Consider the following 72,089-nt stretch of genomic DNA (forward strand, 5'->3'; position numbering starts at 1 on the left):
CCGTGGAGGAAAGTCAGGGCAGGAACATGGAGGCAGAAGCTGAAACAGAGGCCATGGAAGAATGCTGCTTCCTGGTTTGCTCAGACTACTCTCTTACACAGCCATGGCCATCTGTCTACAGGTTGCACCATCCCTGTAAGCTGAGCCCTCTGACATTACTCATTAATAAAGAAAATGCCCTATAGACTTACCTACAGGAAATTTGATGGAGGCATTTTTCTCAACTAAGATTCCTCTTTCCGCACAGCTCTAGCTTATGTCAAATTGACAAAAAAAAAAAAAAAAAAACCCAGCTAGCACACTGTCCCTACACTAGAATTTTTGTTCATGTGATATTATTATTGGGGAAGCAATATCACCTCAGGTGACATAACCCCATTTATATACTATATAATATCTATATAAAATATAACATAATATATAAAGCGTAGTTTCAATAACCATATAAAATATTTCCCTTTTCAAACATCCTTATGTCTCCTTCATTCTTCTGTATTACTCTCCCTTCTTATACTTCAAACATTAGCCTGAATTTCAGCATGCCTTGCCATAAAAGGTAATTTGCTGCATTAGAAAGGAATTTTGCTGTCTCTAAAGTCCTGAGCCCCACTAGGACAGAATCAGTTGGGCTATCCTTGGGTTACTATTACTTGTGGTACCACTACATCATGAAAGTTTTCCAGTTGTTAGAAAACTAAAAAGGGAGGAAGCAATGGGAGATGTCCAGATACGAAAGAATATAGGAGGTTTTCAGACGATGGAGGAAAGAGGAGGATGCACACAGAGGCCTGAACAGCACTGTGAACTGATCCAGGACCCAGAGACCCCAACGCCGGCTTCAGCTGGGTAAGGGAGGAAGCACAGTTGGGAGGTGGGGCTTAGAGACAGTGAGCTCTGAGTGCTGGCATAGAGAGAGAAATACCCACGTTCTCTCCTCTCTTCTGCTGAGTTCCTGAGCCATGGGGCTGGCACAAAGGAGCTGCATGGCCATCATCTTGGTTCTACAGATGGCCATGGCAGAGAACCCTATCTGGATGCTGAATGACAAGGCTCAGGTGTTTGCAGACCTGAGCACCCAGGAGATAGAAGCTGTGCATGGCTTCCTGATGAGCAGGCCAGAGCTGGAGCTGCAGCCGTCGGGCACACAGGCCTTAGACAAGAACTCTGTGTTCCTCATTGAAGCACTGCTGCCCAAGAAGAAGGATGTCCTAGAGTTTCTGGATGAAGGAACAAGATGTTCTGTGCAAGAAGCCCATGTTGTCAGATTCACTGGTGCCCAGGAGAGCCCTAATGTCATTGATTTTTAGGGCCCCTGCCACGGTCCTTCTGCATAAAAGAATTGTCCCCCAGGCCAGTGAAGCAAGAATATTGGGCACACAGACCCATGTTCAAAGCAGAGTATAGTCTCCCTAGCACGGAATCAAGGAGGTCACCACAGCCTTGCTTTCATTCATATTTGGCACCACTAACTTCTCACTAGAGGACTGCACTGGGTAGTGCCTGACCTTCTCCCCGGTGGCCCCCCACAATGTGGAGTCTAAATGTCGGGCCACCTGGTTTCTCTTGCAGCACATTGTGAACGACCACCTACTGCAGTCCATGGGGTTCGAGAGCCATATGGATCACGGGAGCACTCATGTCCAGGACTGGAGAGTGGAGTAGCTCTGGTATAATGACAAGCTCTACAATAGCCCAGAGGAACTGGCTCAGAAATATACAGATGGAGAAGTGGACATGGTGGCCCTTGAGGACCCACTGTCCAAGAGCTCAGAGAAGCCGTGAATTTTTAACAAGCTTGGTGGAGAATCCCCAAGGCACCTCAACAAGTCTGGCCCCTTGTGGGGCAAGGCAATGGTCCCTGATACAGTCTAGGAGACAACACTAGGATCTACCAAGGCTGGAACTTCTCTCCTTGGGAATGAGCATATGGCCTCCGAGGTCAGTGTTCAAGAGGCTATGGCTGTGCATAGTGTAGACACACCTGCAGGAGATCTGAACAAGACCACAGACATGTGCAGGGGCCTGGGAAGTGTCACCTGTGAGTTAGCTTCCCTGCCATCAACTGTCCCAAGACAGCCACCTTCCTAGAGTCCACCCACTACTATGACACTGGTAGCCTTGTCCATTATCAATAGTTCATCTTCATCTTTGAGAAGGCCATAAGGGTACCTGCTAAGCCCATTTTTAACACCAACTTTACAGGCAAATTCAGCTCATATGAGGAACTGAATGGATACATTTCGTACACTGAAGACAACTTTAGTAGTCTACAATTTTTATTACATCTGGGATTTCATTTTGTGCACTAATGTCATGATCAAAATACAACACCTCCAGCTAAGTGCACACCACCCCATACACCAGCATCTACAATCAGAACCACCCCTGGGGATCCCCCCATGGTCTGTGAGGATTTCCTTCAGAACGATGAGAGGATTGAAGACCGGGTACCAGACAGGCCCCTCCCTTCTCTCCTCTGGACTCATCATTACCCTCTAACTTAACCTGTCCCTGGTCTTAGGAGTATGGCCTGTGTGTGGAGGGCAAGTTCATAGGTCGTTAAAGATAAGCCAACCTCTTTTCAATGGGGCTGAGGTCACCTGGAGAAATTTGCAGACATAACTAACAATGTCCCAGCCATAGTGTTCTTGGTAGTCAGAACTTCCTTGCCCACTAAAGCCCTTGTTTGTCTCATAGGATTTGGAGGCCTGACTGACAGTGGGCTTCTTCCTACTGAGGTTGTCCCCAACATGGCCTCACTGGAAACTCCATAAGCTTCTTGCTCCAGCCTTTCAAAATCTTCTCTATCACCCTTGGATACAACGTCTGCCTGATGCCTTCCCCTTTCAACCTCCATAGGACCTACAGCCCTGGGTCAAGTGTCTTGCCCCATCCACTATCTAATAGGCTCAGAGCCCCACCAGGGCAGACAGTTAACCCTTCAGCTCCTACCACGTGTGCTGTTTCCTAGATCTGCAGAAGACATGGGCCATATACTAAGATGAGCGGTTGTGCGATGGATTTATGGTTTTCTAGTGTACCCCCAAAGACCTCCATGTCCAGGGCAAGGCAAGCCAAATGAGACACTGAATTTTTCACTGTCTGAGGGGTTCAGGTCCCTCTCATGGAGGCTGTAGGTAAATTTTCCCACCTTAATGACGGTATACCTAAAGAAGTTGTATGTGTGCAACTACTTGTGTGTGCATGAATGCATGCATGCATATGTGTGTTGCCACTCCAGCTACATAATGGATAGCTTGACCAAAAGCCACCCCTGCCTTTACCCTGTCTTTTCCCAACTGACCAGTGGTGCTGTGCGTGCAGTGGAGACTCAGTTATTCTTGCTGACCGGGGGCAGAGTCAGTCAGAGAATTGCTCATGGGCCCATGGAATAAGACACCAAGGGGGCTGCAAGAAAACCGGAAGAACAAAGGAACAAGAAGGTCACTCCTGGGCATTCTGAGGGCACAGACAGACCTGCCAGGAGGTAGGTTTCAGGGAGTGGACATGTCTCTGACCTGAAGCAGGAGAGTCACTGCCTGCTAAGTTCTCCCTTACCCTACGGCTCCTTTGCCACCATGTCCCTCCCCTTGCCACCCACTTACATCAGATGAGAGGGTTCTAAACTAATCGTGGTCATCTTCTTCCTCCTGGGCAAAGCAAATGACATTTGGAGATAAGAGATTGCAAAGGGGGAAGTCAGCCGTGAAAGACATGGAGACACGGGGAAAACACGCTCCCTTCTGTGCTATCTAGAATGGCTGCGACAATCAGTGGTTGGCAGAGGCATGACTGCAGGAGGGAGAGGACACTCCCCAACCCTGTGACGGCTGGTACCTGTCATTATACATCTGCCGGGGTTCACTAGTGTACGGCAGGCGTACATGATGGGTTTGGGGTGGCAATGGTGTGTCTCTATAGCTCAGCAGCTGTCACACGTGGGCCATCCTGGTGGATGCTGATAGTGGGGAGGCTCGGGAAAAGGGTCAGAGACATGGAGTAGCTCTCTAATTCCTCCTCCTCAAACAGCTATGATGCTAAAACTCCTCTGAAAACTTACGTGTACAGACCCAGCAGCATGGGAGGAAGAGTGAGTCCTACGGCCCATTCTTCCCTGGGGAAGTTCATGGTTGCTGGAGCTCCACCTTCAGCGATGGAGCCACGGATAATTACCCTGTCAAGTACATAGCCATCAAATGTGCTTGTGCAAGCAACCTCACCAACCCAGTGAGCTACAAGAAAAAGACACGAAAGTAAGGAAGAGCTTTGTTGGGAGGAGAAAGTCACTTAGCTGGAGGTGATACCATAGGAGAGGTTAATGGGGGGGATGGTTAAAGGAGATTTTACAGAGATGGGAAATTGTGAACAAATAAACAAATTTTTAAAAACAAGAATCCTGAGTTGGGTATGGTGCTGCATGCTTTTAATCCCAATATTTGAGAGGCAAAAGCAAGCATATTCCTGTGAGTTCATGGCTAGCTAGATCAATATAACAAGTTCCAAACTAGTTAGGGTTACATAGTGAGCTCTGTCTCAAACTAAGACATGAAGTCTCGGTCTTTATGGGATCTAGCCCATTGATACCCTGTCATGGAAGGAGGGAGGACCTCATTGGGATCCAACATCCCTGACAATAAGAGAAAGAGAAATTTTCTTCAGTGGTGTATCCTCCATCTCCTATGCAAGCAACCATAACAAAACTTACTGGGTCACTAAAACAAAAAGATAAAAAAGTAGAAAACGCCAGTTATAGAGTGGAAAGGGGTGTACAGGAGTTAGAGAGGAACATAAATTTAAATATTATGTATATTATTTTATATTAATTTGTATATAAATTATATTATGTATTTATATAATATATTTACCAAAAATATATGTTTGTGCATATATGATGTTTTTAAATCAAATCTACTTCCCTCCAAGTCTTTGCCCCATACCACTACTCTTTCTTCTTCATGTGCCCTTTGTTTTTAACACTTACTGGGCCCCCTTAGTTCTCCTTGTGTGTGCCTGAGAGTGGGATCCTCTACTGGAGCATTGGTAGCCTCTCAGGGCCCACTTTCCTGAAGAAAACTGGGTCTCCCTTCCCCAGCAGGCATCAGTTACCAATAGTTCCTCGGGCAGTGGTGAGATTTCCTGAGCCCTCCCCTATCCATGCTAGGATTTGGGCTGGCTTGATTTTGAGCATGTCTTGTGCATACATGAACAGCTGATGTGAGTTCATGTGTTCCATGGTCCCATCATGCCCAGCAAATACTATTTCTCTGAAGGCAGCTACTCCTTTAGTTCTTACAATCTTTCTGCTCCCTCTTCCAAATGGTTCATCACTTATAGTGAGGAAATGTAATATAGATGTCCATTTCATGGTCTCTTAATAGCTTCATGTTGACAGGTGTGGGTCTGTATTAATCACCATCAAATGCAGAAAGAAGTTTCTCTGATGAGACGTGAGAGATGCACTAATCTGTGATATAAAGATATGAACTTAGGGGACTATGTCTATTTAACAGAACAGGTTTCTCACTAGGGCCTATGACCTAGCCAGCCATGGGGATTTGACCCAGTTAACAGTATCGGGCATAGGATCCACCCTGAACAAGATAGCAAATGTAAGACCAGTCAGGGTTATGTGAGACAATGACTCAAAAAGCAGAAAACAGAAAGGAAGGAAGAGAGAGAGAGAGAGAGAGAGAGAGAGAGAGAGAGACAGACAGAGAGAGACAGACAGAGAGAGACAGAGAGAGGGGAAAGAAAAGAGAAGAAGAGAAGAGGAGAGGAGAGGAGAGGAGAGGAGAGGAGAGGAGAGAAGAGAAGAGAAGAGAAGAGAAGAGAAGAGAAGAGAAGAGAAGAGAAGAGAAGAGAAGAGGAGAGAAGAGAGCTTGGGAACCACACCTGAGCTTGTCCTCTGACCTCTTCAGACACACAGAAAGTACAAATGCCCCAGTGCCTACATGTGCCATATGTACACATAAAAGAGAGAGAAAAACATAAAGAAATGAAATATAGTTTTAAATGAAAAAAATCTTTCCAGAGATAGATAGTAGTCTCACAGTGAAGCTCATGGCCTCCCCTGGTTCTGAGTTCACCCAGAAGCCTCTTATCTCATCCACTCCTGTCAGACTGAGCCATCAAAGCATAAGGTAATATGGGTTCTCTGAACTTTCCCACAAGAACCAGAGCAGCATAGGGAAGTCCTCAGGGTGAACTATTTCCAAGAATTCAAACAAGCATGGTCTCCCATAGGTAGGAGGCTAGGAGAGTACAAAAGACTCCAGATCAGCCTTGACAGTGAGCACCAGAGCCAGCAGACACAGGGACAGAATGCTGAGACTCCCAGCAGCCCAGCAGCTCACAGGCAATGAGGCAGGTGCAGCACACACCTTTCACAGTCAGGAGATCTCATTCTCTGCAGACTAAAGACCTAAGTCTTGAGGGGCAGTGAGTGAGACATGGACAGAGTCAGGTCCAAGGTCAGCACAGGCAGTTCCTTGATAGGGTAGGGTTTTAACTAATTTTGAAATGGTATAGGGTGGGCCAGGTGGTGGTGGCACACGCCTTTAATTCCAGCACTTAGAAAGCAGAGACAGGTGGATCTCTGTGAGTTTGAGGCCAGCCTGGTCTACAAGAGCTAGTTTCAGGACAGCCAGGGCTGTAACACAGAGAAACCCTGCCAAGAAAGAAAGAAAGAAAGAAAGAAAGAAAGAAAGAAAGAAAGAGAGAGAGGGAGGGAGGGAGGGAGGGAGGGAGGGAGGGGGATAGGGCATAAACTTGGCATAGAGAGTTAAATGAGAAAGCTTATCTGGAAGGAAGAACCCCCAATTAAACTGGGAATATAGGCTTTTCCTGACATGTATGATAGGTTCATACAACACAAAACAGTTCTAAACAGAAAACACAAAGCGTCCATGATGCCCAGTTCCTGTGGTCCAGGTCCTCCCTCGTGTTCCTGGTGAGTGTCTATACTTCCCTTTGCTGAATTCCTATCCTGCAAGACCTTTTTAGGTGAAATCCCCCCGGGTGGCAACCCCTGTGCCCCATGCTGGTAGAGAACACACAGCAGCATGGAACTCTGAGCCTCTTTCTGTGCCTCTGTCTCAACAGGAGAGAGTTTTCTCCAGATTTCTGTCAATTAGAGAAACTAAAGGCAGTTAACCTGCTACAGCAAGGATCTTCCAGAATCCTCCCATCTACCCTGAGGACCAAGCCATAGCCCAGGCCTCTGGGCTTCAAAAGCCTGCAGGAGAGGGGATACAACCAGAGACCCAGAGGAACCACTGAGTAGGGTTGCATGGTCAGAAAGAGTCATGTGGAGTCAAGGACAGGTTGAGGTCGCTTCTGTGTAGATAGGTATACAGGAAAGAGCTTTCTGGGGCCTCAGCAGCATCCAAATCAGGTTAGGATCTGGAAAAACCAGGGCTGGTAGCAGTAACGGCATACACACAAGAGACAAAGGCTCCATGCGTTCTACATACAACATGACTGGACAGCCCACGTCAACCACAAGTACAAGGAACGGCATGACAGCCGGCATGGCAAGACATCCTTCACTCTGCACTACATAGTAGATTTCTGTTGTTTGGGGGACTTTGTTGAACAGTAAAAACTCTAACCATGCCTTCCCCGATGGAAGGGGTGGAAGGCACACCCTGACTTAGTACTTGGGATGACCTGGGTAACCCTAGGTCAAATAACCTCAACTACCCCACCTTGAAAACGGGGAAAGCTGAGCAGGGCAGAACTCTCCCTGTCCTTGCTTCACAGCCTAGACTCAGCCCAGCCAGTCTGCAGGGCTCAGAACCTCCTGTCGTGAGGTCCAGACTATCATCAGGGCTCCCTTTAAAGAGAAGCATGGCCAACATGCCATGTGTTCCAGAAGGCTTCTGCTGCTCCACGCACTCAGATTTACTATCTTCTTTCTCCCCACAGCCTTGGGGACATGCGTGCAGCTGCTATCATTTCTACTTCACAACTGAAGACAAAGGAAGCCCAGAGTGTTTGACAAAATGGTCAAGGTCACATGGTAGTTCTCAGTGTTGTGATTTCCTAGGGCTTGATCCCAGACAGCTAGAGCCCAGAACCTGCACTTTGAACAGCCACGCTGAATTTTAAAATGCATCCTGATTAAAAGGTAATTTGTTTTAAAAGGGCAGTTTTGCTGTCAGCACAATTGGAGACCCTTCCAGGACAGAAGTACTTTGTAGCCAGTGAGGACCAGGACTCTGCTGCTGTGGTTCACTGTGTCCCTGGCTGATAAACACAACCCCACAGAGACAGCGCTGATAGGAGAGCATTATCTCGATAAGAGAGAGTATAAGAGACTTGAAAATGAGGGAGGAAACAACTATATGCACAGAGAGGCCTGGACTGCACTGAGAACAGCTCTGGCTTCATCCGGATAAAGGGAAGAAGTTCACCTAAGAACGAGGTGCTCTGAGGCCTTAGCTCTCTCCTCAGCTGTGTTTCAGCCATGAACCTGCTAGGAAGGAACTTGGCTCTGGCCTGGATGACTACCAACTTGTTACAGATGTCCATGGCAAGGCATTCCAGGTGGGCACAGAATGCCAAGCCCCAGGCCTTATGGGACTTGAGTGCTCACGAGCTGGAATGCAGGCACAACTTCCTGATGAGCAGGAGGGAGTTGGAGCTGCAGTCATCCAAAGTACTGACTTTGGCTAAGAACTCTGTGTTCCTCATTGAGATGCTGGTGCCCAAGAAGTATGAGGTACTGGATTTTTTAGACAATGGAGCCATTCCTCCTTTACGGGAAGCCCGTGTTCTCATCTACTTTGGCGCCCAAGGAGTATCCCAATGTCACAGAGTATGCTGTGGGGCCGGTCGGTTGAACAGCCCACGTACATGTGAAAACTGAGCCTCAAGGGAGGCCAGGAGCTGTCGCGGGCATCTCAACCCGTGTCCAGAGTAGAGTCTGCCCTCCTCCTCCATACTCGGAAGATAGCCACCAGGCCTTTACAAGAGCTCTTCTTTGATACCACTGGCTTTACACTACACGACTGTGACGGCGGCTGTCTGACCTTCACCAATGTTGCCCCTCGCGCTATGACATTCAGAAAGCGCCGTAGCTGATTTCTCTTGCAACGCTTGGTGAATGGCTACTTCCTGCAGCCCACGGGGCTAGAGATCCTTGTGGATCACGGGAGCACAGACGTCCAGGACTGGAGAGTGAAGCAGCTCTGGTATAATGGCAAGTTCTACAGCAGCCCAGAGGAACTGGCTCAGAAATACGCAAATGGAGAAGTGGACACAGTGGATCTTGAGGATCCATTGCCCAAGATTACACAACAGTCAGCACAGCACTCAACCTACAGGCCCAGTGCTGAGTTCCCCATCAGCAAGGGTGGCCCTCGAGCGTTCCAGTCCAGTGCTGAGTTCCCCATCAGCAAGGGTGGCCCTCGAATGTTCCAGTCCCGTGCTGAATTCTCTGTGCTCACCAGCAAGGGTGGCCCTCAAGTGTTCCAGTACAGTGCTGAGTTCCCCATGCCCACCAGCAAGGGTGGCCCTCAAGTGTTCCAGCCCAGAGCTCAGTTCCCCATGCCCACCATCAAGGATGGCCCTCGAGTGTTCCAGCCCAGAGCTGAGTTCCCCGTGCCCATCAACAAGGGTGGCCCTCGAGTGTTCCAGCCCAGTGCTGAGTTCCCCACCAGCAAGGGTGGCCCTCAAGCGATCCAGTCCAGTATTCCCCCGATATAGCCTAAAACACAACACTGTGCTCTATGGAGACTGGAGGTTCTTCTTCAAGCTACACTCCTCTTATGGGCTTCAACTCTTTAATGTGTACTTCGGGGGTGAGCGCATTGCCTATGAAATTGGCGTGCGAGAGGTTATGGCACTGTATAGAGGACAAACAGCTGAAGGCAGGGAGACCAAGTACATGGATGTGGGCTGGGGCCTCGGAGGCATCACTCGCCAGTTAACTCCAGGCATTGACTGTCCCGACACAGCTACCTTCCGGACGCCATCCACTACTATGACAGTGACCACCCTGTCCTCTATCAACGAGCCCTCTGCATCTTTGAGATGCCCGCGGGAGCTCCCCTTGGGCAGCGCTTTAACTCCAACTTTAGATATAGCTTCAGTTCCTCTGCCAGGCTGAATGGGCCTACGCTGGTTCTAAGGACAACATCGACAATCCACAGTCATGATTACCTCTGGGACTTCATCTTCCACCCCAGTGGCATAATGGGGGGCAAGATGCACGCCACTGGCTATGTTCATGCCGCTTTCCACACCCCTGAGGGGCTGGTCTACAGCAGTCACCTGCACGCCCACCCACTTGGGAACGTCCACGCCCACATAGCGCATTACCGCATTGACCTGAATGTGGCAGGTAGGACTTGAGGCCAAACCCACCCAGGTACTTCATATTCCCAATAACTTCATAACAAGAGAGTGGGATACGGCTCTATAGTATAAAATAAGCCTACATACATAAAGAGACATCGCTGCACCCCTAAATTTGGGGTGTGGATTCCCCTTGTTGGGTCTGAGTTGGGGGAAGACATACCATGAAGGGTAAGAAATGCTACTTCCCAACACCAAGAGATGACTACAGTGCCACCTGGTTTTGCAGTGTGTCTCAGAGAAATGATGTCACCACCGAGGCATGGCACAGCTGTGATACTTGACATCAAATCCTATAACAGAACAATGTCTCCAAGATGGCTACCAGAACCAGATGGGTAGATGCCACCCTCTCAGGCCTACTTGGCCCTCCATCCCAGAGTACACCAACAGTCCTCAGGCCTGAGAAACATAGGCTACCATGTCTACAAGGTTAAGACCATAGGAAGCAGACCGGAGCTCTAGAAAACAGGCTAAGGTCACCCTTCTGACACGGCGGCCATGACTGGCCCTGGAGCTGTCCCCTAGCCCACCTGTTATGAGAGGGCTTGGCCTCCCTTCTTCCTATAGTGTATCCCAGTGCCTGCCCCTAGCGCCCCTTCTTCCTATGGGCTGCCGTGGATGTGGGTTAGCAGGGAGAGCATGTAAGAAAGAGGCAGCTTCTATCCTAGCCCTTGACTCATCTGCCTTTCACAATGCAGGCACCAAGAACAGTTTCCAGACCCTGAAGATGAGACTGGAAAACATCCCCAATCCCTGGAGCCAGAGAAGCCAGCAGGTCCAACCCATCCTCGACAAGACCCAGTACTCCCGGGAGCGCCAGGCAGCCTTCCACTTCGGGCAGACTCTGCCCAAGTACCCGCTTTTTAGCCACGCTGGGAAGAGAGTGTTGGGTCACAGTCACAGCTACTGCCTACATGTCCCCTCCATGGCTGAGCAGCTGCTGCCCCCAGGCTGGCAGAACTCACCAGCTTTCGTGTGGCCCAGGTGAGGGGTCTCAGGCAAACTGGTGAGGAAGGCCAGGAGCTCCCTCGGTGCCTCATCCACAAGGCCATGTTTGTGTTGGCCTCTGGCTCTGCCCACTAATGCCCTGCAGGAGGGGAGCTCACAGGAATCCTGACTGACAGGTGGAGATGGCCAGTCTCTTGGGTTCCTAGGAGATGGTCACTCGTTTCTCTATCCTTGGCTCTGAGGGTGTTTCTACGGAGCGAATCAGAGGCAGACTCTATTTCTGGAGCTCCTTGGATTCTTCTCTGCCTGCAAGTACCAGCTGGCAGTGACCAAGTACCAGGAATCTGAGCGGTTCCACAGTAGCCTTTACAACCAGAACCACCATTGGGCTTACCCGATGGTCTTTGAGGACTTCATTCACAACAATGAAAACATTGAAGACAAGGTACTGATCCAGTCCCCTTTGCCTACCTTTGGTCTTGTCACTCATCAATGACTGGAGCTTTCCCTAGTCCCAGAATTGTGGCTGCTGGGTGGAGGGCAAGTTCAGAGGTCAGGACAGATGGGCCCACCTCCTTTTCAATGGGGCTGAGAAAATCTTAGGAAGTTTATAGACCAAGACTCCTTGGGCAGCCAGTATCCAGCACTGCCCTGCCCACTGAGGCCCATGTTTCTGCCATAGGACCTGGTGGCCTGGGTGACAATAGCCACACAGCCTCCAATCTGAAGATGCCCTCAACATGGCTGTACCAGGGAACTCTGCAGGATTCTTGCTCCAACCATTTGATTTCTTCCATGGCTTCCAGCGATATCCAGGTACAAAAGCTACAAGTACATTAGGCTCCAGATCCTTGGAAAGGCCCACTCTATGCCTCCACAGCGACAAAGGGACATGCAATCTTGTGTGAAGAGTCTGGCCTGGCTCCTGCCAAATAGCTCCAGAGCCCCACAGAGACAGACAGCAAATCCTTTACTTTCTATCATTGTATGATAGACACAGGGGAAGGGTATGGGCCACGTGCTCAGATGGGTAGTTATAGGTCCCATTCATACGTCCCTACTGTACCCCAAAGGACCACCATGAGCAGGGCAAAGGAAGCCCAGGGAGACCCCGGATCAGTGTCTGGGGCTTTCTGATCCCTCTCAGGAAGGCTTTAGGGCAGTGCTTCTCAACTGTCCTAACACTGTGACCCTTTAAATATAGTCTCCATGCTGTGGTGACCCCCAACCATAAAATTATTTCCTTGCTACTTCATAGCTATAATTTTGTTACTGTTATGAATTTTAATGTAAGTACCTGATATGCAGGATATCTAATATGTGAGCCTCCCCAAAGGGGTCCTGGCCCACAGATTGAGAACCCCTGCTTTAGGGGACTTGTCCCACCTCAATGATGGATATGCAGAAGGGAGCTGCTACTGGAAATCTAAGAGAATCACCCACATCTCTGACTCTAGCATCTTTCTTCTAGCATCTCTGACGCATCCCCAGTGTGTGCTGATCCACTGTGCTGCCGTCTGTACGCTGGAGATACTGACTTCCATCTGTAGTGAAGAACAGTTGAATAAACTAGGGCTCCGCCCCACTGTGGTGTCAGACAATGACAAGAGTTCATGAGTCTTACAGTCTGGGGACTACAAGAGAACCCTACAGGACATATCAAGTAGCAACGGAAGACAGAGACTAATGTGTAGAGTATGAAAGATGTAGATGTAAATATATGTGTGTATACACACACAGACACACACACACACACACACACACACACACACACACACACATATATATATATATATATATATATATATATATATATATATATATGCAGCTATACATACTTATATATGTAAGGATGGAAGGAGACTAAAATTCACTTTTTCGGGAGGAGGTGGGAGGAAAGGGACCAGGTATGATGCAAGGGACAGGAGAAAAGAAGATGCAAAGACCAAGAAAGCAAGAGCCCAAGCCAGTGGGAATAGAGGATGGCACTGTAAATAAGTGTGTTTGGGGGGTAGGCATGCCTCCCTTCCACAGTAAGGAGGGTCTGCAGGGGTCCCATTGCCGTTGTGTCTTTCCCTGTGCCTGCCCACGTTATTTTGGAAGATATTGTTCTCAACCTCTTCCTCACCTCCTTCCTTCTGGACAAAGAAGAAAGACATTTGGGGATAAGAGATTGGAAAGCAGGAAGCTAGCTATAAAGGACACGAAAGCATTGGAAGTGCATGCTGCCCCATGAAGGTGCCAGCCCCCTTCTGGAAAGACGGCAAAGACCACTGGGAGGCAGAGACCAAATTGCAGGCGGGAGGAGCGAGGAGAAGTTGGAGGATTGAGGCTCTGTGAGAACACTCACTGACATTGCAATAGTGGGTGCCTGTCACACACCTCTGTGTGCCTGATCCCCTGAGGGTGCAGCAATAGTGGGTACCTGTCACACACCTCTGTGTGTCTGATCCCCTGAGGGCGCGGCAGGCAAGAACTCTGGACTGAATATGCCATGGACTCTGGGTAGGAATGGAGCGTCTCTGTGGCTCAGCATTTGTGGTACGTGAACTACAGAACGGATGCTTAGAGTGGGAGCTGCATAAGGAGTGGGGAAGGGATGAGGGTGACTCTCTACACCTCCTCAGTGTGACCACAAACCTAGAACAGCCACAGATGAAGTCTGGGTCTGTACGAGATTAGGCCCAGCAACACCTTGTCATGGACAGGGGTAACTCATTGCCAGTGGTATAGCCCCTGGCAAGTCACCTATGCTCATGTGCACAAAGCCTCACCCATTGTCAAGGCCACACTAATAAAACCATTGGGTTAGCAAAAAGAAAAAAAAGGGGAAAAAAAAGAAAAAAAAGAGGCATGAAAGTAGAAAGGGCCTAGCCGGGAAGAGGAAAGTGATTCAGCTCCTTTGAAAGGAGGATGTGTGCATGTATGAAGACAGCAGCACAAATTCTATAAATTAATATTTTCTCATAAGAATATTTTACATGAAGTCTAGAGATAAGACAGTTGAATTAAGTGACATCCTTGCAAAATAAGGACAGCACCCTAATAACCAGAACCCAGAGGACAGCAGAGGGTGTGGTGGCTCACACTTGTAATCTGATCTGGGGAGCCAGACAAACACACACACACAGATACCTGGAGCAGCCTAGCCAAACCACCTAGCAGGCCTGTCAAGCTCTAGGCCAATAAGAGATCCTATCCCAAAATGGAAATAAAGGAAAGTACAGTGTGGCAGTATTTATCTATAGTCCCAGGCCTGGGGAAAGTAGGCAAAAAGTACACAGCTAAATTAGATTCCAACCTGGCCCAATGATACTGTCTGCAAAAAAATAATAATAATAAAGTAAAGAAAAGGAACAAAAATAAGGCGGGGCGGGTAGATGGTGCCTAAGAATCAACTCCTTTGTATCCTGACTTTCACACATGCGTGTATAACAGTGAATGTACAGCAGTATACACACATACATATACACATATACATGTATACACACATACATATACACATATACATGTATACACACATACAGATACGCATGTACACGTATACACACATACAGATACACATGTACACGTATACACACATACATATACATGTATACACACATACATATACACATATACATGTATACACACATACATATACACGTATAAACACATGCACATACATATACACATATACACGTATACACACATATATATACACATATACACGTATACACACATATATACACATATACACGTATACACACATATATACACATATACACGTATACACACATACAGATACACATGTACATGTATACACACATACATATACACATATACATGTATACACACATACATATACGCATGTACACGTATACACACATACAGATACACATATACACGTATACACATACATATACACGTATACACGCATACACTGGTATACACAGAAAAAGAGAGAGAAGTGAAATCCAACTTACAAAAATTTTCAAAGAGCAATCAGCACGACCAAATTTAACTACCGCTGACGCTCCTCACACTGTCCTCCAGACTTTGGATTTACCCAGGCCCCTTGTCTTACCTACTCCTACCAAGATGAACCCTGAAAGCATGGAGCCTTGTGATTTTTTTTTTTGATCAATTACAGAGCAAAGCAAGGTGAGCAGAGCTGAAAGACGAGGAAAGAGAGGAGTTCCTGGAGCACGTGATGTCCATGGAGTCAAACAACCATGACGATCCGCAGATAAGGGGCCAGGAGAGTGTGAAGGAGCCTCCCAAATCAGTCTTGACAAAAACCACCAGTGCCAGCAGGCATGAGGAGGGGATGCTGAGGCTCCCAGCAGACAGGAGGAGGGGATGCTGAGGCTCCCAGCAGACAGGAGGAGGGGATGCTGAGGCTCCCAGCAGACAGGAGGAGGGGATGCTGAGGCTCCCAGCAGACAGGAGGAGGGGATGCTGAGGCTCCCAGCAGACAGGAGGAGAGGGTGCTGAGGCTCCCAGCAGACAGGAGGAGGGGATGCTGAGGCTCTCAGCAGACAGGAGGACGGGGTGCTGAGGCTCCCAGCAGACAGGAGGACGGGGTGCTGAGGCTCCCAGCAGACAGGAGGACAGGGTGCTGAGGCTCCCAGCAGACAGGAGGAGGGGATGCTGAGGCTCCCAGCAGACAGAAGGAGGGGGTGCTGAGGCTCCCAGCAGACAGGAGGACAGGGTGCTGAGGCTCCCAGCAGACAGGAGGACAGGGTGCTGAGGCTCCCAGCAGACAGGAGGAGGGGATGCTGAGGCTCCCAGCAGACAGGAGGAGAGGATGCTGAGGCTCCCAGCAGCCCAGCAGCTCACAGGCGATGGGGCAGGTGCAGCACACACCTTTCACAGACAGGAGATCTCGTTCTCTGCAGACTAAATACATAAGTGCCAAGGGGCAGTGAGTGGAACTGGTCAGAATCAGGTCCAAGGTCAACACAGTGAGTTTCTTGATGGGGTAGGATTTTAGCTAATTTTGAAAAGAGACAGTGTAAAACTTGGCATAGAGAGTTAAGTGAGAAAGCTTATCTGGAAGAAAGAATCTTCCAGAAGATTTGGGCCTCTCGCATACACACAGCATGTGTTTCCAGACCCTTAGGAAAGGCATATGGCCAACGAGGAAACACATTTCCAAACAGAAAACACGAAGCATCCACAACACTAAGGTTCTGTGGTCCAGTTCCTTGCTAGTATGCCTGATTAGTTTCCCTTGCCTGTGTCTTTTCCCACCACTCATCTGAGGTGAAATTCACCCAGATTCCAGCCCCTATTCCCCTGATATTGGAGGGCACCCAGCACTGGGCCCCTCTCTGTGCCTCTCTCTCAATAGGAGACGGTTTTCTAATCAGCTAAAAACAAAGGGAATGAATTACCCGGGACAGCAAAGTCCTGTGGGAGCCTTCCACTCACTCACAGGCCCAAGTCATAAGCCAAGACTGAGTCTCACCACAACCTACTGGAGTGAGGACCTTAGGGTCACAACAAGGCTTTCAGCTTGAGACAGGCACAATGTACCTTTCTTGTAAAGAAATGCCGCAGCTGGGGTCTTCCAGAGGGACCAAACTGCATCAAGCCTGGGTTAAGATCTGCAGAATTTAGAGCTAGCGAGTGTGGCAGCTGCCTCCGTCTGTGGGAGAGCCAAGATCTCCCATAAACTATGGGCACAGCAGGGTCTGGAGGGCAGTCCCACGTCGGGCACAAGGGAGGACAAGGCTACTACACGTTGATAGCATCATAAGCAACCTGGCCTGGATACATTGCCCCTATCTGATGGATGCCTTGACAATGGTGCTAGATGGTGAGGTCCCTCACTATGTCTTCTCTTAAAAGAAAAGAAGGACTTCACTCTGTCTCTAACCTAGCAAGATATGAAGAGGTACTCCTATGATCAAGGGACCCCAGCTTGAGCCCCCATTGGGAAAGCAGAAAAAGCTGGCCAAGGCAGGATTTCCCCCCATCCTTGATTCACCCCCAAGACAAGACAGTCTACTCTGTGCTTAGAACTTCCTGTGTGCTGGGGTCCAGGCAATCATCAGGGTTCACTTTAGAAAAACACACAGAAAATGTGACGCGCATTCCAGAAAGCCAACATCATTCCACACACTACTTTTACTGTCAGCTGCCTCCCCTCCATAGCCTTAGGGACATGCACACTGATGGTGTTGTTTCCATTCACAGCTGAAGAGACTGGAAGCCCAGAGAGTTTCAATACAAAGTCACCCAAGTTGTGCTTAGCTCCGTGATTTCCCAGGATCTGATTCCAGGCAACTTGAGCAGGTGGGATTTCGGTGCTCTGGATGAGGAGTGCTTCCCCCGCAGAGATAACTCTGAGACACGGACCACATCTAGGTATAAACACTATGAGAAATTTTCGGATGAAGGAGGAGTTGTTAAATCACACACAGAGACCTGGAAAGCACGGAGATCTGGGTGAAGACCCAGAGACTCTCTCTGGCTTCGGCAACGGTGAGCAGAGACGCCTAGCTGATAAGATGCTAACGAGGTAGGGTCAGGGCACTCCAAGGTGCTCCTAGGAGGGAGAAATACCCAAGTCTTTTTTTCTGCTCTGCTGTATCCCAGAATCTAGGGCTGGCCAGAGGGAGCTTGTCATTAGGTTTGGTATCTGCCGCCTGGTGCTACAGATGGCCATGGCAGTGCCCCGGGTGTACCCTATAGGGAAAGACCCAAGTGTCCTGGAACCCGAAAGCTTCAACTTCCTGATGAGAAGAAGGAGCGGGAGCTGAAGCCATCCTCTTTGGGGAAGATCTCTGTATTCCCCATAAAGACACTGCCCAAGATGAACACATTGGATTTTCTGGAGAGAGGAACAAGATTATATGGAAAACCAGGGTTTGTCATTGTCTCTGGCGCCTGGGAGCTCCCTCATGTTACCATGTATGCTATGAGGCCCCTGCCACAGCCTATCTACATTAGAGAACTGGCTGCCAGGCTGGGGCATCAGCTGTCCTAACATCCAAACCCATCCAAAGCAGAGTCTGCACTCTCCTACCCTAAAGAAGGCCACCAAAGCTTTCGTAGAGTTTTTCTAGACACCACTGGCTTCTCACTACAGGACTGTCATGGCGGCTGCCTGACCTTCACGTATGTGTTCCCTCATGCTGTGGAGTCTAGCCGGCACCGTACATGGTTTGTCCCACAACCCTTTGCAAAAGGACACTTTCTCTGCCCCCATGGACTGGAAGTCCTAGTGGATCATGGGAGCACAAATGTCCAGGACTGGAGAGGGGAGCAGCTCGGGCACAAGGGCAGGTTCTACAACTCAGAGCAACTGGTTCAGAAATGTGCAGATGGAGAAGTGGGCACAGTGGTTCCTGAGGATCCACTGTCCCATGCTGAATTTCCCATGTCTATCAGCAAGGTTGGCCCTCAAGGGGTCCAGCCCAATGCTCTCCGCTACAAGCTACAACAGAGCACTGGGCTCTACAGACACCAGAGCATTCCCTTCCATCTACAGCTCTCCTCTGGGCCACAGATCTTTAATGTGCTCTTTGAGGTGAGGGTACCACCCATGAGAGCAGCATGTGAGCGTCTGTGACACTGTACGGAGGGCACACACCTGCAGGCATGCAGACCAAGTACGTAGATGTGAGCTGGGGCCTGAACAGTGTCGCTTGCCCGTGAGACCCTGCACCAGCGGGCCAGACACAGCCACTTTTGTGACTGTTCTCTTCTACGAGGACACTGACTACCCTATCCACTCTCAATGAGCCCTCTGTGTCTTTGAGACACCCACAGGGGTGCCCCTTAAGGAGCAATTTTTCTCCAGCTTTACAGAAGACTCCAACACCTGTGCCAGGCTGAAGGGACTCATGGTGGTGGGGACAACCTCAACAGTCTACAGTTTCAGGTATATCTGGAAGTATATTTTCTACCCTAGCGGAGTGCCAGAGGCCTAGATGTACACCACCCCCAACAATCCCAAGGGGCTGGGCCACAGAGCCCTCTTGTATACCCACTTACTCAGAAATATCTACTCTCACCTAGAGCGTTACTGGGGTGACCTGGATGTGGCAGGTAGGACTTGAGACCAGGCCCCCTCCATCACCCAGATGCTTGCCACTAATAATTTCACCCTCAGGAGACAAAACGGAGACTCTGACATAAAATTAGAAGCATTTATTCAGCCTTCTTCCATTTGAAACAAAACATCACACACATCTGAAAACTGGCAGTGGTGGTACCCTGGGGTGACCCTGAATGTGAGGTGGGTGTCCACTCTTGTTGGGAATGAGAGGAGCGGTGCAGAGTGTGGGAGAAAGGAAATGCCATGGAGGTGAGAAATAATCATTGCCTAGCACTTTGAGATGGTCTATACCACCATCTGGGGAGCTCAGCATGTTTCCTGGGAGATGGCGCCACTGAGGAATTCCAGGGCTGTTAGCTTGACATCAGATCTCAACCGAATGCGCGGCCACTGGGACCAGATGAGCAGCTTCCTCCGGATCAGCTGCACTTATCCCTCTGTGTACCGACAGTTGTCAGGACTTGAGAAACACAACCTGCCTCTGCTTCAAGGTTAAAATTCCAGCAAACAGGCTGTAGCATGGCTCCCTAGAAAACAGCTACTGTCACACTGGAACTGCCACAGTTGCCGTGATTTACTCCGAGACTCCCCCCTTCCCCCCCTCCCCCCCTACCAAGCCTCCTGGATTTGCTTCTTTAGCGTCCCCGCGCACACCGCTAGCCCAGCTTCTGTTCCCAGTTCTTACCGACAGCTCGCCTGGATATGGTCTATGTTGGAGATCCCTGGGCCAAGGTAAGAGACTTCTGTTCCAATTGTTGTCCCCCACCCCATGCCTCCTGGCACCAAGAACAGCTCCCAGACCCTGCAACTTGAAGACATCGCCAAACTCTGGCGCTTGAGGCACCACCTGGTCCCCTCCCACAGAGTGCTCTCTGGAGCAGCGGGAAGCCTTCTGCTTCAAACAGAAATGGCACCAGTTTCTGCTTTTCAGAAGCCCCCTAAAGAACACCTGGGGCCACATGTGTAGCTAACTCACTACAGATCCACTTCATAAACTAAGCAGTTGTTGTCCCCACCTGGGCCAGGTGAGGAGACCCAGGGAGGCTGGCAACAGAGGCTGGAGCTTTGGTCAGTGCTTTGTCATTTTTGCTTCAGTTCTTAAGGCCATGTGTGTGTGTGTGTGTGTGTGTGTGTGTGTAGTGTGTGTGAGACAGGATCTTTCACTGTATCTGGAGCTCACTGATCCATTCTGCTGGACTGGCTGGATCCCCCTGTGTCCACCTGTTCTGGAGCCCAGTGCTGGAGTTACAGACATGGGCCACAGTGTTGAACTTTACATGGTTGCTGAGGATCTGAACTCAGATCCTTTGCTTGCATAGCCAGGACTTTACAACTGAAGCCTTGTTCCAGCTCCAGCTCTGTAGTTCTTCAGGGTTGTGTCCCTAATGGAGGCACGAGGAGAAACCAGCTTCCTTTTGAGCTTTTGAAAGGTACCTATCTGCCCTCTACCTTCAATTCCTTAAAAAATAATCTTTAATATCTTTTTATTTTCTAAAAAGTGATTTATTTTTAAATTGTATATGTGTGTGTCTGTGTGTGAGTATGTGCTTGTGAGTGCAATGAAATGCAATGACCACAAAGGCCAGAAGAGGGTGCTAAATCCTTTGGAGCTGGAGTTACAGGCAATCGTGAACTACCCAGTGTGGGTCACTGGTTCAGATCCTTTGCCAGAGCAGCCAAGTGTTCTCATGCCTGAACCATCTCTCCAGCTCCTTCTCCTCTTAGTCTTACACAAGAGTTAGAGCACTATATGTGGTATTGTCTGTCATTTTCTTCTTTTTAATAGGCTCTTCAGGGTTTCCCGACAGTCCACAGACTGTCCTCACTCACACAACATACTCCATCACTCCACACCACTGTGCAGCTGTGGCCTCATTTATCCAACCCATCTTCCCTGCAGGTGGAAAGCTGCCTGTCTGCAGACTTTTGTTGCTACCGATGGTACGGCTGTGCAGCACACACGCATATTCCGGTTTCTGTGGAAAGTTCTTGGAGGTAAACTGGAGCTGACAGAGCAATGGCCAACTGACGAGAGTGTTGGTAATTTTGAGAGATTTACCATAGCAGCTCCCTTTCCCATGGCCATCATTGAGGTGGACATTTGCCTCTCCCTAAGAGGGAGCTGAAAGTTCCAGATACTGAAACGTTCATCGGATGGAGAATTCAGTGGGTTTCCTTTGCCCTGGTCATGGAGATGTCTTTGAGGGACACTAGACCCATGATGGAGTCTATGGACACTCCACTTGAATATGTGGCTCACAGATTCTCTGGCTCTAAGAAACAGCATAGTGGAAGCTGAAGGATTTATTGTCTGCCTTTGTTGGGGTCTGGGTTATTAGGCAGGATCTGGGGCCAAGCTCTTTCCACAGGACTGTAGGTCTCATTGGAGTTGAAAGGAGGGAGCATGAGGCCAACTCTGTCTTCAGGGATCTATGGCCTGATGTAGTTGTAGCTAGTGTATCTGGATGTCTCTTGATGCCATGGAGGATGTCAATTGGCCGAAGCAGGAAGCCCCTGGAGTTCCTAAGTGTAGCTGTGTTGGAGACATCCTTAGAATCCAGGATGTGGAGGAAGCCCACTGTTACCCAGATTACCAAATCTTATAGAAGAGACACAGACTTCACCGGGCAGTATTAGAACCTGTATCAGAATGGTCAAAAGGAAAAGTCCTGTGTGGCAGACAATGTGCCCTTGGTAACCCAGCACCATGGAGGCAGAGGCAGGGGGATCAGAACTTCAAGGCCGTTGTCAATAACATAGCAAGTTTGAGTCCAGCATGGACTACTGAAGACCCTGATTCAAAGCAAAATTAAGGGAAGGAGAAGGTAGATGTCCCAGAGAAAGAATACCTTAGGTTATTATCTCATATCCACATACATTTGAATCCACACACTAACACAAATAAAATATATAAATAATGAAAAATTATATTTTAAAAAAAAACATGCAAAATAAAATAGCAGAACAGCATTCACCTCATGTCTCCTGCTGGCTCTAGGTTCACCCAGAGTCTTTGTGTCAACTTCTCCTGCCAGACTGGACAGTGAGAGCACAAGGTCATGTGGGGAGGCAAGACAGGACCAGCAGAGGAAAGTCCCCAACGTGAGCCATTTCCATAAAGTCAACATAAGCTTGAGAGTCCGTGTGGGAGCCTGGGACGTGGAGACAGCATGCCAGATCAGCCTTCGCCCAGGGACTTCTTTCTATCCTGGGCAACTAACTAATCACCCATGAGACAGTAAGGTCCTCTGAGAGTCTTCCCACGCATTCGCAGTCCAAGCCATAAGTCAAGTCTCTGGATCTCACCCTCACCTAAAGGTGTAAGATGTGGAGTTGGACACCGGGGAAACCCTTGAGTAAAATGTCACTGTTGCAAAGAGGCTTTAGGCCCCAGGTACAGGTACAAGGAGGTCCCTCTGAAGAGAAATGAAACATGAAATGGCTTCCTGCTGAGGCCCTGTGTGTCAGGAAAAGTCAGGCCTGGTGAGTGTGACAGCAGGCAGGATGTACCCAAGAGCCCAGGTCATCAGGGAACTCATTGCACAGCAAAGCCTGGCAGGCAGCCCCACTCCCAGGTACAAAGGAGGGTGGAGAGACACCGCCGAGATGGCCAGCATTTCTGCCCTGGTGTATAGACAGTAGTTTACTGGTAGCTTAGATCACAATTAGGAGGCAAATACCCTGGCTATGCTGTCTCCCAGATAGGAAAGAGGGAAAGCATCTCCCTGAGTCACTGGCTGGAATGTTTCTATAGCCTAACCTAGCCAAGTTGATTTATCTTTTCATGCTATGTGGAAGGCCACTTTTCTTAACCCCATGGGGCTGGAGACCCTTGTGAATCACAGGAGCCCAGATGTCCAGGATTGGAGAGTGGAGTAGTTCTGGTATAATGGTAAGTTCTACAACAGCCCAGAGGAACTGGCTCAGAAATGTGCAGATGGAGAAGTGGGCCTGGTGGCCCTCCGGACTCACTGCCCAAGAACACAAAGGAGCCAACACTTTTCCCCTCTTACATGGCCTCAGGGGCTTTCCTAGCCATTACTGCCTATGGATCCCAAATGGTCCAGGTCTTCTTTCTCCATACAGCCTGGAAGGCAACACTGTGCCCTAAGGAGGCTGGAGCTTCCCCTTCCAGCTGTGAGCTATGAGCCTTTTCTGGGCTGCACATCTTGAACATGCACTCTAAGAATGAGTACATGATATACAGAGTGCAAGAGGCGATGGCACTATAGGGAGGACACACATACACCCGAAGGCATGCAAGTCATAAACATGGACACAGGCTGCAGCTTGAGCAGCATCCCTCATGAGTCAGCCCTTGGCATCAACTGTTCCCCCAGAGCTACATTCCTGAATGCCATCCCCTACTACAACAGTGATGGCATCCTCCCTGGGTACCCTCCCTCTTTGAGATACCCACAAGGGTGTCCCACAATGGCACTTTAACTGCAATCTTAGCGACAGCTTCAACTCCAACATGGAGCTGAAGGGGGACACACGCTGCTTCTGGGGACAACTTTGACAATTTCCGTTATATCTGGGACTTCATCTTCTGCAGTGACAAGGTGGTGGAGGCCAAGATGCATGCCACGGCTCTGTTCAAACCACCTCTTATACCTCCAGGGGTCTGGGCCATGGCCCTCACTTACACATTCACCTTAACTTGGCAGCATCCATACCCACCCAGCACAGCAGTGTGCTGACCTCCATGTGGAAGATGGGGCTCAGCATCAGACCCTCCTAGTCACTCAACTGCACCCCACCAGAGACAGCACTGAGACTCCGTGGCATAAAAGCAGTCTTGTTTGAGACTGAGATGATGGTGTGCATGAGTTGTTTCTTAGCCCAGAAAGCTAAGAACGGTCACTGTCTCTCTCTTCTACATTGAGTACAATGCCATGTGGGGATGCCCAGTGTGTTTCTTGGATAAATGTCTCGACATAAGAAATGCAAATTTAGAAGCCCTGTAACGGAGTAAGATCATTGGGCGGTTCACCCCGTCAGCCCCACTTAACCCCTGTCCCAGACGACACAGACTTCCCAAGTTTGCTGAAATATGACTGTCTATGCGCCGGGGATAAAACCAGAGCAAACAGACACAGAGAGCTGCCTGGGTCACACTGAAACTGCCACCGCTGCCAGCACTGACCCGTGAGCTGTCCTCTAGCTCTGGTTTTGGTCTCCCTTCTATCCACACTGCGAGCCCGGTGTCTGCCCCTTGCTGTGCTTCTTGCTGGCAGCTGGCTGCCTCCAGGCCCCAAGAACAGCTCCTAGATATTCCAGATGGGGTTGAAAAACCACCAGCTCCCAGAGCCCAAGACTAAGCCTGGTCAACCCCACCCTCAGACAGACGCAGTATTCCTTCTGCTTCAGACTCTGCCCAAAGGCCTGCTCTTCATCAGCCCCAGGGAGAATTGCTGGGGCTGCAAGCACAGTTCAACCTCGGAGAGACTCTGAGGCACTGCTGCCCCTATGCTAACAGAAGGAGCGGGCTGTCACCTCAGCCTGCTAAGGAGACTCAGCGCAGTTGGGGGACAAAGGCAAAAACTTCCCTCAGTGATCGCGTGTGCCTGCCTGTGCTTCTGCCATCCACATTCTGTACCTGTGTATCCGTGTTGTGCGCATCCTCATGCACTTAGGGAGGGAGGAGAGACACTAACAGGCCTCGTCCTGGTCCTCTGATACTGAGGATCAGTCTTGCAGACTCCAAGGAAATAATCGTAACTCTGGGGGCACAGTGATTTTGCCATCTTTGGTCCTAAGGCTGTTCCCTGGAAAGGACTGTGAGTCAACCCCGGTGACCAGAAGTACCTGGCATCTTCTCAGCATGCAGGTACTCCCTGGCAGTGACCGAGAAGTCTGGGCACCGTGGCGGCGGCATCTCCAAACATAACAATCTCTTAGATAGCTGGTTTCCCACACTGACCTGCCTGCTGCATCCTCTCTCTCCCATAGGACTTGATAGCCTGGATGACATTGGGAACATCCTGAGGATCCCAGTGTGACCACAGCTCCAGTCCTTTAACTTCCTTCCAGAGTACCTGCCTACGGCCTCCAGAAACCAAAGTAACAGCCACGTCCGGCACTGGAATGCTGAGGACAGGGCCTACCTGATGCCTCCTTCTTTCAGCTACAATGGGACTTGCGATCCTGTGCGAGGTACCCAGCTCCAAACCCCACCGAACAGTCCCAGAGATTCGCATGGGCAAATAAAGAGCCCATCAGATTCCTGTACCGTCTGCTGCTACTGGCAGATCGTGGAGGGTGCGCACCAGGTATGTGGATGGATGGCCATGGGCCCCACTTTTGGTTATCTAATGCATCACGAAAGACTTCCACGACCGGGAATTGTAGAGTACTGTCTTCCCAGCAGAACTGTCACGTTCGGGGAAGTAACTGGTGCTCCTTGCAGGAAACCCTTGAGATCAGGCACGTTCCTTGTTGCTAGTACTGCAGAGGAGAAGGGAGTAGGCAGGGTCCCTGGGCTCTCACCTGAGATGCCAGCCACTCCTGCCCGCACCCTCCAGCTAGTTATGTATAATTCTTCCTTATAATTACACCTGGCCCTACCACCTCAGGGAGTGCTAGTGTATAGTGTGTTGGGAAGGTTAGCAGAAGGTGGGGACTCCATCTATGGAACTATGGGGAAGAGGCCACCCATGCTAGGGTGAGGCTGCTTTGCTGTTACATCCTTGGAAGTATGCTCTTACCTGCGCTCTGAAAGCCTACTAAACCCAACAGTTCCCCGGTTGGACTCAGATAGAATCGTACTTTGGTCGGCCATCATTGCTCTATCCAGAGAGCCGCAGGTATTTGTTTACATCTCCCCAGAAAACAGTACAGCACCCAGGCAAAGAACCCACTGAAACGCTGCATTCCTCTACCAGGTGGGTGTTTTCAGTATCTAAGTGCTCTCTCTCTCTCTCTCTCTCTCATTCTTCCTCTCCCTCCCCTCTCCCCCTCTCTCTCCCTCTCTCCCTCTTTTTCCTTCTTCCTCTCTTCCTCCCTCCCTCTCCTCCCTCTCTCTTTTTCTCTCTCTCCCTCCCTTTCTCTCTCTCCCTCCCTTTCTCTCTCCTTCTCTTCCTCTTCCTCTCTCTCCCTCCCTCTCTACCTCTCCCTCTCTCTCTCTCTCCGTCCTTCCCTCTCCTTCTCCCTCTCTCATCTCTCTCTCCCTCTCTTTTTCCCTCTCTCTCTTTTTCCCTCTCTCTCTCCCTCTCCCTCTCTTTCCTTCTTCCTCTCTCCCTCTCTCTCTCTCCCTCTCTTTCCTTCTTCCTCTCTCCCTCCCTCTCTCTCCCTCTCTCCCTCTCATTTTCCCTCTCTCCCCCACTCTCTCTCTCCCTCCCCCCACTCTCTCAGAAGGGTAGGGGAATTGTCACTTCAGTGAAGGGCATGTCTAAGGAAGCTGCTATTGGGACACCTAATAAAATTACCACCATCTTCATCCTTCGGGTCCATTGTCTAGGGTTTGCCCCCAGGATCTCTCTATTAACACAGGAAACATATTTGTGTGCTTCCTCATTGCAGCCTTGAAGACATCCACAGTCCCACGGGAAAAGAGGTCTGAAGGATGGTAGGGCAAAACCTGACGTGGGGGTGCTGTGGTGCCGAAGTGGGCGTCTTCACACTGCTTCTCCTGGAGCTTCGATTTGTTTGGATAAAAATGTGTAAATGCTGCCTGAGCTGCAAGCTAAGAGTGGCACACCCAGAAGCGAGAATCTTTAGGGATCCCCCCCATCACCCATGCATCTGGTCTTCTCAATCTCACCCACCGTTCCCCGCCTCAGCTATCCCCGGTCTGATCAAAGAAGACTTTCTCAATACACCAGATGCCTCCAGCACTGTGGGATTTTATTCCTTATGAATATTGGGTTGTAGCTCAGTGACAGAGGGCTTGCCTAAAGTGTGCAAGGCTGTGCATCTGACCACGCAAGGAGGGAAAGGAGGAGAGGACCTCCTGGGAGAAAAAGCATCAGACCACCTTAAACAGTCCCTCTGCCGCCAGCCACGCAACCCGCCCCACCCAATCCCAAGGGTACAGTTCTCCCTACTGCCTCTGGTCCCCACTAGTGTCCCTCAGTCATCTCTGGATGCTCTTCTGCATCATCCTCAGAAGGTGCTTGTTGTCCCTGCCTCTCCCAGTGCATGTTAGAATCGCCTGGCACTAGGGAACTTCCGAGGAATCCACAAGGATAACCCCAGCTAAGACCTTAAGCGATAGTGGAGAGGGTACCTAAACTGGCCTTGCACTGTAGTCAGGTAGGTGATGACCTTAACTGTCATCATAGAAACGTCATCCAGCAACTAATGGAAGCAGATGCAGAGATCCACAGCTAAGCACTGGGCCGAGCTCCCAGAGTACAGTTGAAGAAAGGGAGGAACAATAATCTGAGCAAAGGGGTCAAGACCATGATGGGGGGTACCCACAGAAACAGCTGACCTGAGCTAGTGGAGCTCACTGACTCTGGATTGACAGCGGGGGAACCTGCACAGGCCCAAACTAGGCCCTCTGAATGTGGGTGACCATTGTGTGGCTGAGGAAGTCTGTGTGTGGGCCACTGGCAGTGAGATCAGGATTTATCCCTAGTGCTCAAACTGGCTTTTTGGAGCCCATTCTCACTGAAGGGATACCATGCTCATCCTAGATATGGCAGGGGGTGGGGGGAGGGAACAAGCCTTGGTCCCACCTCAAGGCGATATGCCAGACTTTGCTGACTCTCCCTAGGAAAACTTACTCTCTCTGAGGAGTGGATGGGGGTGAGATGGGTGAAAAGTGGGGGGAATGGGAGGAGGGTGAGGAAGGGGAACTGAGATTGGTATATAAAATGAGAAAATACTGTTTTAAAAAAATAAATATGAAAAAGAAAAAAAAGAATCATCTGCTAGCTATTGTTTGTAAAGACAGGCTTCCAGTGTCCAGCCGCCACCAAAGATCATGGCAGCAGACTGCCTGAGAGTGTGTCCAAATGTGTGTGAGAGAGTGAGCTCTTTAGGTCACTCTACTGAGAAAGGAGCCAGGTTCATAATGAGAAAGGAGCATTGAACATTACGAAAATATTATTCAAAAATATTCATTTCTCTGAGTCCAGAACAGTAGAGACCATAGGATATCAATACTTGGGTTTCAGAGTGACCCTTAACAGTAAAATGGTGGTAGGTGTTTAAGCTCCTAAAACAATCCACCAAACTTAGACTCTTGGTGCCTGACAAACGGCTGTTGTTTGCCCTTCTCTGTATCACCATGAGAAGGCTTTCCTCTGGAGTAGGGGCTGCACAGCATCTCAGAGGCTTGCTACATGCCTTGGTGTGCTGGTCCAGTAGATCCAGGCCTTGACCAGCACCCTGATGTTACCCAGGCCATCTCTAAGATGGAAACCAAACTAGAAGAAGAAGAAGGTGTAAGATGATGAGGAGAGCAGAGTGTGGGAGGGCAGTGAGACACCCCGGGCTCCCTGGAGCTCCTCTGCCCATAAATTCCGCACGGAGTTTCCCCTGCAGGCTTCAGAGTCACACAGCTCTCCACCTTCTTCCTCACATAGCCATCTTGCCCTGGTACCGCTACATGACCCCTCTTATTTCAGGATACGACCTACGCCGATCCTGTATATCCAGATCTTAACTCATTCTGGACCCTACTTCCAGATAAGACCACATTCACTGGAAGAGGGGGTTAAGACTTAAATAGGTTTTGGAGATCACAATCCAACTCACAGCACAAACCCTCCCCGCATCTCTATCTTTCAGGGGACAGGTGGGGGAGGATTGCACACAGGCTCCCAGACCTCAGCTCACAAACTGCGATGCATCAGACATTCCCTTAGCTTCAGCCCACTTCCCTTCCAATGTGGTTCTCTGGATAGCAGAGGCCGGAAAATGAAAGCTCCAATTTCCAAGATTCCTTTATAGCCAAAAATAATTTCTAATTCCATTTTTAAAGCCATCAGGATGAATAAGACATTTAGGAATAATTTAACAAGAAAAACATTTAGGAATAATTTAACAAGAAAAGAACACAATGTATATTCTGAAAATTCCACAACTTTGGTTGGGGAGATCAAAAGATTCTTAAATCAGAGGAAAGACGCCGTGTTCATGAGTCAGAGACGTAACATTGTTGAGATGGCAAGATATGCATTACTGATGACCAGATTCAGTGCCAGGCATGGTGGTGCATGTCTTGAATCCCAGCACAAGGGAGGTAGAGGCAGGTGGATCTCTGTGAGTTCAAGACCAGCCTGGTCTACATGGTGAGTCCCAAAACATCTGGGACTACATAGGGAAACCCTGTCTCACAAACAAGAACAAATAATTAAAAATCAATATAACTTCCACCAAAAGCATCAAGTATAAGGCCTTCATGGTGATGCATGCCTAAAATCCTAGTACTCTTGAGGCTGAGGCAAGAAGATTATGAGTACAAGGCCAGCCTGGGATATACAGCAGGTTCTGGTAATAGAATAAATAAAAGCCTCTGTCAGATTGTTGGTAGAAATTCATATGGAAACTCAAGGGATCCAGAGAAACCAAAGCAATTTTGACAAAGAGCAAAGCCGAAGGACCAGTACCTCCTGATTCTAAAATTTGCTACAGACGCGAGACAACATGGCAAAGAGCAGACACACCGATCAATGAAGCAGAGCAGGGTCCAGAAATAAAGCCTCCCACTTCCAGCCAATTGATATTTACAGTGGTCCCAAAATAACTCAGCCGAGAACGGACAGCGTTTTCATCAGGCGGCACTGTGACAACCAGACATTCACATGTCAAAGGACGGAACTGGAATCCTGTCATATAAAAACCAACCTCAAAATGGATCAAAGACCTAATGGTAGCAGCTAAACTAAGAATTAAATGAAAGCTTAAGTCTTCACAGCCTAGGACTTGACAATGATCTCTGAGATAGAACATCCAAGCACAAAATATTAAAAAACAGATACATTGAATTCCAACAAAATGATTAAAACCTTTAAGGTTCAAGGGACATTTTCAAGAAAATATTCCCAGCCTAGTGCTGTAGGCCTATAATCCAGCTATAGAGAGGCAAAGGCAGGCTGATCACAAGTTCAAGGCCAGCCTGAGCCACAGGGTCCTTGAGAGCAGCCTGTGTGATTTAAGGAGAGCCTGGTTCAAAATAAAAGAGGGAAAGAGGAATATAGCTTGGTGGTAGAAAGATCGCTGAGCATGTGTGAGGCTCTGGGTTCAATCCCCATTTCAGAAACAGAGACAGAACCACAGGAAAAGAAAATACTTTCAGTCACACATCTGATAAAAGTTTGCATCCAGAATACATAAAGAACCCTTACAACCTACCAATACAAAGGCCAATAGCTCAATTTAAGAGTCACAATTTTCTGAATAAATATTTCTCCAAGAAAGGTATAAAAGTATCCAACAGTACATGAGAAGTTGTTTGGTGTCATTAATCATAAAGGAAATATAAACCACAAGGAGATGTGACCTCATGCCCACCGTGATGGCCATAATTTTAAAAAAATGATAAAACATTGTAATAATGGTAGGAAATTATGGATTATGTGCATGGTAGGGATACGGAATGTTAAGGTGGGGGTGGAGCGATGGCTCAACAGTTAAAAGCACAGGGGACCTGGGTTCAGTGCCTAGCACCCATGTATGCTCACAGCCGTCTGTAACTCATCCCTGAGGATCTGGTACCCTCATCTGGCTGCCACAGGCACTGCATATACATGTGCACATATATGTTAGCAAAACACCCATACACATAAAATAAAACAAACAACTCTTTAGAAAAATAATGAACATTTTTTAAAACATTAAGGCTTATTTGGTGACCAGTTCAGCGGTTCTTCATAGGTTGAACACAGCTATCCCACCATACAGGAATTCCACATTTAACCATGTACAAAATCCATAAAAACATACGTCCACACATGAACTTTTACATGTAAATTCATAGGAGCAATATCCACAAGAGTCAAGAATGCTAACAACTAGGATATGAAGAATGTCTGGATTCAGGCAATGAATACAAGTTATAAAAGATATAAAGTTACCTGCCTTTCTACTTCTAACTCTGTCACAGATTTTTCATAACAGGGTAATGAATAAGTGCAACAAAATATACTCAGTAGTGAAAGTGTAAAATCCAATGTGAAGCTCCACAACCTTTATTCCAAATGGCTACTCTAACTGTATAAAAGTTCATTGAGTTGTATGGTCTTTGGGCTCAATTAATTTCATGTGTGATATCTTTTTATTAGAATATTTTTATAATAAAGTTTAAAATATTTTAAATGGAAACAACCAAATAAGAACTGATGAATGAACCATAAAAAGATGGTATTTTGTAAGCTTTAATATTTTATAATCATTTATTCAGATATTGCCTTTGTACTCTTGAAAAGGCTTAATTATCACAAGATAGCAGTTCTAATATGGAAAGATAAAATTAGTAGTAAAGAAATGCCAAAGGGACAAACAGACTTAAGTGGTGCATGGACCAATAACAAGGTACAAACCTTATTAACAGTAAGTGAAGAGAACCATATTTATGAGACTGTTGTAAAACTTTACTAATAGACGTTTGCTGTTATTCAAGATCTTCATTTTTTTTTTTTTTTTTTTGGTTTTTCGAGACAGGGTTTCTCTATGGTTTTGGAGCCTGTCCTGGAACTAGCTCTTATAGACCAGGCTGGTCTCGAACTCACAGAGATCCGCCTGCCTCTGCCTCCCGAGTGCTGGGATTAAATCTTCATTTTTGAGACAAAACAGTGTTTGGTTACATTTTTTATGAATTCTTCATTTTTCATAAATAGATGCTAGTATATTTATTGTTAAAACATTTTCATTTACTTCAGATTGAGATGTAGAAGAGTTACTAGACTGTAAATAGAATAGCATAGCCATGTGCTGTCAGAGGTTTCCTGTCCTGCCTGGTTCCCACAATTGTTAAGTCCCAAAGAAATCACACAGAGGTCTGCATTAATCATAAATGGATTGGCCCATTAGCTCAGGCTTCGTATTAACTCTTAAAACTTATATAGCCCATTATTAGCCATTATTCTTATCTGTGTTAGCCATGTGGCTCAGTACCTTATTCAGCGGGGCAGTCACATCTTGCCTCTTGTGAGGCTGGGTCAGGAAGTCCAGAGAAATGGACTTCCTTCTTCCCAGAATTCTCCTGTTCTCCTTGACCTGCCTCTGCTTTCTGTGTGGTTATCCTACCTATACTTCCTGCCTGACTACTGGTCAATCAGCATTTATTTAAAATATAATTGACAGAATACAGACCAATGTTCCACACCAGCCATGGGTTATCAAGCTGATGACAGATTTAAGAGGCTCTCTTTTACTATAAATTGGGATAGGCTTAATGTATCTTTATAAACAAAATAAGAGATCAAGATACAGCACACATGTAGTTAACAACACATTCCCAAGGATAAGAGCAAAAAATAAACCAACAGCATGGTTGAATTTACTATGGAACTCTCAGACACTGCCAGGCATTATAAAAATGTAAGCAATGATGCAGGTTATCTGAACGGCATTTAATAAATGCAAACTGACATATTGAGCCTATATCCTTAGCAGATTAAGAATGCAGGCATACAGAGAGTATGTATTCAGTAAACTGATCAAATAATATTATAAAGGAAGTCTCAAATTCTCAAGTTTTGAGAACACACAGAGCATGTTCTGTCAAAGTCATTGACCATGAAAAGATGTAATGCAAAGAGAACCATGTTCTTTGGTGGAATGGTCTAGCACTTGCTGTAAAGGATTCTAACCCCAGTCTAGTCCTTAACTACAGTAGTTAATGGCTTTTGTTGAGTTCATTCTAAGATGTACGAAGAGATCAGACGCACACATGGTAAAATGGAACTTGTCCTATAGAATACTACACTGTACAATAAAGCCAGAGAATTGTCTAAAAACCATGGTGTTGGCTCAAACATGGACCAACAGAACAATGGAAGCAAAGAGAGACATCAGACTCTAAACCGTAACTATGAAAAAACAACAGCTAGGCATCTGATGGAACCTAATGAGAAACGCTCCCGCAGTCTGGCAGAGAACAAAGCAATGGACTCCAGACAGAGTGAAGGTCTTTCATGAGAAGCCAGTCCAAAGAGGGAGAAAAACATCTCCCTGATCTGACAACAGAAGTTTTCCTAAACAAAACACCTAAGTCCCAAGTAAACAAAGGGAGGGGTTAGAACTTGTGTTCTAAAGAGACGGCTCAATGGTTAAGGGCACTTGTTGCTCTTGCAGAAAAGTGGGATTTGGATCCCAGTGCCCACATGGTGGCTCACAACGGTCCTTAACTCTGGTCCTAGGAGATCCAACTCCCTCTCCGGACTCCACAGACATGCATGCCCATACGTTCATGCAACTAAAACACCTATGCACATTCGTACATGCAAGAAGAACACTTGAATACACGGGGCGGGGGACTAAAAACACTTTTAAGACTACAAACTTCGTTCAACAAAACAAAATCATGAAGTTGATGAACTAAGAAGTGCTTTTAGTACCTCAAATTAACAAAGGACTGGGGATTAAGCTATACAAAGAATGTCTGAAAATCAATAAGAAAAAGCCAGCAACTCACTATGTAAATGATAAAGTACTTAAGTGATCTATAGGGAAGCCCACAGTGATAGCAAATATATCAAGCAAGACTCAGAGTCAGACAGGTGCTGTCAAATAAAAGCGAGGTACAGGGAGACAGGCAGAAGTAGGTCAGAGACGAGTGCCAATACAGACTGATGCAGACCTTTTAGAACACAACCTGAATGTACATTACGAACTTGAACATTTCTACATCCCATAAAACGCAGGAATCACATTTCAGGGAAAAGCTGATTGAAGAAAATTCCCACTCAGGACTAGGAGATGAGAGGGCTGTTCATCACAGTGTGTGTCATGGTGTGGGCGTTGGAGGCAATTCAGATCCATCACCAGAGAACAGATGAGTCAAATGTACTGAGTACGTACCATGAAGTACCAGGAAGTTCTCCAGAAAGCAGACACTGAGATGCTGCGATGGAGTTAGATTTGCTAAGGAGCTAAGATCTGGAAAATTAAAGAGAAAGAAACCAAGTTTGGCCTGGGGAACCAGATGACTTGACTCTACTCAGTCTCTCCAGTGCCCAGAAGAATTCAAGGACAAAGATGGCCTGATGGGGAGAAAGCAGAAGGTAGAGAGGGCCTGGTCCCTGGTCCTCAGTCATAGCTTGGGTTGTGTAGAAGACAGAAGGGCCTCATTCAGAAACCAATGCAGACTCCAAAGAGACCAGAAGTGAGAAGCATTCTCTGAAACACACCACACAACTGTAAAATGCAAATTAAAGCCTTTTGAGATTCCAAAGCACATCAATTAGAATAGTTAACCTAAAAATTACAACAGTGAGCCAAGGAAATGGCTCAGCAGGTATGAGTACTTGGTGTATAAGCATGAGGACCTGAGTTCAGATCCCCAGTGCCCACGTAAAATGTAGGGCATGGCCACAGAAGTTCCTAGGGTGTCAGCTGCAGGGAACAGAGATAGGTGGATCACTGGGACCCACTAGCTGTTGGTGAGAGACTCCATCTCAAAGGAATATGGCAGAGAGGAACAGCACAGGACACCTGACATCCTCTTACACTCAATCACACGCATGTACCACAACATACACCACACACATGAAAAATAATGATAGCATCAACTGAGGAGGAGGAGTCTGAGGAACTCAGTTCTCTGCATCTCACTACATCTGAACAGAAAGAACCTGACAGTCCTGTATGACTAAATGCTCAGTTATCATACGGTTCTACAACCACATTTTGGGCATTTGTCCCAGAGAAATGAAAACGCATGTTCACAGAAAGTCTTATGATCAGAGGTCGTAGCAGCTTTACTCGTGCAGCAGATGAGAAGTGGCGTGGTGGACAGCGGGTTGAACACACCAAATTGCTACTACTGGGCAGTAAGGAATCGTTGACAGACGGGCATCACCGAGTGTAAGTAGTCAGAAAACACTCACAGGACGTTATTCAGACAGCATTCTCCCGAGAGCTGCAGAGAAGGAGTGGAGCTTAACTGGTTTGAAGATGGACAGAGATGTGAATGAAGGAGGCCGCTGGACAGAGCTCTTTCTCCATGGTGGAGCAGGTTGGCATCTTAACTGAAATGAGGATTAAGCCAATCTACGGGGGAGGCAATAGCGCCTAAAACTGGTGGAGGAGACAGAGCAAGGGAGTGAGAAAATAAGAGAGGTGGGGGAAGGAGGGACAGATAGAGAGGACAGGAGGGAGGGAGTTGGTGAAAGCTGAATGAGTTTTGAAGTCTGTACTAATGTCTATCTTCTGGTTTTGACATTGAACCCCAGCTATATCCCACATCAGTTGTGATAATCTTATTGTCACCCTGACAGGCCTTCCTAGGTGGGTCTGTTGAGGACATTTCCAGAAAGGAGTAGCTGAGGAGCAAAGACCTTCATTCATCATGGACGGCACATTCCAACATGAAGAGACCGGAGGAAAGTAGTGGCTTCGCCGGTGAGTTTGTCTCCCTGCGGCCACTGTCCTTTATTCCGGTGGGACTCCAGTCCCCTCACCTTCCAACACAACCTGAAACCCAGCAATGCTCCGAGAAACTTCCAGGCCTTCAGCCCCGAGTTGGAACTACCAAAGCATCCAACTTCACCAGTGAGCAGGCACTGGGTCCACTGCACACGGCAATTGCTGGCTGCTGCGGGGATTCGAATGACAAACACCCCAGAGTCTCAGGCTTTTGAATACTTGATCCCAGTTGTTGGAGCTGTTTGAGGGATTTAGGAGATCTGACCTTGGTGGAGGAAATAGGTCACTGGGGGCGGGCTTTGAGAGCTTGAAGCTTCACCTACTGCCTATTCACGCTCTCTGCTTTGGATTTGCGGTTCAAGGTGTGAGCCCTCAGCTTCCTGTTCCTGCTCTCTGCTGCCATTATAGAGTCTAATCCTCCGGACCTTAACCCAAATAAACTCCTCTTCCAAAGATTGCCTCAGCCACCGTATTTTATCACAGCAACTGAAGAGGAAATAATCCAGCTGCTCAGCTCCTATAGCGCAAGCCAGTGTTAGAAACCCCCCCACTTTCCAACTTACGTGCGCGCTGTCTGCTCCATTCCTATAGAGCGCCCTCTCTAACACACTGAGTGACTCCTAACAGCAGGGATACATTTGTTCCTCACGGTTGTGGGAGCTAGAAGGCCAAGGCCAGGGCACCAGTAGATTCGGAGTCTGGGAACAGCCTGTGTCCTGGTTCACACACTCTGTCTTCCTTCTGACTGTGTCCTTGTGCGGCAGAAATGACAAGAAAGCACTCCAGGGTCTGGTTTAAAAGGACACTAACCCCACTTGTGAAGACCCCCTCATGACCTGGTCCCCCCTCACAAAGGTCTCCCATCCCATTGTCATCCCTGTAGCAGCGATGATGTCTGGATGTGAATTTTAGAGAGGTACAATCTTTCCTTCACTGCAGCTGTCGCTGTTGGAGGAATAAAGCCAAGAGCACACAGAATTGGGTGGGTATCACATCGTCTGCTTTTTTTTTTTCAGTTCCCCCATGAGTCTATTGTCTCAAAGCTAGAAGTCTTTTTTTTTATGCATACACAATTCCCAAGCACCGTCACCTTTTCAAATGTGCGGTGTCCTTTGCTGTAAGCTGTTGGAAGTGACTGATCACTGTGGTGACCATGTTGCATCAACTCTTTGCTCCCTTTATTTCAGAGCCAGCAGACTTCTGAAAGCCCTGCACTGGAGATGTAGAGGCAGGAGGATTGGAGCAAGTTCAAGGTCAGCCTAAGGTATATAGTAAGTTCTAGACAAGCAGGGCTACATCACAAGACCCTGCCTCCACAAAAGAAAAATCCAAGAAGCCCAGAAATTACTACTTTATTAAAAATAACAAAGACCGTGTAGACAGAGATGGGTGAAGCAGCATTTTAATACAAATATATAAAGCTCTACACTCATCTGTAAATACATATCAGACATGGTTCATATTATTTTGTCAGTCTGCATTTGTGTGTGCATACGTGTGTGTGAGCGTACATGTGGAAGTCGGAGGCTAACCTCAGGTGCCGGTCCTCATCTTCTGCCCTGTACCCCTGGGCACACCAGGCTAGCTGGCCCATCAGCTTCCAGGGATGGCCCATCTTGCCGCAAGAGCGCTGGGATTACAGACGTGCACCACTGTGTGTGTTCTGGAGACCCAAGCTCACCTCTTCACAATTGCGTGGCAAGTGTTTTTACCCACTAAACTATCTTCCCAGCCCGACACCGTTTTTAAATCCAAATCTTACATCAATCTACAAACACAAACCAGATAAGCATGCTATCTATATATTCATGTGCTATTTGTACATAAATTCAGGGGTTCTGTGTTGTCTCTTAAGAAGAAAGTAAACCAGAGGCTTCTGTTCTCACTGCCGCCCATTTTCACCCTGAACCAGGCTCCACCTTGAGTATGCCTTTCGCGCACCAGCGTCAACTGGACAGTAGGTGGAGCCCGTGCACCCCTACTGCTATAGCTCCTGCCAGAAACAAAACCTCAAACTTAAGGCCCAGACAGGAAGGACGCTGGGAAGAAGCCAAAGCTAAAAACTGAACAGTCTCCTGCCTGCCCTTCTGCATCCTGTGTCTCCACTGAAGGTCCCACAGGGACATCTTATTTTGCCCAGGTCCTTCTCCCCAGTCCCGAACTTAGGAATCATCATGTCCAACCCTCTCTAAATGCATTAGTTAATCTCTTTCTACATCTAGATGCTGTGGGGCCCAGGTTCAATTCTGAGTCAAAAGAACAAGAAAATACAAACATGTGTCTTATAGCAAGGACAAGCACTGATTTGAATTTGTAAGTTGTTTTAATTTTAAGTTCATTTCCTTTTATCTTGTCCTTGTTAGAAACATCTGAAACCAGTTTAAAGGATTGGTGTGGTAGGGAGGGGGGCATCAAAGATAGGCAGGTGGGAAGCATGGGCTTGCAGACACAATTCAATCTACAGTTGCTGTGCGCGAGACATACAGGGCAAGCCGCTCTCTGGAGTCCCCATCGTTGGCCAGGGGACCAGCCTTATCACTCAACAGGGGTAGCGTTAGGCTGACCTCCCTGCCTGGCTCTCTCCAGTGGATTCGAACTTCTGACAAGACGTAAACTCCCGTTCTCAAGTTCATGTAAGTTTCATGACCTTTCATGACCATGCAAGTTCCAAGGTATCGGTTCTTCCTCATCCCTACTGCAGGTAGACACACGTAAACTCCCAGAGTCATTCCCACAGGACCCTCGCTAGCTAGCCATGGAGAGAGGAGCTGGGGCACACTCCCCCACTCACTGACCTCTTCCTTCACATCAGTGAACATCTCCCTACTCCAAGAGACTGGAGGCAGTGATCCCAGGCTACCTCAGCGTAGCCTGAGAGCTGAGACTGCTCCTGTTTAGAACGCATGTGTTCAGGCAGCCCCCATCTCACCCCATTAGTGAGGACAGGATCCCCAGCACAAGAGAGCCAAACACACAGCAACCGCCATCAGTCACATCTCCTAAAAGCTCTGGGGTAGGGCTATGGGGGTGGGGATGCACCATGGAACAGAGTGAGCCAGCAACGCTGGGACGAAATAGGTGGGCAGTGGCGAGAGCGCGGCCAGTCTCACTGGTTCCCACAAGAGGCCATGGCGGCTCCTCTGAATGGTTTCATAGACAAGGTGGATGAGTCAGACCTGAAGACCCAGTGCTGGCAGGGGATCTCGGTGGGCAGAGTCTCCACAGGGTGGGCTCACATCTGGAGACAGACCCAAGTTCACCATTACAGTTCAGAGGGTGAAAGGTGCTGGATGCTCTTGACTTTGGGCTTTAGGAAAAGGAAAGAAAAAAAAAAAACCCAGACTCTGGAGAAAGCTCCATTCCCCGGTCTGTTGCCTTTTTCTCATTCTTCTTTTTAATGAGCTTCCCTAACAGCAAGAATCCGGGACTCTGTTTGGGCTTGTGAAGCCTGAATCTGCCTATAAATCGCCTGGCCTGCCAGATGGGGCCTCTGTGGGCCACCCACGACTGCAGTAACTCCCTCTGGCTTGCCTTCTCCTTTCTTCGTCTCTTCTTTCTTCTCCCCTCCCTCCCTCTCTTCCTCCCTCCTTTCCTTCAGTAGGGAAAAACAAAGAGAGACACTTATACAAAAGAAGTCCACGGTCTGGAAAGAGGACTCAGCAGTTAAGAGCACTGATTACTCTTCCAGAGGACCCAAGTTCAATTCCCAGCACCCACAAAGCAGCTCAAACCTGTCTGTAACTACAGGAGCCAACACCCTCACACAGACACACATGCAGGAAAAACATCAATGCACACAAAATAAAAAATAAGAAGTTAGAAAACAAACAAACAAAAAGTTCACATAAAGAAAAGGGCTTGGGGTGATGAGTAGTTAAGATCACTCATTGCTCTTGCAGAGGCCCCGGTTACCGTTCCCAGCATCCACAGGGCTCCCAAATGCCCATAACTCAAGTTCCAAGGGATCCAATGCCCACTTTTGACCACCGATGACACCAGGCAAAAGTATGTTTAACGATGGAGACAGCCGTGTGCCCTATGATCCCAACACTCAGAAAGCTGAGGTTGGAAGATCACAAATTTAAGCCCAACACGAGCTACATACTGAGGCCCTATCTGAAAGGAAGATAACTTAAAAGTGAAAATGGACACAGAGGTCAGAGCAATGCTGCCATGGAACGCTGGCCTTCTGGGGGTCAGCAAGCACAAGGAAGGATCTTCCCCTAAAAGTTCTGTTAAGAGCACGGCCCTGCCAACACTTAGATCTCAAATGCCAGCCTCTTGGACCCTGGGAGAATAAACTCCTGTTATTACAAGGCATCCAGTTTGGGCACCTTGTAATGTTGGCCACAGGTGTCTAGAATGATATTCCTAATATGTTAGGTCATGTTTGTGGTTTAGTGGGCATAGAGGTTCCATAGGTAGGGACTGCGGAGTAGATGGCAGGAAGCAGGTATCAAAGTCCGTGGACACTAGGAAGCTCCAGGTTCCATGATGTCCTGGAAGGAACTCAAGTAAAACAATGGAACCTTACTCGTATATCTTCCAAGCAAAGCCTGAGGGCTGTGTGAGGCAGGAGTTACCTCCTCCAAAGCCAGTTGTCCTCCAAACTCAGGGGCACTGTCAGGTGAAGGCATAGCCCTCGAACCTGGGGTCAGGCTGACCTGAGAAACCTAGAAAAACTGAAGTGGATGTCAGATGAGCGTTCTCTGTGAGCTTGACAGGTTCATAGTCAAAAAGGCAGGGAGAGGAGCCGGGGAGATGGCCGGGTAGGTAAGGGCAATTGCTACGCAAGTCCGAGGACCTGAGTTCTAGCCCCCGGGCATCAAAATAGAAATCTGGGAGGCCACTTATGTCTGCAACTTCTTTACTGTGTGGGGTAGAGAGGAGGACTGGGTGGCTGGTGTTCAATGACTGTCACTCTAGCTCTAGGTTCTGAGAGAGACCTTATCCCAAGTGAATGAAGCAGACCGCAGCAGAGCAAGAACTCAAGGTCCCTCTCTGGTGCGCATGCGTGCGTGGATCTGGAGAAAAGAAGCTGTCGAGTGTTAAATGCAGAGCTGTGACCTTAGGGAACTGGTAACTCAGGGCAGAAAGGGGCCAAGGACAAATGGGCCAGGCGTTCCAGAATTGACATCACAGCTGAGGAATAGGGAGGGACAGAAACGGAGGAGGTGCCCCCAAGGCCAGGGATGGGTTACCCCAGGAAGTTGGAACCTCTGAGGTCTTTTTTGTAAATGCTAGAAAGGAACAGGAGGAATCAACAACGTCCACCCTGCTGTAGTCTCCCACCAGCCTCCCAAGGACGGGAAAACAAAGACATGGCCTGCAGGAGTCTGAAAGGACTGGGGAGGGTTCCGGAGTCTTAGAGGCCTGAAGGTAGTCAGACACACCACACGTGACTGTGAGTCACAGGATGGCCAACTCAGTGCCCTGCAACGAAGACAGACCGAAAGTCCTTTTCTCGGACTGCTCTGGACCTCCAAGGATTGTGTAAACAAAAAAGAAAAAACAATCACTTACTACAGTTGAAGAAAGGTTCACTCCTGTCAGGGAAATGCATCCCCCCCCCCTTGTAAAGAAAAGCCCCAGACAGAGGGTCTGTGAGCCACAAGCTGGTTCAGCCCCTCTCTCCGGGGAGTACACTCTGTACACACTCTTAATAAATCTACACTTCACTGCTAATCTGGGTCTCACTCAAGTCCTTGTTCTGGACACAAAGGACCTGGACACTGTGTCGCAGAAGACCCCTGAGGCCCCTCCAGGAACATTTTGGTAAACAGACCCAGACCTATTATCACAGGTGGAAGGCAGGGAAAGGTGACATCTCTGTCCCCTCCTGACCCCATAGTCCCAGGATCATCTGCCTCAGGATCCAGGGTCAACTGAGCTCGGACAGGCAGGCAACCTTAGCCTGGAAACAAAGTCATGCCCGTGGGTGTTGTTTCTGGAGGAGGATTCCTGGCAACACCTTTTGGGGTAACAGATGGTAAGTAAGGATCTTGGTTTGATGATTTGCCTCCCGGGGCCTCAGATGACCCTGGACATTTGACAGCTCACAGGCCCCAGAATGTGGGCAGGGACAGGGACACCTCTCTGTATATGTTTGGTTTATATCCCGAAAGACATTCCCAGGAGGGAGAGCCTTGTTCAACAGACAGCCACCCACCTATGCCTCACCCAGGAACAGAGACATTCTCCCCCGGGACAGACAGGCTGGCAGGAGTGCCACAGGCAAGGGAACAGAAGCTGAAGGAAACAGGGGGCCGGCTCTGAGAAGAGATTCCTCTGCCACGCCCTGAGCCATCTCTGGGAAGATCCACAGCCAGCCCAGCCAGCAGAGGGAGAACTGTGGACATAAACAAGGCATGTCCTGCACACCTGTCTCCCCGGGAGCCCGGTCTCCTCTCAGCCCCATGTAAAACAGAATGTGATTTTGTGTGTGACTCCTCCACTGCCAGGTGGAGATGCAAATAGGAAAAGCTGTTGGAGAACTAAACTATTTTACTTAAGGAAGAGGAAGCCATGTGGGCACGGAACCTGTTGCTTTCGAGGCCTTTGGGAGAGGGAAGGAAAGGAGGCCCTGACCACCTGTCCTGCATTCGAGAACAGACAGAAATCCTGGCTCAGCAGGGATCAGGACTCTCTCTGAAGGAGTTCCAGCCCAGCCTATCTCAAAACCCAAAACAAGCAAACGAACAAAAACTTGGTTATTTAAAGTACAAAACATGATAAAGCATTTTGATACAGGGGGCCTCTTTTGGGGTGGAAATCTGGTGCCACCTAGCCCTGTAGGTTCACAGAGGAATCGCATGACCTCTGAGATCCCAATTTCTCTAGCAGGAAAATGTCTAGCTGACTTTCAAGTCCCCTCGTTCCCAGGCCTGAAGAGTACACTGCCTAAGTGGCAAGTAGTTCTTTGTGCTCCTGGCTTGGCTTCTCCGTGTCAGCTGAGACCGTGACCCTGTGGCCACTCCGTCTTTCATCCACATGGCCAGGCTGCCCACCTCACCTGCTTCATTGACCCCAGCATGGCAAACCATAGGCACGTCAGTCTCAGAACAGCCCTTCCCACAGATCCGTGCCTTCCTCCCACACACCCCCCTGGGAGCAGCCTGCACACCCCTGAATGGGGCGGGGCGGGGGGGGGGGGGGACACGACTCAAGTTTCTGCTCCAGACTAAAAGATAAGCAGTTGTCTCCTTGCTGCTTTCACCTGTGCTTTCTCCAAGGACCTCTGCCATCCCGTCTCTGTTGCTTGGAGCCACGCTTAGTCCAAAGGCTGGTGGACAGCAGCAAGTGGCTCCATTAACAGAGGGTCCCCTAGGGAGCAGATAGCCCACCACTTGCAGTGACCGGTGTGGGTGGCAGCCTGTGTGGCCCCACCCACAGTCTCTCTACCAACCTCAGGAATTTCTAAACCTTGAAGAATGCTCATGGGAGCCATTATTGGTCATTTCAGAATTTATTTGGAAGGTTTTTGTTTTGTTTTTTGCTTGCTTTGTTCTTGAGTTTAGGCTGACCTGGGACTCATAGCAATCCTCCTGCCTCAGCTTCCTGAGAGCTGAGATTACAGGCCTGAGACACCATACCCAGCACCATTTTAGGTTGTACCCAAAGTCAGCAGAAGGAAGTATTAATAAGCTCAGCTACTTTAAAGCCACTCCACCCACGGGCTCAAACCACCGCCAATCAATTCTGTATGGGCTGCTGCCTGGTCAGGCTCCCAGGGTGCTAATTTCCTGCTCCGGAGTATCGGTGAGTCATCTGCCTCCCTCCCCTACACTTTAACTGTAGCTCTGAGACCGGAGTCTGCAGAAGGGAGGTCACATGGCGTCTTTATTTAGTAGCCAGTTCTCAACTGGCAGGAGGGGAAAGGATAGCCAGACACTTCCTAGAAGCAGTCCCCCCGCCTCAATTTCCGGAGCCCACATGAGCTAAGAAGCTTGATAGTGTCTTAAATTCCTGTAGTCCATGCCAAGTGCTGATGCTCAAGGTTTGGGATGCTGACTCAAGGATAAGCCGGGGCCGGGATTCAAATGGCTGGGACACAGACTTCCCGCCGGCCACCTCCGGGTAGTGCCATGTGCCGTGTGGCCACCAGGTGGCACTCAACACTTCAAGCTGCCAACAAAGCCAAGCCAGTCTGGAGCCCTGTTAATCTCGCACAGATTAATGCCCAAGCGAAAATGCCCCCAGGTGTGAGGCAGAAGTGTGACCAAATGCCACAGAATTATCGTGGATTCATTTAGACCAAGTTCATCTGAATGTCACAGAAAGCTACATGAAAAGCCTCCTTCCTCACAGCCTCCCAGACTAAGGTGATGTCTGGAACTGGGAACAGCGTGTCCAAGAGGACAAAGGACAGCAAGGTCCCCCTTCAAGATTTACAAGCGCTTCTTGGGAAGGTGTCACATTCCTATAATCTCAGCATTTGGAAGGCTGAGGCAGGAGGACCACCACACATTCAAGGTCAGCCAAGGCTACGTAATGAGACCCTGTTCCAAAGCCATGCAAAGAAGTTCACAGACATAAGCTGTATGCACAAATCATTAATTGTAACTCTTAGCCATACGGGGCCTGTGGGACCTGGATTCCTCTGCACAGACATGACCACCCTCAAGCAATTTCAGGGTTCAGTTGGGGGAGGAATGTGAGAAGGCAGCCAACATCGGCCTCATCGTTGAGGCCACCGAAGAGTCCCCGTGCCAGTCCACCAGGTTTCCCGAGCCCTGTAGCGCCCACGCCTGAGGCCCTGCTCCCCTATGTCTGTTGGTGATGGTGATTCTCTGTGTCCCATGAGGATCCCACCCAAAGTGTCCAAGGCAGCTCTCACACACGTTCCAGTTCCTCTGTTCCCCGGATGGGGAAGTCACCTTTATTTCTGTTTTAGTTTTGCTTCAGGTTGTTGTAATTTGAAGAAAAAAAAAAGCAAAACAATTTAGGGGGAAAGGGGCTTAATTCAGCTCACAATTCCAGGCTACAGCCCACTGTGGCAGGAAGGTCAAGGTGCAAAAACTTGAGACATCTAGTCACAAGCACAGCCAAGAGCCGAGCAAGGGTAAAGTGTATGCATGCCTTCCTCAACTTGCTTCCTGCAGGGATCCCGTTCAGAACCTCCTGCTTGGGGAATGTTGCCACCCATGTTATTAGGCAGGTCTTCTTGCATCAAGATAATTCCCCCAAAAACGTGCCTACGGGCCAACCTACTCAAGATAATCCCTCATTAAAACATTCTTCCCAAAGGATTCGAGGTTGCGTCATGTGGGCAAAACTGACCACCGATGTGTCCCCATCACCCAAGCATAGGCCCAAAAGCCAACCTGGTCACCCCTTCCTCCCACCCTAGTCCTCTCCTGTGCACCTTCACTTTTCAGGAGTTAAGAAGCGCACTGTGAGAAGCTATGAAACAACGGCACTGAAGACAGAAGTGCAGGCTGCCCAGTTGGGCATATGCTTTCCCGCATCCAGAAACGCCGTGTCCACGTGGGAGGGTGATGGGCAGCGTGCATCACGCATGTGCACACCTCAGAAATAATTACCTACTCAAAACCCCAGAACTGTGGGAGAATCGACCCCCATTGCTTAGCAATGTCCTCCTGAGTTAGAGTTTCTGGGGTCTGTCATCTTTCCTTTCCCACAACGGCCAGCCTCCTGCTCCTCCTTCCAGGCCTGAAGACTTTGCACAGGCTCACCTCCCACTTTTTTTTTTTTCTTTTTTCGAGACAGGGTTTCTCTGTGGTTTTGGAGCCTGTCCTGGAACTAGCTCTTGTAGACCAGGCTTCACCTCCCACTTTTGATTGCAGAGTTAGCAATCCATGCCACCCGCTAACGAAAGCCCTATGGCTCCCCACCATCCTCAGTGGGCAACAAAATCCAGACTCCTTACCAGGACTTATCAAGATCTTCAGGATAGGACTTGTCCTTACATGCTCCTAAAAAGCCTTGCTGCATAGGCACTGCCTCCCACATGACCCTCAAAAGCCACAGCCCCATTAGCCTACCGCAGCCTGTGGCAGCGGCTGATGCTTGGGGCTTTTAGTGCACATTCACGATCCTTCATCATAAAATCGAGCACCCCCGTGATGTTGAGCTTGATCACGTGCTTTCATCACCAGAATGGGGAGGGAGGGGGAGCAGAACACAGGCGAAATATCTGATTCTTGTATGCTTACATCTCTGCCCATTCTCCACAAACACAGAGAGCTGTTGGCCTGTGCCCACAGCTGCTGCAGGTTCTTCTGAAGCTCTGCTTTTTAAAGCCACAGTCATCCTGAGACCCATGAGTATAAAATCCGTTCTGGTTCTGCAACAGAACCTGGTCGCAACGGCTGCTGCCTGGTCAGTCACTGGTGCGCATGGCCTGATGCCACTGCCTGGTTCTCCCTGCCCTGGAAACCTGCCCTGGCCTTTTCAGGAGCTCATTTGCCCCATCAGGGTCTATATTCAGGCCAGTGAGATGGCGCAATAAAGAAAGACACGTGCGGCCAATCCTGAAGACCTGAGTCCAATCCCTGAGCTCACGTGAGTTGTTCTCTGACCTTGCACGTGTGCCCTGGGTTGTTTATCTCAGGGGGTGGCGCACGCGGAGTCAGAAGACAACCAACTGCATCAGTTCTCTCCTCCCGCCACGGGGACCAGGGGATAAAACTCAAGGCCTCAGCCTCCACAGCACCTTTACTGGCTGAGCCGCCTTCTCAGCCCAGCGTGGTTTCTTTAATCCACGGGTTAGTTCTGTTTGCACCACTGTGGTTTCAGAGGGCTCGGTCCTCAGTTGCCCCGTGTAGAACATCACGTGGCAAAGGTTCAACTAGGTGACCAACAGGAAGCAGAAAGACCCATGCCTGTGACCTTTCTCTGCTATCTAGGCCCCGCCTCCCCAAAGCCCCGAGCCTTCTGAAATAACACTTCTAGCGTGAAAGCCAAGGCCAAAGAATGAACCTGGGGGGTGGGGGGGGGCGACATTTCAGATTCCAAACAGAGCACTCTGCCCCTCACCCCCAAAAGGTCAAGGGCCACCTCACAATATCCGGTACATTCTGTGCTATTCAAGAATCCCCAAATACTACAAGTTCCTGCCTCCTGTGGCTTAAATGTGTAGTACCCCCACACACACACACAGGCTCCTAGGTTTGAACACTTGGTCACTATTGGTATCGCTGTTTCAGGGACATCGTGGAGGGAAGATTGGAAACCTGTGGCCCCTGGTTTCGTCGTGTGATAAAATGGAGTGCCTGCACACACAGAGGGGGCTACTAAGTAAATGACCCCTCAGAGGCCCCTCTGATCTCTTGGACCTGGTCCTGGTCCCACTCTGAACCACCTCGGAGCTCATTTTCCTAAGCTATCCCCTTTCCTGCTGCTTCCCATCTGTCTCTGTCCCATGCATGTTCAGGGGCAGGAGAACTGGGAGCTCTCAGTCCGCGCCCTCCAATCTCAGACCTGCACAATGGCAGAAGGAGCACATGGCAAGATATGCCTGCAGAGCAGAGAGTGGAAAGCGGCTGGGGTCTGGCGGCTGGGGCTGAACCAGGGTTTGGGGACAGCCCTCAAAGCATCATCCCCTACTTTTGCCAGCTGAGGACCCCCTTTTAAAAGTCCTATGGCCTCCCAAATCGGCTTCATCAGTCTGGGAGCAAAGATCTCATTCAAGAGCCTGTGGGGGACATGGAAGCCATAGCATGCAGCTGTCACCTGTCTTTCTCCATAGAGTCCTCACCCAAAGGCCAGAACCATTCACATCTTCATTTCCACCATCTTGAATTCTCTAAGTCACAAACATTTTTCTCAGTCCCTGTGTGTCTCCCTGAGGCTGAGTGTAGCTCTGTGATGGGGGGAGGGGGGGCTCTGTGATTCTTGTAACCCTCCTGGGCATGCCGGCTTCTCTCTTCTTTTCCAAGGCTATCCTGTCCACTCCAACCTCCAGACTGCAATCTCTGTGCTGGGATTCATTTTGGTTTCCCAGTGTCTCATCCTCCATTCCTGGACACAGAAATCCCCGAGGAACGGCTGGCTTCCTATCCTGCTCCTGTGTCCAGGAGTCATTTTGGACAGAGAGGGTGCCCCTGGCTCTAAGACTCCACCAGCTGAGGGATCTCAGGTTTAGAGACACTTGGAACTCTGTGACAGTTACAAGGCCAGGGACATGCAGCAGAGGTTACATCTTGGAGGGTGTCCCTGGGCCCCTTTTACCTAAAGCCTCATTTACTCCCTGCTCAACGGAGGCTCGGTAACTCTGTTACTTGGTAGCTTTTGGTGGATGTGATTGAAAAAGCAGCCAGAGTAAGGTTATGAAACAAGAGCTGGGGGGAAGACTTGAGGGCATGACCCAGTGACGAAGGATCAGACCCCAGGACCCTGCCAAAGGGCTAGGGTCCAATGGGACGTAGGCAGGGCTGGGGCGGAGCCTCTCAGGAGGGGCGGGGCCTCCACCCACCTTCAGCCAGAGCAGATTGGTTTCATCTGCATCTGGGTATAGGATCTGTCTCCTTGCTAGGAGCATCCAAGACACTGCAGCTCACAGCCCAAAGAGAGGGACTCTGGCCTGGAAGGCCCTGTGGCTCACCTAGGTCCTAGGATCCTGGACCATGGGACAGTGGATGGGATGAATCTGTAAGGATGCCAGCTTCATGTTTGAATCCCATGACTGAGCAGGAAGGTTGAGTCGGGACACTGCAGCAGGCACAGAGCAGAAGCGGCAGTCAAGGCCTCTCCCCATAGCTATTCGCCTCCCTCCTCCCTCTTCCCCCGACCCTGCCCCACCCTCTCTAGACCCTGCCCACCCTCTCTACTCGTTATCTCTCTGTGGGTATTTAGGTGTCTCTTATCTGTTTCCATTTCCCCATGTGCCCTTCTTCTCTGCCTTTCTCTACCTTGACTCTGGTGTCTGCTTCTCTGTCTTCTCCCTTCCCATCTGTCTCACCGTCTCATCTCGATCTCTACCAAACCCTGTCTTTGTCACAGACTTGCTGTCTCTCTAGTTCTCCATCCCTGCTTTTCTTCCACTCTTCCTCTGTGCTGTGGCTCCCTCTTCCACTCACCCCCCTACTTTCTCAGCCGGCTTCCCTTTGGTTCTGTGGCCTTCACATACTGGCCATATTTTGTTCCACTGTGGCACTTAAGATCCCCATGGCTACCCGTGCCCAGAAATAAACAGAACACTGATCCCGAGGGGCCAGGCTTGTGCCAGACACACAGGCCCGTTTAGGGGCACACATTTCTACCACCACAGTCAGACACTTGGCAGCCTTGTCCCTGATGAGTCACGCTGAGATTTCTGTTACTATAAAACTTAAAGATGTATGAAAGTAATACATTCATTGCATGATGGAGGAAGGTCATTGGTTAAATAAAAAGAAACTGCTTGGCCCTCATTGGTTAGAAGATAGGTGGTAGGAGTAAACAGAACAGAACGCTGGGAGGAAGAGGAAGTGAGCTCAGACTCCACAGCTCTCCTCTCCGGAGCAGACGCCTCAGAGAGACGCCATGCTCCCAGCTCCCAGGCAGACGCACGTGATGAAGCTCCGACCCAGGATGGACATAGGCTAGAATCTTCCCGGTAAGCGCACCTACGGGCGCTACACAGATGATTAGAAATGGGCTAAATTAATATGTAAGAATTAGCCTAGAAGAGGCTAGATAGAAATGGGCCAAGCAGTGATTAAATGAATACAGTTTGTGTGTTGTTATTTCGGGCATAAGCTAGCCAGGCAGCCGGGGTGCTGGGGACGCATCCCCGCCGCTCCGTATTACTACAATTGCAGGAAAATTTGGAAACACAGAAAAATGATAAAAGAGACCTTTAAAAAAAAAACTTTACTAAGAATTCTCATCTTCATTTATCTCCCTTCAGTCTCTCATTTTCCAAGCTTTAAAACGTTAAAATAAATTTTGGCTTCATCCGCATATAACATTCTCTTCGCCCCTCGCCTGAGCACCTCTTGTGGCCTTAGAGACTCTGAGGAAGGCCTGCTTTCCCGCACTGCTGAGGACACAGCTGACAGTTACTGTCCTGCCATGTGTTTGTTCTGTGGGTTGTGTCACTTAACCCACAGATGGCTTCCCTGGGGACCGCCACTTTCCATGTTTTGCAGATAAGGAAGGGCATCAAGGGTTAAGGATATCAGATAATTTATTCATGGTCATACAGCTAGTAGGGCACAGGTCCCATTCAAACTCCAAAACATTGCGAATGCTCCCTACCTGCCACCCTCCAATGTGCACAGGTGTGCCACAGATAAGCCTAGGTGGCGGCCTAGCCACAGAGCAACGCCACAGTACAGAGGTGCCATTTTTATCTGCCTTGACTGACCTTCCTAAATGGTAGAAGGAGCTTCCTATAATGACCTCTTTGCTAAATATCAGTGTTTGGGGCTACAGTGCTGTTCCAGTATTGAAGTACCTGCTCCCTGTGGGCTGGGGCCTGGGAGAAGGGCAGCCCTTCCCAGCACAGAGAACAACAGAATAACTCAGCCCTTGTCCCCACTACTCTGGACGTCTCACAACTGTGAGATCCCATTTCAGAATAAAAAAAAAATGAAAACCACGATTGGCAACATTTGGACTTTAAGTATAGCTTAGTGGTGGAATTCATGCTCAGCATGTGTGAAGCCCTGGGTTCCAGCCTCAGCACCAAAAATAATTAAAAGATTGGCAGCATAATAAAGATGCCTACGAGCATTGCCGCTACATAGCAAAGAGCCAGAGATGGGTGATGTAGGTGGGTCTTCTTTCTATCTGTTGCTTTCATTGGTTAATTAATAAAGAAAACTGCTTGGCCTGATAGGTCAGAACATAGGTAGGCGGGGAAGACAGAACAGAATGCTGGGAAGAAGGAAAGCAAGGCAGTCACCATAACTCTCCTCTCCAAGATGGATGCAGGTTAAGATCCTTCCCGCCAGGCACACACGTTAGATATGGGTTAAAGCAAGATGTGAGAATTAGCCAATAAGAGGCTGAAACTAATGGGCCAGGCAGTGTTTAAAAGAATACAGATTGCTCTTTGGGCTGATGAGGCAGGGGGACTTGATTGGGGGAGGGGGAGGCAAATGGGAGCGGTGGCGGGGAAGAGACAGAAATCTTAAATAAATAAATAAATAAATAAATAGAATACAGTTTCCGTGTAATTATTCTGGGGTTAAGCTAGCCGTGCAGGAGCTAGGTGGGACGAAAAGCAGGCCTGTCCACAGCTCCTTCTACAGATGGGGGTCAATGTTACACAGCAAGAAAAAGAAATTAGAGGTCTAGGAATTCAAGGCAAGGGATTTAAACTGTCACGTGTGGTCAACGTGGAAATCTGCACAGAAATTTGAACTAATAGAATTCACAAGAAGGTGGCTGCATATATGTAACATCGACTTATAAAATCAGAGCACTTTCTCCTCACACACTAGCCATTCGTAACTCTAAAGAGAGAGGGAGAGTTGCCGGACATTATGGGCACTTGCAGCTTTTGCAGAGGACCTGGGTTCTATTCCCAGCACTCACATGGAGGCTCTCAGCCATCCTAACTCTAGTTCCAGAAGATTCCACACCCTCTTCTGGCCTTCGCAGGGCCCAGGCATGCACATGGTGTATATACATGCATGCAGACAAAACACTCATACATATTAAACATAAACAGGTCAAGAGAGATGTCTTAGCAGTTAAGGGCACTTGCAGTTCTCACGGAAGACCCAGATTCAGTTCCCAGCACCCACATGTTGGCCCACAGCTGTCTATAACTCCAGTTCCAGGGAAACCAATATCCTCCTCTGACCTCTATGGGTATCACCCACATATATGATACACAGACATAAAAGCAGGCAAAACATATGTGTTATGTGTGTGTGTGTGTGTTCTCAAATAATAAAGATAAATGTTTTTAAAAGATATCATTCTTAATGGCAGCAAATAATAAGATAGAGCCAGTGTTTATGAAAGATCCTATTACCCTCTATTAACAGTGATAAAGAACTTTAAAGGAATTGAGGAATCCTGTTATACAGGGCTGTTAGAAAAATATCATTTCCAGCCGGGCGGTGGTGGCGCACGCCTTTAATCCCAGCACTCGGGAGGCAGAGGCAGGCGGATCTCTGTGAGTTCGAGGCCAGCCTGGTCTACAAGAGCTAGTTCCAGGACAGGAACCAAAAGCTACGGAGAAACCCTGTCTCGAAAAATAAAAAAAGAAAAAAAAAATATCATTTCCAACTAGGCCTAGTGGCACATGTGTATAATCCTGGCACTGGAAGGCAGAAGCAGAAGAATCTGGAACTTGGGAAATGATTTATTCCCAAATTTGTAAAGATGAAAGTTTCCACATGACTACCTTGATTATCAGAGAGAGAAAGAAGAACTTTTCTCATCGGAACGTCAGAGACTCCCAGAGTCCCAGTCACAAGAGCCTACATCGCTGACACCACAGGTCAGCACAGAGAGCTTGGACATAAGGCCTGTGCGTGTCCAGGAACATGGATTCCAACAGGAAAAGCCTCATAAGTCAGTCTAGGAGGACAAAATGTATAACAAATGGTTGCTGGGGAAACTATGTTCTTCATGTGGGAAGAAGGGAGTTAGGTACACCACATGCGCTGGCGGGGTCCAGGAGAGTTAAGGACCTCTGTGCGAAAGAAAACCATTCAGCAGACAGGAACATAGAACGACCTATCTGACTCATGGAGCTGAATTTGGGTGAGATTCCATGAACAAGACTTACAAGGCTCACATGTTTGCACTTTATCACAATTCACATTTTCAGTTCAGTGTCAGGTGATACCATCGTTCATGAGGCTGAGGCAGGAGAATTAAGAGTTTAAGACTAGTCTGGCCTATTGTCTACCATCTATCACCCCTGACTAGGCATCGACAGAACACAAAGAAAAGGAAAAGGAGGAAAGAGAGGGTGAAGGACAGGGCACGCTACAGGAAAAGAGGCCAGGGAGACAAGGGCCCACAAAGCTGATCAAACAAACACGCTACCCAGAAAACTAAAACTACATTAAAGTTCTTGTATGCCCTTAGATAGATAAGCATGTGTAATAGGCAGCTGTCATTAAAGACTCCTCCACAAATCTTTCACACGTAGCTTCACAGCTGTCCCATCTTTTTTTGTTTTGTTTTGTTTGTTTGTTTGTTTGTTTTTTGAGACAGGGTTTCTCTGTAGCTTTGGTGCCTGTCCCGGAACTAGCTCTTGTAGACCAGGCTGGCCTCGAACTCCCAGAGATCCGCCTGCCTCTGCCTCCCGAGTGCTGGGATTAAAGGCGTGTGCCACCACCGCCCAGCTTGTCCCATCTTATATATGACAGCTTTACCCCTCCAAAATTCAAGCAGAAAGTTGACGGACACTATGAAGGTTTGGGGGGTGGGGAGGGGATTTAGGAAACCACTGGGACCTGCTTGCTGTAGTGAGTGAGTTGCTGCTCTCAAAGGGCTGGGTTTGTCTCCAGGAGAGTGACAGCTGGAAAATGCTCTTGTCCCTTTGGTGCCACCCACTCAGCTTCCTACCACAGCTGCAGCAGCTTGAGGTCTTAACAGAAACTAGTCCGATGTCTGTGCTGTGCTCTTTGACTTCCCAGCCTCCAGAACCGTGAGCCCAAATACTTCTGCTTACTGTAAATCACCCAGTCTCTGGTATAACGTTTCAGCCACAGAGTCTAGACTCAGACAGTGGTCCAAATGGTGGCGGAGACCATTGCCAAGCCTCGTCACTACAGAACAGGCACCGGATTCCGGCTCTGCTCCAGGTAAACCCTCACAATACCTAGGTTTGGACTTGAGTTCCTTGCGGAAGAAGAAAAGTGCAAAGCTGCCAGGGTGGATGGTAACAGGCTCAGCACACCTTTGGCGATAGAACAGACTGAGCACACCTTTGCAGCCTATGACTGTGTTAGCAAACTCCTGGTTGCAGCAGAAGCTAGAGCCAGCTATGCTGGCAGACATTTCTGGAAGCTGCAGCTTGGATCTGCTTCTTTCCAGCTTCCTGACTCTGCAATCTATGCGATTCCCTGAATAAATCATTTTTCCCTTTATCTTGGTTGGAGATACTCTGCAACTAACAGCCTTGACCCGCACGTTTGCTCCTGCTGCACACGGGAAGGATCTGCTGAGTCAGGAGCTAACTATTGGTACCTACTAGAAAGACAAAATTCCTGTCAACTAAGAGAAGACTTAGTTTGTAGAGACAGACAATAAAGAAATGAATACAGTAGAGAGAGGGGCGGCTGGTATAGACCTGGAGGTAAAGGTTTAGAGACTTCCATAGCTCAGTTAAGTCGTGGTAGAGGCCAAGGGGAAATGCTGAGGGTAAACACATGGGCTGCTCCTTTGTGTAGGTGGGTCCTGAGGTCTAATTTAGCCAGGGAACCTGCAGGAAGAGCAGCCTCAGAGCACTGAGGTCCTGGGGTGAGTGGACATTTGCTCTTTTCAAATAGTGTAGAGGCCCATACGGTTAGAAAAAAGAGCCATGGCAATCCGATGCTTACCCTCAGGAAAACCCTGTACATGTGAGTGTGTGTGTGTGTGTACATGTGGGCACACATGGGCACGCACACACTGCCATGTGCCATGGGGTAAGGCATGTATCCTCACAAAGATGTCTTGGAGTCATGCAAGTAACCAAGCTCTTAAACTAGAGACAGAACCACCCTCAACATGGGTGAACCTGGAGGGAACCACCCTGCAGAAGGAGAAATGAGAATCCACAAGGGAGGCTGACAGCAGAGTTCAGAGAAGGGAATGTCGCCCTAGAGGCCCACGGAGGCTCTAATTTTATGGGTGTAGCTGGGAATGTCAAGGGCAGAAGGATACAGGTAGCTATAACGTTTGGGAAAGAGAGGGGGCAGAGTTGCTGGGAACAATGGAGGAGGGCTGGCCTGGAGGTCAAGCAGGCTCCCCTAGTAAGGGAGACTGAACGGGGAGCAGGCTGGCCTTCACTGCATAGGGAAATGGAAGAATTTGCCTTTCAAAGGGACAGTGTGTCATGCACCAGCGGATGTGGGAAGATTTAGTCAACCTTCCCTTTCTTCTTGTGGGGGAGGGCTGGCATGCAGGTACCTCAGGGAAACTTCAAAGTGGTGAGCTGGCAGTGTTCTCAGGCATGGGCTAATTAAATGTTGATTCTCACCTGTCCATACATGGCTTTTGAAACCCATCACTAAGAGAACCTGGTCCCCCAAGGCTTAGGATGTCCTGCTCCCAAAAGATACTTAATGTGGTTTGGTCCCAGTGACGAGAACAAGGCACAGGATGTTCTTTGTTCTGCTGGCTCCCATTGTTGCTGCGGAGAACTTTACAGCCAGCTCCCTCACAGCCTCTCTGCTGGAGAGCCAAGGGAGCAGCTACAGTGCCCCTAATGAGGGCAGAGACATTGAAATCCATTGTTCTCACTGCCAATCAAGTTAGGTAGAAAGAAGGGGCACAGCTAACATACCCCAAAAGAGCACAGAAGAGGCTGTGTGACACCAGTTTCCCACAGGCAACACCTCTGTGATGCTGGGGGCAGGGCGGGGACTGGCCAGAGAGGCTCAGCTTTCCAGAACATTCTCTACAGGGAGGTGGATGTCTGGAAGAGCACTTGTGGAAGTCCGATACATACAGCTTGGTTGGAAAGTAAAAGGAACTTGTTTTTTAAAAAAAACAAAAACAACATTCTGCTGTTTCTCTTAGAGAACTGGGCCTTTTGCAGTCTGCCTTAGTCAAAGCCCAAACAGGAAGCCGTGTTTGAATACACAAAGAATAAAGCCGACCTTGCGTGTGGTTCCGGAAAGGTAGAATTGTGAACATAAAGCATGTGATGCTGGATGAATGTGATAAACATGGCTCGGGCAGCAGAGTGCTTGCCTGGCGGGCAGGAAGTTCTTCTGAATTCAGGAGATAAACGCAGGAGGATCAGGAGTTCAAAGCCACCCTCAGTTACACAGTGAGTTCAAAATCAGTCTAGGCTACAAGACAGCCTATCTTTTAAAAAAATGCAGAGTATGGTGGTACATGCCTACAATCCTGGCACTTGAGAGTTTTAAACCAGCTTGGGAAATAAAGCAAGACCCTGTGGAAAGAAGAAAAGGAGGGAGGGCAATAGAACTAGAGTATCTGTCTGGCGGGTGTATTAGAGGAAAGTGGCAACAGAACCCTGCCGAGTGACGTCAGAATCCATTTGGGACCAGAAAACTGGACTTGTGGAAGGCCAGATCGTCAAGATGACACAGTTTCCGGAAACACCCACCGTTCAGGATACAGGCACACACAGCAGGGAACAGGACAGGCTGGTGCACGTGGGAGACCTTACACATATGCCTCTCCCTGAGCCAGCAATCCCATGTCCAGGGTTGGCCTGATAGGCAAGACTCACAAAGCTCTCCAAGGTGTTTCCCACAACTTCCCATCAGCCCTATGCCCATTAACAAAACTGAGACACCAACTGACATTTTAACAGCATTGGCCCTTATAACCAATGAAATAATGGTATTTAACAGCATTGGCCCTTATACCCAATGAAACAATGGTATTGATTAGTACTGCAGACCCAGTGAGATCTGATGACAGAATGAGTTCCCTTGACAGCATCTACAATAAACTGCTGAGTGAATAACAATGCCCAAAAATGCAATCCCATTTATGTGGGGAAAACATCACCTGTCTGAGCCACACTCCTCTGAGGCCATTCACCACCTTGCAGGAATAGCTTGTCCCAGATAAATGGCTTTGTGGGATTTTTCTTTGTTCTTTAAATTTCATTTTCTCTGTCTCAATTTTCACTAAGTACACAAGCTATCTTCACAACCAGAAGAGAATGGAAACATGTCCCCACAGATGGCCACCAGAGAACCCCGTGGATACATTCCTATGAGTTAGCCACCTTCTGTGTTCCCGTTCTCAGCTTTGCTAGCTGAAAAACTCCATGTGGTACCTGTGTGCATGAATAATATGCTCTGTTGCAAAAATAGAAAGCCCTGTCTGCTCTGGATGGCAAAGATAAGAGCCCAGTTTGCTACAATGTTTCGGGGCTGAAGCAGCTGCTCGTGACAATCAGGGAACCAGACCCCACTTATCTTCTTCCGCTGGCATCCTTTGTATGGCTTTTATCATTGTCACAAAAATGACTGCTTCGCTTCCAGTCTTCTCATCCACGTTCTGCTCTATGTGGTTCTAGAACTATCTATATAGACTAAGCTGACCTTGAACTCAGATATCAGAGATTCACCAGTCTTTGTCTCCCGGTGCTAGACTTAAAGGCATGCACCACCATACCTGGCCACTATCACCTTCTCTAGCAAAATGTAGTCTTTATTATCCTCTAGGGGAAAAGAACAACTATCACCAAAGACTTTGACCTACATTGTATTGGCTCAGACTGTGACCTGAGATGACCATAGCTACAAGGGAATTGGCACTCAGGATTGTACTAACAGGAAAGACCAGAAAACAGGCATGGAACTGTCCATGGTGCATAGTACCCACGGGTAACCATTTAGAGGGGAATAGTTGATACTTCTCAGCTTATTTAGACTGATGTATGAGCCAGCTCCCCAGTGCTTTGGTTTCCATCCCAGTCCCTGCAATTCTCAATTGCCACCCACACATTCTCTCCCCCAGTACAATCGTTAATCTGTCATCACATAGGAAGCACAGGATATGACCCAGGGATGCATGACTGATATTGAAGAACATGTCTCCCCAGCTGTGATGAGACCCCGTGGCCCTCCCTGCTGACTGCTCACATCACTCAGTGCCCAGCTCTCCAGCCTGGCCTGGATGGGCGCTGTCAGCTTTCATCTCGCTGACCTCCATTTTGCAGGACCTCTGTCCCCAAGACTTGTCACATTCTCTTTCTTAAGGTCATCTCCTTGACTCATGCCTGGCCCAGAAGGCACCTGTCTCTTACCATTTATGCTGATTCTCACATTCAAGCACCCCAAGTCTTGAGGGGCCTTTATTTCCTCCCCACGAGAATGGCTCAAGGCTTAAGCCCTGCAGACTCATCCAGGCCAACAACTTGAGGGCACTGACAGAGTCTGTGCTCTCCTTGCCAGAATTATCACCTTCAGAGTGACTGAGATGCTGGGGTGTTCTTCCTGAACAATGTGCCCGACCTGACACAGCCGAGTCACTGCCAGGGCTGGACTTACGGGCGTGATGACAGGAGGAATAGGAACAAAAGCTACAAGGAGGCAGACTTAGCCCAAGCACAGACAGCGTCCAGTGGAGCAGAGCCCACTTCTGCCTCACAGGACCATCTGCCCAGGAAATGGTGCACAGAACTTTCGGGACACACAGACCCGTTGGAATATTTCAGGAGTGCACAGCCTGTATTCAGCCCAGCCTAGCTGGGGCCTTTAGCTCCTCTTTCTCATCTTTTTCTGGTTTCCTTGAGAAATCTTCTTTTGGAGCTATCTTTCCCCACTGGCAGGGTTACCATCATGTTCCTGCCCTTTCAGTGACCCTGGTCCTCCCCCAGCCCTTTCCTATTATTCCTGCTGAGACAATGTCGGAATCCACCAGAGGTTGTTATGAGTTATTCACTCAAAGGTATCACAGAGGCAAAAAGTTATCATGCCTGGCGGGGGGGGGGGGGGGAGCAGGCTTTAAAGGGGCGGGAGGGGGGAGGGAAGGGGGAGGAGGAGTAGGATACCTGTGATGTGAGCGGAACGGGAAGACTGGCAGTGGAGGGCTTCAAGTGCAGATAGGAGATGAGAGAAAGAGGAAGGAAGGAACATCAACCAAGATGAAATATGCATGAAAATGCCATAAAGAAACCTAATGCTTTATAAGCTGATTAAAAAACAACAACAACAAAACGTTTTAAAATGGTATCCTGTTTGTGGGATGAAAACTAAGACACATGAATAAACTCATTCATCTCAATGCCTGCTGGCGGCTTCTCTCTGCCTGCAGCAGTCACGGTAGAAGTGGCTCACGGAGAATGCAGAGCCCCCAAACACAAGAGACCCTTTCCCTACTGGGGTGCTAGGCTGAGCTTCTGAGCTGTGCTCCCTGCCTTGCAGCTCACACTCCTCAGCCAAGCATGCACCAAGCTTTTACTGTAACCTGCCCTGGAGCATAAGCCCAGTGCCGAGTCACACCGCCCACTCTTTATAGAGTCGCTGCCGCCAAGGTCACGCAGCCGGCTCATCCAAGCTCAGATCCAGCACAGATCAACTCATCTGCAAAGCAGGGCTTTGCTCCATTCCACATCGGCCTCCTTCTCTAACTGTTTCTGCACACCAGTTCTCTTTCCCTATGTCCAGCCCGGGGAACGTAATTCAGAAATTGCTTATATGTTCAAAGCCCTCTTCTCCACTCTCCAGTCTTCCCAGCCAAGAGATACTTAGACCCAGCACTTCACCCAGCCCCGTGGCCCCATACAACTGAGAAAGTCTTTGCTTAGGGAGATATCACGTTCCCAACCCTAGGCCCATCATGCCTTGCTTTGAGCCTCTTGCTTTATTACAGGATAGGACTGAAGGTCGTATCCCACAGAGAGAAGTGGAGCTAGCAAGTTCAAGAGCAAAAAGGTTTGGTTTGGGCTCATGGTATTGAAGGGTTTCAGTCCAGAGTAGATTGGCCCTGTGGCATTGAGCCTGTGGTGACACATCACAGCAGGACCATGGGACAAAGCAAAACTACTCATCTCATGGATAGGAAGCAAAGGAGAAGGAAGGTGGCTCAGGAAGCAAGGGTGCTTGTTGCCAAGCCTGGGGGCCTGCGCACAGTCGCTGGGACTCACTCGGTGGAAGGAGGGGCGCAACTCCCATAATTCATTTTCTGATACCCTTGTGCGCGCCGTGATGGACACACAGGCACATGCACAACTGAGTCTTTAAAACGTAATTTTTAAAAACCAAATTGAGAGAGAGGAAAGGAAGGTGCTAGGGTTTCATCCACCCCTTTAAGGGCATGCCCCCAATGACCTAAAGACCCACCTGGCTCCTCCTCGCAAAATTTCCACCACCTCTCAATGGCACAGCTTTGGAGACCAAGCTTTCAACACAAAGGCCTTTAAAGAAACTTTATTTAAAAAAAAAATCATTGCAGCTACAGAGTCTTGAACACTCGGTCTATAATTTCATTCCAAATTCCACATTTCAGGAGGTAACTGAAAATTATGAGCATTCCCATGTGTCAGTGGTAGAGGAGATGAACCCAAGAAGAGAATCCAGAAGACTGATGTCTGCCACAGGGTGTCCTGACCCCTAACTCTCATAGGCCTGGGAAGTATGGGCCAAAAGAATCGGCTTGCTCCAAAGAAGAGTGACATTGAGATTTATGTACAAGGCTGTGTCATAAATGAGAGAAAGAATGGTCATAAAGACACTCATCAAGACAGTGACATGGACTGGGGTGTCGCCCTGTGGTAGAGTGCTTGCCCAGTACGTCCCAGGGCCCACGTGAAACTGATAAGAAAGAGATCTTAGTGGCTAAACACATAACAATTCAAGAGACTAGATTATAAACTAAATAAATACATAAAAATAGCCTTTTAGCTGGGATGGGTGTAATCTCAGCACTTGGAAGGTAGAGACAGGAGGACCGTGAACACCAGGGCAGCCTGGACTCCATAGTGAGACCCTGTCTAGAGAGGTGCTGGTGACGAGCGGATGAAAAATCATATCCAAATATTTCACCACAAATTTTTTTGGAGTTAATGAAGCAACAGCCCAAATAAGAGACAGTGAGAAAACAGGAGGCTGTGAAAAGCTGACAAGATGCAGGAAGGAGCCACACCAAAACCAAAATTACCGTGAGAATGAGGACAGCAGTGGGATAGACAGGCAGTGGGGAGCACGGCTGGCTGGAGGGAGGAGCAAGCAGAGGAAGGTCAGGGAGGAGATGAAAGAGCCCTGACTGGTCCTCCCGGCGTGTGAGGAGACCTCAGCAGCCAGGAGGACGTGGATGTGATCCCTTGCTTGCCTTCTTTATGGAGACATGTCTATCAGTCATCGGATATGCCTTTGTCCCACTCTTTTGCTTGTCCCTTTTTTGAGACAAGGTGTCATGGTGTAGACCAAACCAGCCCTAGCCCCTGCCCCAGCCCTCCAAGCGTCAGGATTACAGATGTGATGCACACGGTTTCCTCTTCCTATTCCATTACTATCGGGTTTCTCTAGTTAATCCGCTTTCTATTTTTGAATAGGGTCTCGCTGTATAGCTCTGGCTGGCCTATCAATCTGTGAAGATGCTGACAGACTCTGAATCGTCTTTTCCAGGTTTAGATGCATTCAAGACCGTGTGAACTCTATGGTTTTGCTTTTTTTTTTTTTTTTTTTTTTTTTTTTTGCTCTCTTAAATGTGTAATTTTTAATAGTTTCTGTTTTGGAAAATTTTAGATTTGAAGAGGAATATTAAAGATGTTACAGAACTCTCTGCCTTTTCCCCAGTGTAGACATGGTAAATTACCATGGTGCATCCATCCAGATAAAGAAATCAACACTGGTGCAACACTATTAAGCACAGACTATCTGAATTCTGCCAATTTTCCATAATACTGTTCTTCTGAGTCCCCACAGGACAACTAGGTCAGCACATCTCATTCATTCACCTCCTCTAGGCTTGCTTTTTTTTCTTTACCATTTTTTGTTTGGTTGGTTTGTTCTTTGTTTTTTTGTTGTTGTTTGTTTTGGTTTGGGGTTTTTTTTTGTTGTTGTTGTTTTTGGTTTTTTTTGTTTGTTTGTTTTTTGTTTTTTGTTTTTTTTTTTTTGATTTTTCGAGACCGGGTTTCTCTGTGTAGCCTTGGCAGTCCTGGAACTCACTCTGTAAACCAGGTTGACCTCAAACTCACAGAAATCTACCTGCCTCTGCTTCCCTGAATGCTGGGATTAAAGTCATGTGCCACCGAAGCCCAGTTTTTGTATTTTTTTATCTCTTCTTCCTCACGACTTCTTTGCTGTCACATTCTTTCCTATTTGTACAAAAACCTCATTCTGAACAAGTCAGGAGTCACAGAAGAGGAGTGTGTGTGTGTGTGTGTGTCTGTCTGTCTGTCTATCTTTCTGTCTGTCTCAGCTGCATTTTGGCTGGTGTTTCTGAAAGACTTACTAGGGATATGTGCTTTGGGAAGTGCCCTGCTGTAATGTGCCCTGGTCCTTGCTTGGTGGTTGAGGCATATGCTTCCAGTACACCTGTTTATTCTCCACGAGAATGCTAGTGCTTTCCCTTCCCTAAGTCTAGCCCAGACTGGGAAGAAGTGCCTGGAGGAGCTGCTGTCTGCATCTGTTGGGGTCCCTCTACTCAAAGCACACGGCCTCCTCTCCATTGCACTCATGTATTTAGTCGTTTATCGGTCTGTACCCATGGCTATTTATTTTACGTCTTAGTTCATAATCCAGTTCTGTTATTGTTTACTTTGTTGTTCAAATTGTTCCTGCTCTAGACGCCAACCGTTCTTTCCAGTGGGTTCCTGTAACCTTTTGACATTCCCCCGCGACTGTTGGAGCTTTTATTTTTATTTTTTTCAGTATTTCCTGAAGAAGCCCTTGATAAGCAGACACTCCTCACTTTAATGTAGCCGGGCTGTGCTAGTCTTTTCCTCCAGGGTTCACGCTCACGGTTCCCTCCATTGCTTCCTCAAAGTGCCTTTGTTTTGCCTTTCAAACACCGAGTACGATCAGGAAGCATCTCATACAGAGCTTCTAGAAGAGGCAAGTTCTATTTCCGGACCAGGATGCTGGTTGTATGGGTAAATTCAAGTTCGTAGGAACAGCAGCAAGAAATAGACCATGAACAGCTAAAGTCAGGATGCAGGATAAGGAGGGAACAAAGGCGAGGAGCAGAGCCTCTTCTTTGCACATCTGCCATGCTCTGTCCAAATGACCCCTGCACAGCTTCCTGCGATTCAATCTCATGCCTCAGGAGAGGTCACCAGGTTTGATTCTTTCTGTTTGAGAGTGATTGGGCTTCTCCGATGAGATGCACATCTGTAAGGATTGTTGTGTCTCTAGCTGCCAGTCACTTTCTGAAGGCCCCAGAGAGAGGCTGACAAAGAATAGAGCCAGTGCAGGGAGGAGCAGAGCCACCGCTTCAAAGAAAGTCCCCAAGACACCAGCTGAGCATCTCTCTCCAGCCAGACCTCAAGCCAGTGAGGTCCTGGCTCTTCCATTTTAACAGTTGGCAAATTGCATCTTACTTAGCACGCGCTAGGCTGAGATGGGTTTCTACAGCCTGAAAATACATGGAGTCTTGACTCAAAGCTTCAGTTAATATGAGGAAGTGGGGGCGGGGAGAATGGTTGATCGTGAAGTGGAACAGTACTTCATCAAACATAGAGGAAGGAAGAAAAACGTAGGCGCAAAAGGAATAGAGGGGTAGGATGGAAAGAGCGGGAGCAAGATAAGAATGACCTGCCAAGGTCATTCCAGCACTCCCTGTACAACCCCTCCAGAGTGATAACACACACGGGCCGGCAGAGCACAAAATCCTGAGTGTTAGCCATTGTCCTGGTCTTTTGCATAAATGTCACCTCCTCCATCAGAAGTTATTTGACGTGAATAAGACAGGAAGAAATCCATGAGTGTTGGCGACCCCTCTGTGTGTGATGAAATGATGGAGGAGCCTTGTCTTAGTTCCTTTTCTATTGTTGTGAAGAGACACCATGACCAAGGCAATTTATAGAAGAAATAGCTTATTTGGGGCTTCAGAGGGAGAGTCCATGAGCATCGTGGTGGGGAGCATGGCAGCAGGCAGGCAGGCATGGTGCTGCAGCAGTAACTGAGAGCTTGCAGCTTGAGGCTCAACCATGAGACAAAGAGAGCCAACTAGGCGTGATGTGGACTTTTGAAATCTCAAATCTTGTCCCCAGAGACACATCTCCAGCAAGGCCACACCTCCTAATCCTTCCCAAGCAGTTCTATCAACTGAGGACCAAGCATTCAAATACTTGAGGCTCTAGAACCCATCTCATTCAAACCTCCAGAGCACTCCAGAAAGAACCGGTCACTGGCCTCTTGCTGTGGGACAGCAGGCTACGGAATCACCATGGTGAAGGAAAGTTTGTGTTCCCAAGCCCACATGTAGCCTCCATCCCTGAGAGATCACTGGGTAACTGATTGAATGGGGACAAAGGGTCTAAGCATCATCTACAGTATGGGTCATGGTGTAATGAACAACAATTCCCAGAGAGAAGTGGCATCTCCAGAGACTGACTGGCTAAAGATTATGGAAAAATCTAGAATGTTATGATTTTGAGCCTGGTTATAATTTATCGCCAGCAATCTCTAGCCTACCAAGTAGCTATTACTTGCCTACCTCTATATACCTAATATTCCGGTAAGCAGATATGAACCTTTGAACTGTATTACCTTAACAAAACCCGATCTTCCACCAATAGAAGGGCTAGGAATGCTCTCAGACACCATCTCAACCTACAGATGAAATTCCTCCATCTCTCTGATGTTTCCACCAAAGTACTTTGGGGATGGGGGTGGGGGTCAAGATAGAGTTTCACTGTTTAGCTCTAGCTCTTCTGGAACTCGCTCTGTAGACCAGGCTGGCCTTGAACTCACAGAGATCTGCCTGCCTCTGCCTCCCAAGAGCTGGGATTAAAGGTATGCACCACCACCGCCTGGCTTCACGAAAGTACTTTGAAATGTATAACTTTCTTTGCTCTGTTACTATAAAACTCCACGACCTGCTTCCTTGTTAGAAAGGCTAGCAATGGCTAACCGGAAGCTGTGTTTTTCTGGGCCATGGTCGTGCACATTTTGGATCCAGAATAAACTGTCTCTTGCTCCCTTTGAGTTGAGAACGTGTTTTTGCCTTGATGATATCTACAGATTGAGAACCTCTTCCGAACTGAGCACACACCTAGAACACAAAAACCCTGAGAGTTCTAGGGTCCACTTTATCCCCCTTCCTCAGATCACGCTATCACGGATGCCCACTGTATCTTTCCCAGCTCTCTGAGTACCTGACCATATCTTTTCCATTGCCCGTGAATGCTGTTGATCCTCACTCTGAGCTGTATTTTCTTTCAAGCAAAGCGCACTCCCATGAGCCTAGTCAAGCAGAGAAAGAGACAGCACCGTGAAACAGATCTACTTTCTGCTACAGCAGAAACTCCTCCCTGGAGTTCCACGGGGCTGAAGGATCTTGTGTCTGAGGAGCACAGCCATGCCTATGGCTTCCTGACTCTGGCTTGCAGCTAACAGATCCTGGAATCTGCTTGCTGGGTTGCTGAAGAGGTTCCTTGCCAGTTCCTTTGTTGCACCAGCTGTTTGGTGTGGTTCTGGGGAGCAGAGGCTGAGAAACAAAGCCTCTGATTCTGAAGCAAGTCCCTAAGCGCCCAATTCTTCATCTTGAACTCCTTTTCTGATTTAAATCACTATAGCTGAATCTGTTGTCTGCAAGTTAGTTCTGCCTGAAATTTTTGATGGAGGAAAGGATCAAAAGGAAGTAAACTAGACAGAGCTATGTGCCAGAGAAAGAGAGAAATCAAGGAGGCCAGAGTCACAGTGGGGAAGAGAAGGACGCAGGAAAACATGGACAGAAAGGAAATGCAGGGAAGATGCGAGCACACAGATAACCAGAAGGTTCACAGAAACCCTGAAAGACGCAAATAAAAAACAAGGCTCAAGATGGAACTGGAAGTGAGATCTGGGAGCTGGGGAATAGGCCTGCAATCCCAGCATCAGGAGACTAGAAGTGAGATCTGGGAGCCAGGGGAATAGGCCTGCAATCCCAGCATCAGGAGACTAGAAGTGGGATCTGGGAGCTGGGGAATAGGCCTGCAATCCCAGCATCAGGAGACTGGAAGTGGCAGATTAAGAGCACAGTCCAGTCTGGGCTGTATAGCAAGACGTGTCCCCAAAAGAACATAAAAAGGAAAGAAAGAAAGAAAGAAAGAAAGAAAGAAAGAAAGAAGAAAGAGGAGGAAAAGAGGAAAGGAAAGGGGGGAGAAGGAAGGAAGTGGGGAGGAAGAAGAAGGAAAGAGTTCGTCCCTGTATTGCTAGCCTGCAGTCTGTGTCTTAAAGGATGGCTCAGTAACAAACCTAACACTGCTCCGCCCTTAGGGTGATGGAAGCTGGGGAGGTAACTGGGAAATAAATGGAAAGCTCTTGAGAATTGTGGTAAATGACATGCATAGGTGGGAAAGCGTGGGCCATTCAGGGGATAAAGAGCTAACTCTACCACCTAGGCTACTCTGGATGCCAAAGACCAGAACTTGGATGTGAAATTCCCAATAGACCCGAAGTTCCTGGAAAAGCTTCTCTGACCCTTCAACCATGACACATAAAGGTGACGCGTCTATTAATCAGGTGCAGGATCATGGCAGCAATGAAACCAAGCCCACATTTATTGCGAACAAAACAACAGCTGGTGGTGTAGCTCAGTGGGCAGAGGACTGAGCTGGCACACCAGAGGACCTGGGTTTGACCCCCCAGCCCTACCTGTGGTGGGATGGTGGAGGCACACACACTGTAGTCTCAACCACGGCAGATGTAGAAGTTGAAGGATAAAGAGCTGGTATCAGACTTCTCCACCTGACCGAATCTCAAAAGCACATAAAACACTGTGCGTTGGAACGGCTTCTGCAGCTTTTGTCAGTTGTTGTTGTTCAAATGGACCAATGAGAAGAAGGTTTGGCAACCGAACAAGGGAGGTGAGATTATATGATTCTATTTATAAGTCGGAAAAGTTCCTTGGGATATTTCTAGACTTTGGAGAGCTTGGCAGACACCCAACACAAGAGCCAGGACCTTGAACTATGTACATGCAATTAATTAACTACCCAGTGCACCCACCTGGACTGGTGGATGTGACTGATTCCCTGTGAGCTGCCAAGCGAGTGCCCATAGCAGAGGGTAATGACCTCAGACAGAGGACATTTACAGCTCTTGGCACGCATTCCGAGTCCTTGTTTCCTCCTCAACCTTCCTAAGGGTTTCAGGCTTTCAGAAGGAAACTCATTTATAAGATTCAGTCATCAGAACGAGGCGTGAAGAATCATCTTCTTCTGCTCTGCACATCCTGGTCCAGAGTCAGCAGTTTCTCTCTGACAGCTCCTCAGACATATGAACTTCCTACGAGATGCTGTAGAACTGTGCTCCCTCTGGACCGAGCTTAGCTCCCAGCCTGGGGCAAGACCCAGAAGATTAGTCCAAAGAACCAATTAGTCCAAGAACGTAGTCAGACTTCAGAAACAGCCCAGGACTGGCACAAGTGATTGTCACCATGTTCCTGGCTCCTAATGAGGTACCTGCCTCTTGCCTGACATTGGCTCAGATTCCTTAGTGTTTCTTGGTCCCACCTCTCACCATGCATAAAAATCAATTCAACAAGGATCAAAGCCCTAAGTGTAAGATGCCAACTCATGACACTATTAGAAGAAATAGGATAAATCCTTCAAGACATTGGGCTAGGCAAAGACTTTCTCATAAGACCCCGGAAGCACAGATAACTAAAGTAAAAATAGACAAATTGGAAGATAAAAAAACTGAGAAGCTTCCTTGCTGCAAAAGAAATATTCAGGACAAAGGGACAAGCCGCAAACTATCTCCAAACTGCTTACTAATAAGAGACTAAAATCCAGAGTCCCACAAGGAACTAGAAAGGCTCCATGGAAAAGAGAAAATAAATCTCATTTAGAGATGGGTAAATAATTTAACAGACACTTCTCAAAGAAAACAAAAGGCAAGAGGTGTATGAAGACTGTACAACACCCTAAACCATGCAGATCAGAACCCCAGTAAGCTATCCTCTTACCCCGTTACTGCGTTAAAAGGACAAAGACAGCAGCAAATGATGCTGAGAAAACAGTAACCCATGCACACTTGCATGGCTTGCGTATTGGGGGCTCAGTCCTCAGCGTGGGACTGCAAAGAGAGACGTGCCCTTTAAGGGGTAAGACCTTGGAGGAATGCCTAAGGCTAATTTGGGGTATGTCCTCTGACAGGATTCAGGGTTTTCTCAAGAGGGAGTTTTTGGGATATCAAGATGACTTAGATAAAGGTGTTTGCAACACAGCCTGGCAACCTTAGTTCGAGACCCAGAACCGACATAAAAATGCAAAGAAATAACCAACTCCGCAAAGTTCTTCTCTGCTTTCCACACATTCTCTATGGCACATTACATACTCACAGCAAGAAAAACAATAGAGTTGCTGGAGAGATGGCTCAGAGATTAAGAGCACTTGCTGTTCTTCCAAAGGACCTGGGTTTAATTCCAGCGCCCACATGGCAATTCCTGGCCATCTGTAACTCCAGTCCCAGAAGACACAATGCTTTTTTCTGGCCTCGCCAAGCACTGTATGCATAGTACACAGACATACATACTAAATGGAGGAAGGAAGAGAGGGAGGGAGGGAGGGAGGGAGGGAGGGAGGAAGGAAGGAAGGAAGGATCCATTCAAGCCCTGGGTTGTCTGTTGGGGCCGATGAATAAAGTGGGAAGTGAAAAGGTTTTGTGGGAAAGTAGAACAAAACAAACTGAGAAGGTTGAGAGTTTAAGTAGCAGGAGCCCCAGTGTGCGTGCAGTCCATTGTTTAGCCTCATGTGCTCCCAAATTCCTAGATTTCAAATATGGACACACTTCACAACAACGCCCGTGTGCTCCCAAAGTCCTAGACTTACAGAAGAAAAAAATCATTGGGCTTCAGGTCACATAGACCACGGCTCTTCACATGGGGGCACAGGTCAGTTCTTCGATGGCCCTGCACTATGCCAGAGGACGAGGGAAGAAGTATCCTGGACACTCATGGGAGAAACTAGAAACCACACGGCCTATGTGGAAAGGCTACAGAGCAGCGTCAGTCCTCAGCTCTTCCTGAAGAGAATATGACAGAACTGACTTCAGACAGCAGAAATAATTGAGATGGCATCAACACTGGGATGGGGAGTAGACATGAAACCACAAGTAAATGATGAGTATGAGGGAGACTGGACAGGAGGCCAAGGCTAAACAAAGCTGGAAAATAGTCAAGGGATTGCTCATTTAGTTAAGTACTTGACTTGCAAGCATGAGGACCTGAGTTTGATTCCCAACTACCAGCTTGAAAAGCCAGGTATGGTGGTGCTTGCCCGTGACCCCAACACTCAGGACACAGAAAGAAGTGAATCCCTGGTGCTTTCTGGCCTGTCAGCCTAGCCTGATTGTTGAGCCCCTGGTCCCAGTGAGAGACACTAGGTGGCTGGCTCCTGAGGAACCTGAGACTGACCTCTGACCTCCCCATGAATGTGTGTGTGCACGCACAGATGCAACACACTCAGGAGAGAGGGGACAGAAAGGGAAAGAAAAAGCAATAAAGCTAAGCACGAAATCGCCACGAAAGCAGACAAAGAAAGTGGGGTGGCACTTCAGGTCACATGCTGGGGAGCACGGAGAGGAGCTAGTCCAAGCGCAGCAAACAAACAGTGCTGCATGGGGAACAAAGACATGCGCTGGGGGGATGGCTCCATAGTTAGGAGCACTGGCCGCTCTTCCAGAGGACCCAGGTCCATTTCCCAGCACCCACATGGCGGGTAGCACCTGTCCATAAATCCAGTGTCCTCTTCTGGCCTCCATGGCACCAGACACTCATACAGAAAAATAAAAGTAACCAAATCTTTTTTTTAATGGCAAAATCAAAAACTTCATAAATACCAGAAGAACAAAGCTGATATTACTGATATTCAAACAGACGCAGGTGCATGTGCATATCACAGTATAACAACACACTGTACCAGAACTGAAGACAGACGGAGCACGTAAGTTATGTAATCTATGGAACTGGGGTCTATGCTCCTAGTAAAAGAAAAGGACTAATCTTCATTGGTTTAAAATAAAAAGTTCAAAACTCTAATAGTGTGCTATAGATCGTATATTTCTAAAAACTGAGATTTACAAAGGCAAAAAAGAGAATCTTTTAAGGGGAAAGAAAGAACGTGAAGCTGGGTAGGTAAAGAGCGAAGGGACGGTCTGGGAAGAGCTGAGGAAGAGGAAAAAGAATATGATCAAAATGCATGGTTGGAATTCTCAAAGGATTAATGAAAACATTGTAAAACAAAGGATATAAAATGGAAAACATGACTGAAAGATGTAATAGCCAAATAACAGGCATAAAGGGATCACGTCAACAAAACATCTCAAGGTGCCTTCCGCCAAGCCTGGGACCCACAAGTTTTCCTCTGACCTCCACATGCACCCACATACACAAAATAAATACGCAAATATAATAAAAATATTTCTAAAGTATGGCCACCGTCCTGACATCCAACAAAGTAGAATTCAGACCTGAGGGCATTTGCCTGAGGCCGAGAAAAGGGCACTATCCACTTCACCAGCCTGCACGTCGCGGTGAGGTTTGTGTAAGTGATACTTGAGAAGAGAATGATGCTTGACAGCAACCTTCAAAAGCAGAAGGAGTCGATGGAAAAACACATAAAACATGCTTCTGGAGTAGCAAATCCCACTCCAAGACCAATGAAGCAGATGGCTGAGTCGCTGGATGGATGGACAGACAAGCAGACAGACAATGATCTAAGTGTAGATCTTACAGGTAACTTAAGACATTTATATACCACCCGGATTGTCCTTTGGAAATGAGAAACTTCTTCCCCCACCCCCTGCACAGGCCCCAAAGGATGTCCCTCTGCTGCCAGCTGCCTGGATTTACTTCTACAGAAAAAAGCCAAGGTGACATCTCCTTCCAGGGCCGCTCCCATCAGATGATGGATTGCCGCGGGAAGAGAGCTCTGAGCCTGTCTTCCCAGCTCAGCCTCCCTAGAGGTCCTTTCCAGCCCCACAGGACCCTGTGGCCTTGGCTAGGTCCTCTGTTGAGACGGTATCACAAATCAGCTTGCCCCCAGCTCCCACCCAGTCCACTTCCTTCTCTTCTCCTCTCTTACAGTATCTGAGAATCTGCACCCAGGAACTTCCACCTGTGACAGAAACACACAAATTTAAGAGACTGAGATGTTGTTTCTCATCTATAAAATGGGGCAAAAATCCAAAACTGCGACAGAGCGTCTGTTGGCACGGTTAGAGAAAGGATTCCCACATTGCTGGTGGGAAATTAAGCCGTAACTTACAAATTACATGTGTATTAACCTTTGATCCAGAAAATCAGGGGATTTGTTCTAAAAACATCTAGTAAAAACATGGAAAAATACATGAGCAAAAATAGCTATTTATCATAGAACAAATCTCGTAATACCAACTAAAAACTGTTGAAAAATTAACAACCGCTAGAGAACTGGTTAGGTCACCTACAGACATGCACCTGAGGCAACATGAAACTGCAGTGAGCGGCTCTGTGATAATGTGTTGTCCTTTCCTGGTCCTGAGATCACAAGGAAGAGGAAAAATGTATGGATGCTCTCACCCATTTAAAATATGAGTAGAAGCTAGAAATCAGATGTTCCTGTGATCCCGGCACGTGGGAGGTAAAGGCAGGAAGATCAGGTATTCAAGGTCATCCTTGGCCACATAGCCAATTGGAAGCCAGCCTGGACCACATGAGGCCCTGTTTTAGGAAAGCAAAAATGGGGCTGGGAGAGCTCACTAGGTAAAGCACTTGCTGCTCAAGGATGAGGACCTGAGTTCAAATCCCCGGAAACATTTGCAAAGCTGAACACAGTAGCACATATCTATAATCTTAGTGCTCATACAGTGTAGTGGAAGGTGGAGACAGAAGAAATCCCCAGACGTTCAAGGGCCAATTAGCCTAGTGAACTCAGCTGTAAGCCAGAGACCCTGTTTCAATCAAGGTGGAATGTGAGGACCAACCCGTGAAGTTGTCCTCCGACCTTCACACGCATGTCATGCATGACATGTGAGCAACCTTCCCACACACATACATGAACATGCACTTGTAGACAGAAGTTTTAAAAAATGTTTTAAATTTTTTAATTGAAAAATAAAAACCAGGTGGGAGGTGGTGGCGTACGCCTTTAATGCCAGCACTCAGGGGCAGAGGCAGGTGGGTCTCTGTGAGTTCAAGGTCAGCCTGATCTACAGAGTTCCAGAACAACCAGGGCTATACAGAGAAACCCTGTCTTGAAAAACCAAAAATAAAAATAAAAACTAAAAATAGAGTAAGTAGTAGGGTATCTACATACACACAGACACACATACATATATATGCATGTACACATACACCTTTACTGACTTCTAAAAACACTAAAACAGAGATCACAGTAATCCATGGAGACGCTGATGCAACAGAGGTAGATACTAGGCTTCTTAGGAAATGCCATATTTTGTGGATTCAACTTTAGAACTAGACATAAAGAGTAAGCCTTAAAAAT

At 48.2% G+C, this 72,089-nt stretch overlaps 1 pseudogene; it reads left to right on the forward strand.

Moving 5' to 3' along the window:
- Positions 1 to 959: 959 nt before the first annotated feature.
- Positions 960 to 37,128, forward strand: LOC121439936 (annotated as a pseudogene).
- Positions 37,129 to 72,089: the final 34,961 nt, after the last annotated feature.

This window comes from Microtus oregoni, unplaced genomic scaffold (assembly GCF_018167655.1).
Source record: "Microtus oregoni isolate MIOR12 unplaced genomic scaffold, Mior012 000064F_ref0000363, whole genome shotgun sequence".
Lineage (NCBI taxonomy): Eukaryota > Metazoa > Chordata > Mammalia > Rodentia > Cricetidae > Microtus > Microtus oregoni.